General features: G+C 38.7%; 2 protein-coding genes across 2 annotated transcripts; both read left to right on the top strand.

The window, feature by feature from the left end:
* The first annotated feature begins 18,995 nt into the window (after positions 1-18,995).
* On the top strand, positions 18,996-24,902 carry LOC105518897 (chromosome unknown open reading frame, human C2orf66). Its single transcript, XM_011952065.1, has 3 exons — positions 18,996-20,051; positions 21,644-21,842; positions 23,912-24,902. The coding sequence occupies exons 1-2, from the start codon at positions 19,878-19,880 to the stop codon at positions 21,821-21,823; spliced, it is 354 nt and encodes a 117-aa protein (XP_011807455.1). The 5' UTR covers positions 18,996-19,877; the 3' UTR covers positions 21,824-21,842; positions 23,912-24,902.
* A 4,786-nt stretch (positions 24,903-29,688) lies between these two features.
* GTF3C3 (general transcription factor IIIC, polypeptide 3, 102kDa) lies at positions 29,689-64,671 on the top strand. The gene is made up of 18 exons (XM_011952064.1): positions 29,689-29,974; positions 31,552-31,663; positions 36,446-36,636; positions 38,044-38,167; positions 39,435-39,626; positions 40,131-40,296; positions 43,585-43,732; positions 44,261-44,333; positions 48,513-48,616; positions 50,136-50,307; positions 52,115-52,317; positions 52,641-52,742; positions 53,496-53,631; positions 55,530-55,767; positions 56,765-56,955; positions 58,905-59,029; positions 62,231-62,383; positions 63,944-64,671. Exons 1-18 carry the CDS (start codon positions 29,873-29,875, stop codon positions 64,064-64,066), a joined length of 2,655 nt encoding a protein of 884 aa, XP_011807454.1. The 5' UTR covers positions 29,689-29,872; the 3' UTR covers positions 64,067-64,671.
* Positions 64,672-71,947: the final 7,276 nt, after the last annotated feature.

Raw genomic sequence — 71,947 nt, 5'->3', positions numbered from 1 at the left:
GACGTCTCCGTCCTGAACGGGTCTCCCGAGCCACTTGGTGGCTCAAAAGTGGGCCTCAGACCTGTGCAGGATTTTTGGGCCGAGGGAGGTAAAGAGGAGACAAGGGCACTTACCCCAGAGAGGCCATGAGAGTGAGGGAAGCGGGTCTCAGGTACTGGTCCGTCTGCGGTGTGGGAGCAGGAGGAGGTTCCTCAACCCCTAGAGGCCTGAGGAGGGGTCTCCTCCCGGGTTTCGGCACCAACTGATTTGTTTTTCTAAGACCAGCCGAGCGGGCACAAAAGAACCAGTGGGTAGTCAAGTGTAGAAGCAAAACTGCACATTTATTTTGGTCACCTAAGGTGTGGGGAAGAGGTCTGTCAGCCTCCGGCAAAGAAGGCCGGCAGAGTCCCCTGGTGGGGCTCTCCGACGGAATTCCTGCTGTCCTGACATCCCGACAGGAGTGGGGCTGTGAGAAGGCCGCGTGGCTCACTGGCCGAGAGCGGCTTTTCTAGGAGTGGGAGGGCAATAGGCGGGGCACGGGTGTGTCGGGGGGCGTTCTGCAGGTGCGACCAGGTAAATCTTGGTCCCTTTGGATTGACATCACCTGGCGCATGCCCAGTTGATCTGCACCTTCCCAGGCGCCGGCTGCATTTTCACGCGCGCGGGGAGAGCTGGTGGTAAAGAAGAACCCGGAAGTGCACCATCTTGCCTCCGTTCGTCCAAACAATGACTAACTCAAACAAAATTATATAAGTTCAAATTGACCTTTAAAAAATGCATCCAGAAATTCTCTTTTGACTATGTTTGGAGAAAGAATTAAGTTAGATGGACTTTCTAGTTGTGCCTAAGTCACTGTATATTGTATAAATGAAAGCTTCAGGTTTTGCAGAGCTACATGCCCATTTGAGTATTCATATTTGTAAATCATCCTTCGGGATGGAATAGTTCTGTGAGGTATGTTCATATTAACACATGCTCAACACAAGAGACAATCACCATGCTTTTTACATTTAATATTTTGCACGATTCTGATTAAGAAAGAACTTTAGAAAGTTTGGAGAGAAAAAAAACCTCAACTAGAATGATCTAGGGATTAGAGTAGAAGATTTGATTGAAATATTAAAGACCTCCTTACTCTGCAACTATGTAAGTTCAGTAAGAAGGTGCTTGAAGAAGAAACTTTATGATTCAGCCTCTCTCTTCATTTCCTGGCTTGCAGGAAATATAGCATTGTACATGGTAGGCAGTACAGAGATTGCTGCCTGAAGAAGATGGTGTACAGGGTTGGGGTGGAGGGGAGAAGAGGGAATTTATTTTCTGGAAAAGATTTTGACCTACTGGAGAAAAAAAGAATTTATGTTAAGAAAGGAAGTAGATTACCCTTTTTAGAAAAAGTTTGTCATATAGTTGCATTTTGGTTAGAAATGTGTGACATTTACTGTATTTTAAATTCTTTGTTCTAACAAGTTTTTTTCTCCCAGTGTTGTAGGGGTTTTTTTGTTGTTGTTCTGATTTGTTCTTTTTTTTTTTTTTTTTTTTTTTTTTGAGACAGAATCTCCCTCTGTCACCCAGGCTGGGGTGCAGTGGCACGATGATTGCTCACTACAGCCTTGACCTCCTGGGTTCAAGTGATCCAGCCTCCCGAGTAGCTGGACTTCTAAAATTTTTTGTAGAGAAAAGGTCCTCCTATGTTGCCCAGGCTCAATTGTTTTTTTTGTTTTTGAGACAGAGTCTCGCTCTGTTGCCCAAGCTGGAGTGCAGTGGTGTGATCTCTGCTCACTGCAACCTCTGCCTCCCGGGTTCAAGCGATTCTCCTGCCTCAGCCTCCTGAGTAGCTGGGACTACAGGTACCCGCCTCCATGCTGGCTAATTTGTTGTATTTTTAGTAGAGATGGGGTTTCACCGTGTTAACCAGGATGGTCTCGATCTCCTGAACTTGTGATCTGCCCACCTCGGTCTCCCAAAGTGCTGGGATTACAGGTGTGAGCTACTGCACCCAGCCTCAATTGTTTTATTGTGATAAAATACACATAACATAAAGTTTGTCATCTTAACTATTTTAAAGTATACAGTTCAGTGGTATTAAATTCACAGTGTTGTGCAGCACCACCACCATCCATCTGCCTAACTCTTTTTCTTTTTCTCTGAAAACTACAACTATCTCCATTAAACAAGAACTCCTCATTCCCCTCTCTCCTGATTGCCTGGCAGCTGTCATTCTCATTTCTATTTCTGTGATATTAAGGTAAAAACCTTTCATTACATTCATAAATTGCAAATCTATAGAATACCATAAAGATAAATGTGTTTTGGAAAATCATCTAAGACTTTTTTGATTGCAAACTCTTATTGTTAAAAAAGTTTAAATGTTCCCCCATAAACATACTACTACAATACTAATATGTAAATAAAAAATCTTAGAAGGTCGTGATGAAGATAATATATTTTTAAGTATTTTGCTAATTGTAATAGTGCCATGACCAACATCTGATATCTCAAGACACAAAAATATATTTAGGGCAATAGTGGATGTCGTTGATTTTTCAAATAATCTTGATAATTTTTAATGGGGAGGGGTGACATTACTAGATCTGATTAAATTATAATTTTTGATTCCTAATGAAGCTGGCAAAGGAGTAGAAGTGCCAGTGCTTATTATTTTATTTTGTTGGTTTGTGCTTCCATTACTGGTATTATATTCAACCTGTGGTTTCTTGGGAGGAGTGTTTTTAAGCTGTTTATTCATTTGTGGTAGTTATGCTGGTAGAACTAAATAACATAACAAATATTTAATAATATAATACATAAATCATATACTGCATCACATTATTCTTAAAGTGAACAAGCCCATGAACAAATTAGGGGCCCTGTCTTCCTGTATGCTGTAGAATTCTCACTGTTCTCTCAGGGTATTTCCCATGCACTGTGCACAGCCATCTGTGATAATGTCTGAATGTGTGAGAGCATTAGTGTCAATCCATTTATAAATTGTTGGTAACTTCATTTGTTAGATTAAAAACATGAAAGTGAATTATGTCTTCCTCCTACATCCCGATGTGTTGTCTTGCACACCACTTAGAATGTACACACCCTCCTTTGGAGAAACTTAGTTTAGGATATATCTTGTAACTCTTTGAGATTGTCTCCCCCTCCAGCAGCTTTACTGAGATACTATTGACAAGTAAAAAATATACAGTTTTAAGCTGTACAATATGATGTTTTGATGTATGTATACACCGTGAGATGATTACCACAATCAAGCTAATTAGCATATGCAAGGTAATATCCTTGTGTGTTACCTTGTGTGTGTGTGGTGAGAATATTTAAGATCTACTTTCTTAGCAAATTTCAAGTGTGCAATATAGTATTATTAACTATAGTCATTCTAACATGTGAGGTGTTATCTCATTGTGGTTTTGATTTGCATTTTCCTGATTATTAGTGATGCTGATCATTTTTTCATATACCTGTTGGCCATGTGTATGTCTTCTTTTTGAGAAATATCCATTGAAGTCCTTTACCTTTTTTTTATTTTTTTTTATTTTTTATTTTTTTTATTTATTATTTTTTTTTTAGAGACAGAGTCTCACTCTGTTGCCCAGGCTGGAGTTTTGTGGCTCACTACAACCTCTCCATCCCAGGTTCAAGTACTTCTTTTGCCTCAGCCTCCTGAGTAGCTGTGACTACAGGCACATGCCACCGTGCCTGGCTAATTTTTGTATTTTTAGTAGAGGCTTGGTTTCACTGTGTTAGCCAGGTTAGTTTTGAACTCCTGACCTCTGGTGATCCACTTGCCTCAGCCTCCCAAAGTGCTGGGATTACAGATGTGAGCCACTGCGCTCGACCCCTTTACCCATATTTTAATCAGGTTATTTTCTTGCTATTGAGTTGCTTGGATTCCTTGTATATTTTGGATATAACTCCTTATCAGGTCTATGAAAATACATTCTCCCATTCTGTAGGTTGTCTCTTCACTTTGTTGATTGTTTCTTTTGCATGCAGAAGTGAGGCTGCCTTTATATCTATGTATCGTGATACAAAGTGAAGTTTCTAATATCTGTATGTACTTACATTATCCTGAAAGCAAAAATGAGGTTTCCGGATCAGAACCTGGCTATTATTACTTAACGATAGCAAAGGGTATGGAGAACTAGTGTTACGAATCTCCATTGTGTTCTTTCTTTGTCTTGTTGCTGGACCTTACAGTTTTAAATTTTAAGAAGTTTATTGTTCCAGTGAGACTCTATAGTGCAGTCAGATATTTAAGTACCAAATACAACTAACTGAAAACCTTAATCAGAAATATATGCTATAATTCAACTTTGAAGAAAACAAAAAACAAATCAGAAGAAAACTAAAAGAGGTAAGCAGTTTCTTTTCATAAAATCTTCCAGACTGTATTTTGGGGTTTGTACACTTCCTTTTCATGTATACTTTGTCCATTCAGCAGATGGATTGAGCACCTGTCACAACAAAATCTGTGCCAGACACATTCACATTCAGCTTATCATTTCATTCTCAAAAAGAGAGAGAGAGAGAAAACCCTTACAAGGAGGATTATTATCCCCATACCATAAGAAAGGATGTAGGCTCAGAGAAATTAAGTAATTTGCCTATAGTAGAATTCAAGCCAGATTGTTTGTCTAAGAAAGGGTGTTCTTAAATGAAGACCTGAATATGTAATTATATTAGTTCACTTCCTACTCTCTGTCAAAATCTTTTCTGACCATACTAATTATTACTCTTAACTTGAAAAAAAAATTGTTTCTAATTATATATCCACAACCTTCCTTGTTACCCTTTAGATATTTCATCCAACTCTGTGACTTCAATGTTATATTCTTGGTGGATGATTCACCAAGTCAGACAGATTTGCTTCCTCAGTTCCATAGCTAAGTATCTGTGAGTCAATGGCAGTACATTTAGCCTGAGTCTGTGTCTTCATTGATAAATTGTAGCTAGTAATATCCATCTTACAAAATTTGGATGAAGATTAAATGAGATAATGTACCAGACCCATAGTAGGTTCTCAAGAATGATACGCGCGTTCTTTCCAGCCCTCTAAACTAGTCTTCACGGAACTAGACAAACTAAGTTTCAAATTACTGTTGAAATTTAACATAATAATTTCTTTCTTTGGTTTGGTTTTCTTGTTTTGTTTTGTTTTGTTTGAGACAGAGTATCACTTTGTCATACAGGCTGGAGTGCAGTGGCGCGATCTCGGCTCACTGCAGCCTCTACCTCCCAGGTTCAAGTGATCCTCCTGCCTCAGTCACCACCAAATAGCTGGAATTATGGGCATGCACCCAGACACCTGACTAATTTTTGTATTTTTTTGCAGAGATGGGATTTGGCCATGTTGCCCAAGCTGGTCTTGAACTCCTGAGCTCAAGCCATCCACCTGCCTCAGCCTCCCAAAGTGCTAGGATTACAGACATGAGACACTATGCTCAGCCCCTAGTAATTTCTTCCCTGCCCTAATCAGCAGCTCTTTTTAGTTTACAAATTTCTATTAAATCTTCTCAATTACACAAGTTTAAAGTCTATTTAACATTCATTTTGACAACTTCTTACTTGCCTACTACTTCTACATAGTTGTTAAGCCTTAAAGAGTCTAGCTCTTTAGGGTCACCCTTTCTGGCTCCCACCCTAGTTTAGACCATCACTACTATTATTCCAAATTTTATAGCAGCTTCATAAATGGTCTCCCTTCTTTGCTCACTCACTTCCCCTCTGTCCTGCATTTTATAATCCCATTAGTTTTTTGTTTTTTTTTTTAAGAAGTTTATTTAAACAACAACATGCTTGACTTGAAGGGAAAACTATCTAGGATTCTTTTTGTTTTAGGGTAATTCATCCTTACTTAAAGACAGATTGCCTACATGTAACAGCTACATACAAAAAAGTTATAAAATTGTCCTTGGTTTTACAGTGATAAATGAAAAACATTAAAATTCTCCAATTGAACAAGATATGCAAGGATTTTTTTGTTGTTGTTGTTAAAAGAGCAAAATAACTTACTGGAATATAAAGATAAGAGCTGAATGAGCATGCCACTAACAGAGAAAGGGGGTATTCACAGAATCAGTATTTTTCCCCATCCTGTCTCCACTTGATGTCAATCAAAACATACCATTGGTTGTTTAGTTGAAAAAAAAATGCAAAATGCTTGTGCACATATACCAGTTACTTTATGTACAATAAAGGAATAGGGAAGGGGGAAATGAAAGAACAGACAAAACTACACGGTAGTAGTCAGGATGTGATGGAACCAAATTGCAGTTTTCTAATTGAGAATGTAATCTTGGTCTTTAAAGAACAAAGTTCTGGAGTAAAGAAGCAGGTTCTGAGATTTCTCATGTATTTTTCCAGAGCCAGACTTACAGAATGCACTTTTGAAGGGGGAGTATAAATGTTTTCTATTTCTTCTATTTTGTTTAAAATAATTGGATAACATTTTACGTACCTAGAGTGCTCTCAGCATGCTAGGAATGAACTATCATTTTGAAAGTGGGGTACTATTTTTGTTTTTGTTCTTTGTTAATTTTTCCCCCCTTAGGATAAAAGCTCACTGGTTATGGTCGGGCGCAGTGGCTCATGCCTGTCATCCCAGCACTTTGGGAGGCCGAGGTGAGCGGATTTTGAGGTCAGGAGATTGAGACCATCCTGGCCAACATGGTGAAACCCCGTCTCTACTAAAAATACAAAAATTAACTGGGCGTGGTGGCACATGCCTGTAGTCCCAGCTACTCAGGAGGCTGAGGCAGGAGAATCGCTTGAACCCGGGAGCAGAGGTTGCAGTGAGCCGAGATCGTGCCACTGTACTCCAGCCTCGCAACAGAGCAAGACTCTGTATCAAAAAAAAAAAAAAAAGCTCACTGGTTCTATGGTTCTATTTCAGAGCTCACAACTGATGAATACCACTAAAAGAAAATCATTTCCCCAATTATGTCCCAAAATATCCAAAGAATTACCCATCTGAATTGTCCTTATTTTTTTTCTCTTCTCGAAAACTACTCCTTTTATCATACAAAATATGTACCTGGAAATTTAAGTTATATTTTAAGAATGGTATTTCTTTCAAATACTTATATAACTTTATTAATAAGCTAAAATATGGTTCACTACAAAATTATGTGACTCATGGATGGGGTCTTATCTAGTTTAATATTCTGATGTGGCCACTTTTCTCATCCCTTTTGTATCAAAAAGATATTCAATTGTAGCTTTACTTACGTAAAATCCCAGGTTCATAATAGATATTTCAATCCAAATCCATTTTGTATTGTGATCTGGATGACAGAAGAAGCTCAGCCTTCCTCAAAAGGGAATAAAAAATGCGAATCCAGGTTCTAGGTCTACTGCAGCTTAGTCTATTTAGTAGAACCTAAAGCAGTTGTGGTGAGTCACGAGTCTTTCTCCATGATTGGCCTGATGTCTCAACATCCCCTGTATTCTTTTCCTTTGGCTGCTGTAACAAATTACCAAAAATTGGATGGCTTAAAACAACAGAAATATATTTTCTAACAGTTCTGAAGGCCAGAAAGTCTGAATTCAGTACCTCTGAGCCAAAATCCAGGCATGGGCAGGGCCACGCCGCCACCTCTGGACACCATATGGAAGGACTTGTTGCCTTTCTCTTCCAGCTTCTGTTGGTTGCTGGCATTCCTTGGCCTGTGGCCACATCACGCCAGCCCTCAAAGCCAGCATTGTCAAATGTCTCTCTGCTCTGTGCTCACATTGCCTTCCCCAATGTGTGCCTGTGAAATCTCCCACTGCCTCTCTTAAATAAAGACAAGCGATCAAACTGATTGCTTTGAGGGCATACCCTGATAAATCTGGATAGTCTCTTCTCAAGAGCCTTAACTTAATCACATGTACAAAGACTTTTCTTCCAAATAAGGTAACATTTACAAGCATTAGGGCTTAATGTCTTTGGGGTGGGCATTTTCACCCTACCATATCTTCTAAGGCCTCATACTACTTTGGGCCATATAGATCTTAGGAGGCTCAAATCCTCAGAGAGAATTTAAGGTTTAAATCTGCACTGCCAGGTTTGCTGCAACCCAGGATCATCTCAGAATCCTTTCAAAGAATTCTTATTCATAAGTATGTCTTAACCCTAAACTCCTAAGAAAACACATCTAGATTTATACTAAGTAACACGCTAGGAACTCAGTCTTGAAAACTCAGTCTCTCTTATAACCTCCACTTCCAATGTATAAATTGAGAAGAGTATGGTCTATACATTGGGTTGTGAAAATTAACAATGATAAATGACAAAGCAGAGGCCCTGACACATAGTATGTATTCAATAAATATCATGCTTATTATCCTACATCAGAAGGGCAAGCCATCCATAAAGTTTGATAATAAGCCAGAAATTTAAATAATTAGTTAAAAGGAACAAAGGGAGAGGAGAGGAATCCCAAGGTGCCCTTCATGGATGACTAATGGGAGATATCTCCTATGACCCATGGGCCTTTAGGCTCCTGAATCGCTTCAGGGCAGGATGCACCAAATAGGGCCCGAAGTTTCCATATCCTTGGAGGGGATAAATAAATAAATAAATAAGAACTGCTTAGCTTCTGAAAGGATGGGAGAAAGCTGTACTAATAATAATTATTCTGGATGGTTCTAATGTCCTTTAACTCCTTTAGCAGGCCTATGTTGTGATCTGGGGACTACCATATTGAATATGGATTATTTCTTATTGACTGGGCTTCCCCATCTGAGTTATCTCAGGACTTGGACAAAACAGCTCTGCCCCACCCCCTCAAATCCAGAATAATTAAAATAGAAAAGTGTGTGTGGTCATGAATATGCCACAGTTTCCCCAGTCTCTATTGGTTTGTGTGCAAGAGATAGATCAAATATGAACTTACACTTTACTGATCTATTGACTATTTAAGTAAAATTGACAAATATTGGCCAACTACAATTATCTCTCCCCTCCTTATTAAAATACGACATTATGTAAATCTCTGGTGAATGATACAAAATAGAAATGTAACAAGGCTGAAATAACATAAGAATCTAAGTTCAAATTTTACCTACAGAATTTTTAATTCCATAAACATTTGTGATATAACTACACTGTGCCAGGCATTATACCAACCTCTGAAGACAAGACCAAGCTCTGAAGAATCAATAATAAAAAAGACATGGTGCCTCCTTCAAGAGAGCACCTTGCGTACCATGAACAAGTGGTAACAAATGCAGTCATCCTGATTGTCTTAGTTTGGGCTTCTCTAACAAAGTACCATTGACTGGGTGGCTTGTGAACAACAGACATTTATTTCTCACAGTTCTGGAGATTGGAAGTCTAAGATCAGGGTGCCAGCACAGATTGGGTTCCGGCAAAGCCATCTTCTGGATTGCAGACTGTCATCTTCTCCTTGTATCCTTATATGGCAGAAAAAGGGCAAGAGAGTTCTTTGAGGTCTTCTTTTTTCTTCTTCTTCTTCTTCTTTTTTTTTTTTTTTTGGTGGAGGGGATGGAGTCTCGCTCTGTCACCCAGGATACAGTGCAGTGGCACGATCTTGGCTCACTGCAAGCTCCGCCTCCCAGGTTCACGCCATTCTCCTGCCTCAGCCTCCTGAGTAGCTGGGACTACAGGTGCCCGCCACTACGCCCAGCTAATTTTTTGTATTTTTTAGTAGAAACGGGGTGTCACCATGTTAGCCAGGATAGTCTCGATCTCGTGACCTCATGATCCTCCCACCTCGGCCTCCCAAAGTGCTGGGATTACAGGCGTGAGCCACCATGCCTGGCCTGAGGTCTTTTTTAGAAGGGCACTAATCCCATTATCAGGGCTCTATGCTCATGAACCAATCACCTCCCAGAGGCTCCACCTCCTAATAGGATCACATCAAGGGGTAGGTTTTCAAGATATGAATTTGGTGTTGGAGGGACACAATCATTCGGTCAATTACATTAATTTCACCTGGCAAGAACTGTTGAAATGACTCAGTGGTTTCTTTTTCACAAAAGAAGTGATATTTGATCTGAGCTTTGAAGAACAGAGAGAAGTTATGAGGGCATACAAGGGTTGGAGAAGGTATTCCAGACAGCAGCAACAGCAATTTCAAAGGCACTCGGGCATAAGTGCAATGGTGGTCACTGGAGGTCAAGCAGCTGGAATGGTAGGACTGGGTCATATTAAGAGCCTTTACATCATAATCAAGAGTTTATTTTATGGGCATCCAGATACCATGAGAAGGGGATGTGATGCATGTGAGCTTTACCTCAGCAGTGAGACCTTGTCTGCCCTCAGGCTCTCTGCTACAAAAGCAGCCTGCCTGCCAAAGACCTGTTTGCAAAACTGTAAGCAATGATTCCGCCTTCTATATTTTAGGGAAAATATTTTACTCCTCTGATGACTTTGGAGATATCAGTAGGGGCTGATGAGAGAAGGGGTTGGGAACCTGGTTCTCAGTTCAGTTTATGTCTCAGTCGGTGTGTAAATCCGGATGTCTAGTTTTTCACTGTGTTTCTCCCAGCTGGCTTTCACTCAAGCATGATTATCATGATTTTTGTCCTCTGTTGACTCTACTCCTCCATCTTAGCTGTAGGAGAAATGGCTTGTACTTAGGGCAGGATTTAAAGGGATGTGCTGGGTGGCTGTCTCTTACTGGCCCAAATTGTGGCATTTGTGCTCTGGAAAGGCTGGTGGCTGTGAGGAAGACAGACCAGGCGCAGGAGACAGGGAGGCTGTTGCCCAAGTCCCAGAAATTGATCATGAACACCTGATGGAAGCAGCAGCTGTGAGGTCAGCCTGGATTTGAGAGCCAGTGCTCTCCAGGAAGCATGGCAACCCCACTTGGCCTGGGGCCTCCTTTCTCTACAGGCTCAGGCTTCTAGAATTGCCTCACACGCTGGAGGAAGCATGGCCAGCCTACTTGGCACAGGGCCTCCTTCCTCCGTGGTCTCAGGTGTTGCAGGAAGTCAGGGACCCTGAATGGAGGGACTGGCTGGAGCCACGGCAAAGAAACATAAATTGTGAACATTTCGTGGACATTTACCAGTTCCCAAATAATACTTTCATAATTTCTTACACCTGTCTTATGTTAATCTCTTCATCCTGTTATCTTCGTAAGCTGAGGATGTACATCACCTCAGGACCACTGTGATAATTGTGTTAACTGTACAAATTGATTGTAAAACATGTGTTTCAACAATATGAAATCAGTGTACCTTGGAAAAGAACAGAATAACAACGATTTTAGGGAACAAGGGAAGACAACCATAAGATCTGACTGCCTGTGGGGTCAGGCAAAAAGAGCCATATTTTTCTTTTTGCAGAGAGCCTATAAATGGACGTGCAAGTAGGGAAGATATAGCTAAATTATCTTCCTAGCAAGGATTAATACTCTGGGAAAGGAATGCATTCCTGAGGGGAGGTCTATAAATGGCTGCTCTGGGAGTGTCTGTCTTATGCGGTTGGCATAAGGACTGAAATATGCCCTGGTCTCCTGCAGTACCCTCAGGCTTACTAGGGTGGGGAAAAACCCCACCCTGGTAAATTTGAAGTCAGACCAGTTCTCTGCTCTCCAACCCTGTTTTCTGTTGTTTAAGATGTTTATCAAGACAATATGTGCACCGCTGAACATAGACCCTTGTCAGTAATTCTGCTTTTCCCCTTGCCTTGTGATCTTTGCTGGACCCTTATCAGGAGTTTCTGATTTCACCCTTGTCCTGTTTCCTCAGAAGCATGTGATCTTTGTTCTCCTTTTTGCCCTTTGAAGCATGTGATCTTTGTGACTTACTCCCTGTTCTTGCACCCCCTCACCTTTTGAAATCCTTAATAAAACTTGATGGCTTTAAGGCTCAGGCGGGTATCATGGTCCTACCAATACATGATGTCCACCCGTGGCGGCCCAACTGTAAAATTCCTTTCTTTGTACTCTTTCTCTTTATTTCTCAGCCAGCCAACACTTATGGAAAATAGAAGAAACCTATGTTGAAATATTGGGGGCAGGTTCCCCCAATACTCAGGCTTTTGGAATTGGCTCACACTTTGGCCTTATTAGGTAAAAACAGCTGTAACATATTTTAAACAGAGGAATATCTTTTATCCTTTTTAATATACCCCTCTAACTTTTTTTTCCAACTTTTATTTTAGATTCAAGGGTTACATATGCTGGTTTGTTACCTGGGTATATTGCATGATGCAGAGGTTTGGGATATGAATGATCCCATCACTGAGGTACTAAGCATAGTACCCGGCAATTAGTTTTTCAACCCCTGCCTTCCTCCCTCTCTCCTTCCCTCTAATAGTCCCCAGTTTCTATTACTGCCATCTTTACTTTGCCATTATTTAAAAAGCAAAACTGATGATAGCAAAGAATTTAACAGATTTCTCCATAGTGAATAAATACAGAATTCTGAGGGTCAACTTTATACTTACACTTAGTATAGATACTGCTGAAAAGGACAAATGGTTCACCCTACTGTAGAGGTTTTTGAGAATGTCATGTGTGTTTTTAACCAACCTTGTTTGACTCTCAGCCCCTATACCAATGGGGGAGGAGGGAAATTCAACTTCAATAGTTTCTGTGCCATCCCTCACCTCCTCTGGGTCTCATAGAATCTGGAAGATTTTTGTGCCCCCAGAATATGAGAGGTGAGCCCCTACTCTCCTGTCCATCATAGTCAGTATGTCTCCCTTGACCCACAGTTCTTTGCTTCTGTTCTGTGTATCACAAGAGATTTATTTCTTCCTCCTCCTCTTTATTCCACCTTCAAACCGAAATCTGTCTGCTGCCACACACACAAAAAGCAGTTATTGCTATGAGCAGAAAGCTGCCTGGCCTGCTCTATTAATCATATGAGCAACCTTTCCCTTATTTTTGAAGTCCTCATCATCACTGAGGAGGCACTCTATAAATAATAATTTTCCTATTCACTTAGGCCAAGGGGAAGAAAAAAGAGATTAAATTTTTATGTCCCTGTTCATGACACACTAATAAGCTGTATCAGCTCTGGTTTTTTTTTTCTTCTTAATAGAGACAAGAAGGGTTTGAAAAGGTTATATAGTCCAATAAATGGTTTAAAGATTCCTCCCTACCTTCTTTATTTAGTATGCTTTCCCCACAATTACCCTGTGTTTGCATTTATATTATACTTCAATTTGTAATTCAATCAACACATATTTGTTGGATTTCTTTCATGTGTGTGGTTCTGTGCTGAGTACTCTATTTTCTTTACAAATTCCATTTGAGAAATGCTAGCAAAGAATTTCATTCAAATGCCTCTGGGTGCAGAAGCACCTTTTTGGCTGCTACCACACCCTTTTGTCCCAACTGCTACTTTTACAAATGCACTACTTAATGAAGAGGCTAAATGAGATGATTTGGACCAGAAACTAATGATTTGAGAACCTAAAATATTGTGGGGTATTTTTTTTTTTATCTCTCTCTCTCGATTGAACCTATTAACCAAATAATTATAAAATATCTACTTAGAGCTGTGTTGATACATTTTGAAGGAAATGTCATAATCAGCGTTATCAATGGTACCTTCCGCTCTTTAAAAAAGAAATTTAAAATTAAGAAAGTGGCCAGGCATGGTGGCTCATGCCTGAAATCCCAGAACGTTGGGAGGCTCAGGCAGGAGAATGACTTGAGGCCAGGAGTTTGAGACCAGCCTGGGCAACATAGTGAGACATGGTTCTACAAAAAAAGAAAAAAAACAAAAAAGAGAGCCAGCCATGGTGTTGTGTGCCTCTAGTCCTAGCTACTCAGGAGGCTAGGGTGGAAGGATCACTTGAGCCTAGGAGGATGCAGTGAGCTATGATTGTACCACTATTCTCCAGCCTGGGTGACAGAGTATGACCCTGTCTCTTAAAAAAGAAACACAGAAACTAATTTTTTTAACTTAAACATATAGTTCTATGTTCTATCAGGGAAACTCCAGTGTTAAGGAACAAGACTATAGTATGTATGTTACCTTTGGTTCATTGGTTCCTTTGAGAAACTATCAATATTTCTTAAAAATGTAAGAAGCTCTTAAAAGAACAAATGAGCTATGTTTTTATACAAATGGAACTATCAATTATTTGTAGATAAATGGCTATGAAAATCTGTTCTAATTTATTCAGGCAGTGTTTCCTGTTTTAAAAATGCTTGCATATTGGGCTAAACATTCGGCACTGGGAATATGAGGGTGGGCACTGTCTAAGGAGTTTGTAGTGTCATGACTTTTTGCTATAATATCAGTAACAATTTTTTTTTATTTGTTTTTGATTATACTATAAGTTCTGGGGTACGTGTGCAGAACATGCAGGTTTGTTACAAAGCATACAGTGCCATGGTGGTTTGCTGCACTCATCAACCTGTCATCTACATTAGGTATTTCTCCTAGTACTATCCTTCCCCCAGCTCCTCAACCCCCGATAGGCCCTGGTGTGTGACGTTCTCCTCCCTGTGTCCATGTGTTCTCATTGTTCAATTCCCACTTATGAGTGAGAACATGCAGTGTCTGGTTTTCTGTTCCTGTGTTAATTTGCTGAGAACGATGATTTCCAGTTTCATCCATGTCCCTGCAAATCCATGTCTTTTTTCATGGCTGCATAGTATTCCATGATGTATATGTGCCACATTTTCTTTATCCAGTCTATCATTGATGGGCATTTGGGTTGGTTCCAAGTCTTTGCTGTTGTGAACAGTGCCACAATAAACATATGTGTGCATGTGTTTATAGTAGAATGATTTATAATCCTTTGGGTATATACCCAGTAATGGGATTGCTGGATCAAATGGTATTTCTAGTTCTAGATCCTTGTGGAATCACCACACTGTCTGCCACAATGGTTGAACTAATTCACACTCTCACCAACAGTGTAAAAGCATTCCTATTTCTCCACATCCTCTTCAGCATATGCTGTTTCCTGACTTTTTAATGATCGCCATTCTAACTGGGGTGAGATGGTATCTCATTGTGGTTTTGATTTGCATTTCTCTAGTGACCAGTGATGATGAGCTTTTTTTCATGTTTGTTGGCTGCATAAATGTCTTCTTTTGAGAAGTGTCTGTTCATATCCTTCGCCACTTTTTGATGGGGTTGTTTGCTTTTTTCTTCTAAATTTGTTTAAGTTCTTTGTAGATTCTGGCTATTAGCCCATTTGTCAGATGGATAGATTGCAAAAATTTTCTCCCATTCTGTAGGTTGCCTGTTCACTCTGATGATAGTTTCTTTTCCTGTGCAGAAGCTCTTTAGTTTAATTAGATCCCATTTGCCAATTTTGGCTTTTGTTGCCATTGCTTTTGGTGTTTTAGTCCTGAAGTCTTTGCCCATGCCTGTGTCCTGAATGGTATTGCCTAGATTTTCTTCTAGAGGTTTTATGGTTTTAGGTCTTATGTTTAAGTCTTTAATCCATCTTGAGTTAATTTTTGTATAAGGTGTAAGGAAAGGATCCAGTTTCAGCTTTCTGCATTTGGATAGTCAGTTTTCCCAACACCATTTATTAAATAGGGAGTCCTTTCCCCATTGCTTGTTTTTGTCAGGTTGGTCAAAGATCAGATGGTTGTAGATGTGTGCTGTTATTTCTGAGGCCTCTGTTCTGTTCCATTGTTCTATATATTTGCTTTGGTACCAGTACCATGCTGTTTTGGTTAATGTAGCATTGTAGTATAGTTTGAAGTCAGGTAGCATGATGCCTTCAGCTTTGTTCTTTGTTTTTTGTTTGTTTGTTTGTTTCCTTCTTCTTTTTTGCTGTATTTTTGGCTATGTGGGCTCTTTTTTTTGTTCCATATGAAATTTACAGTAGTTGTTTCCAGTTCTGTGAAGAAAGTCAATGGCAGCTTGATGGGAATAGCATTGACTCTATAAATTACTTTGGGAAGTATGGCCATTTTCACGATATTGATTCTTCCTATCCATGAGCATGGAATGTTTTTCCATTTGTTTGCATCATCTCTTATTTCCTTGAGCAATGGTTGGCAGTTCTCCATGAAGAGGTCCTTCACATCCCTTATAAGTTGTATTCCAAAGTATTTTATTCTCTTTCTAGCAGTTGTGAATGGGAGTTCACTCATGATTTGGCTCTCTGTTTGTCTGTTATAGGTGTGTAGGAATGCTTGTGATTTTTGCACATTGATTTTGTATCCTGAGACTTTGCTGAAGTTGCTTATCAGCTTAAGGAGATTTGGGGCTAAGACGTTGGGGTTTTCTAAATATACAATCATGTCATCTGCAAACAGTGACAATTAGACTTCCTCTTTTCCTAATTGAGTACCCTTTATTTCTTTTTCTTGCCTGATTGCCCTGGCCAGAACTTCCAATACTGTGTTGAGTAGGAGTGGTGAGAGAGGGCATCCTTGTCTTGTGCCAGTTTTCAAAGGGAATGCTTTCAGTTTTTGCTCATTCAGTATGTTATTGACTGTGGGTTTGTCATAAATAGCTCTTATTATTTTGAGATACATTCCATCAATACCTAGTTTATTGAGAGTTTTTAGCATGACGGGCTGTTGAATTTTGTCGAAGGCCTTTTCTGCATCTATTGAGACAAATCATGTTGTGGTTTTTGTCATTGGTTCTGTTTATGTGATGGATTACATTTATTGATTTGCATATGTTGAACCTCAGTAAAAATTCAATGTTTCAATATTATTAGATACTTCAACTTTAAAGTCCTAGGGTTTTAAAGGGAGTGATGTAATAAAATTCTGGGGTGTTCATTTACTCACCTAATCACTGACATTTAAACAAACAAGCCTCTCACATTTTAACAACTACAACACCTTTCCTTGGCTCTACTTCTCACTCTAGTAACTACCTTCTTTCTTTTCATAGCTGCGTTTCCAAGAGCTTGCTATACTCACTCTTTTTGCTCTCTATCCACTCCTTTCTAATCTAACTTTCTACCAAAACAGTTCAAATGCTCCATAGACCCATTTTATCCAGCGTGTCCCTTCTTGAAACACTTTCTTCTCTTGCTTCCATACTTTACTGATTTTCTGTCAACTCCAGGATCTCTTTTGTAGATTCCTGTATGTTGCTGTTACATGTTAAAATTTCTCAAAGCTCAAGTTTGTGGCCCCCTTTTTTCCTCATATTCTAACCTTTACTGACATAATCTCATTCACTTCTATACCAACAACTCCTAAATTTACATTTCCTTCCCAGATTTCTCCTTTGAACTCCAGAGTATTGCATACTCTTCATCCCCACGAGGAAATCTCAAAGCCTCCTCTAACTCAACACATTTCAAATGGAATGATGATCTTCACTCCTCCATGCCTGGGTTTGATATCTTGGTGAATGGCACTGTAACCCACTCACCTGCATAACACACAGACCTAGCAATTGGTTTTGAAACTCCCATCTCCTTAGCCCCGCACCCCATAGTACCCAGTACATTAACAATCCCTTATAAATCTCTCTCAGATCTACCTATAATCTCTGCATCTGTGCTAACACCATCCTAATCCAAGTTAACATCTTTTCCTGCCTGGACTACTGTGTAACCACCTAACTGGCTTTGTGCAGCCCTCTTTTCTAGCTCAGTCTGTCCTTCCCACTGCAACCAGAATAAATGCAAGTATTATCAAGCTGCTTAGATGCCTAAAACCCTTTTAATTAGTAAGCATTACTTGTAGCTGAAAGATCATAATCTGACTGCCTCTCCGGCCCCATCTTGCATCAGGCTCCTCGCTTGCTTCCTCTATGCCTGGTATAATTTCAGTACCTTTAATGTGTCCCATTCCTAGAACAGCTGTTCACCTTGTTTGACACGCTTCTCCCTCTGTCCTCCTCAGGTTGCCTAGGCAACTCTTATTCAACTGACTGGATGTAAGGTCATTTCCTCACAGAAGCCTTCCCTGGCCCTCAGACTAAGTCAAATTTCCTTTTTCTGTACTTTCATAGCACTCGCTATTTCATAAAAACGATTCTTCACTTATATGTACACATTTGGTTGTATAATGATTTGATTAATATTTATCTTGCCTACTACTCTATTTAATGAGGGCAAGGACTGTATTTATTATTCTTACCGTTTCATCCTCAAAGCCTATTACAGTGCCTGGCACACAGTAGGCACTTTCTAAAAGTCTGCTGACTGGGCCGGGCGCGGGGGCTCAAGCCTGTAATCCCAGCACTTTGGGAGGCCGAGACGGGTGGATCATGAGGTCAGGAGATTGAGACCATCCTGGCTAACACGGTGAAACCCCGTCTCTACTAAAAAATACAAAAAAGGGCCGGGCGCGGGGGCTCAAGCCTGTAATCCCAGCACTTTGGGAGGCCGAGACGGGTGGATCACGAGGTCAGGAGATCGAGACCATCCTGGTTTACAGGGTGAAACCCCGTCTCTACTAAAAAATACAAAAAACTAGCCGGGCGATTTGGCAGGTGCCTGTAGTCCCAGCTACTTGGGAGGCTGAGGCAGGAGAATGGCGGGAACCCGGGAGGCGGAGCTTGCAGTGAGCTGAGATCCGGCCACTGCACTCCAGCCTGGGCAGCAGAGCGAGACTCCGCCTCGAAAAAATAAATAAATAAATAAATAAATAAATAAATAAATAAAAGTCTGCTGACTGAATAAACAGAGGAAATGCACAAATGAAGGGCGGAGGTCATAGTAACTTGCCCAGGGTCAAGATGGCAAGGCTGAGACTATAGTTTCCAGTCCAAATCACCAACCTTCTGAACAAATATCTTGTCCTAAATTTTGTTCTAAATCATTGGAACCAAAGCAACGTCACAACTCAAGTCCAATTTCTCGGCCTACCGTTTTCTACAGATGGCATTTATTCAGCAATGGAATGTTGTAAGTATAGTAATTTTTCTTTTTTCCATGAAACATGTGTTATCTTCTTGCTCTATTTTGAAGGGATATTATGATAAACGATGCCACTATTTAAAACTTGTAAAGCTTCTTGAAATTCTCAGAAAAAGTACAAGATATAGGTCAAAAAGAGTAATTTTGTCTCTCACAAAAGAATTTTCTGTTCAAAAAATGCTGTTAACTTGAAAAAGGGGTATCTCCTAAAGAACATTCTAATAGGTGGGATAATGATCATCATATTTCTAGCTGCTATGTATATCCCTTCCCTTAAAAGTAAAAAAGGAGAAAATCACTTTGCTGTGTGGAAGCGCTTTGTGTGTTTTATAAAATCCCCATAAAATATTTAGTGGTTCAAGGAGCGGCTGCCACATTTCTAACGCAAATAGCTTATCCCTGAAAAAGCTTGAGGATCTGACTCTCAAGAGTCTTTGTGCTCTGGATGAATAAGAAATCATTATTTTTGAACTTCCCTGCTCACGTCAGTGACTTCCACCTGCACCCAATCCATTGGTTATAAGTACCCATGAATCGCCTTGCCAATTACAGGCAGGATTACCTAGGAGGACCAGGCAAAACCAAACTCCTGGTAAGCTTTATTAGCCTTTTCTAATAAAGCCTGTGTCTCAGTTTCCATTTCACACCTTGGAGTGGAAGACAATCTCTACTCACACTGTTGTAGTATGTGTCTGTCTGTCTCAGATGTGTGTGTAAGGTGTATTTCTCAGCTCAGGGTATCTGAAGTAATTTCTTTTTTTTTTTTTTTTAAGACTGCTGTCTTAAGGCTTAAAAGTAATTTAAGGTTTTGTTTTTTGTTATTATTTTAAGAATTGCAGTTTCTTTGGTGACAACAAAGTACTTTTTATTCAAAGATGAAAGAGGCATACTCAGACTTTCCATGTTATGTTCATACTTGTTTTGCTTATCACTGTATAACATTCTCATCATGATGGGCTACTTTAAGCTAAACAGTTGGATTTTGGGGTCCTCATTTAGAAGTCAATCTGGAAAAAATATGGCTGTAAAACTTAGAGGAACAAGTATGCTATTTCTCCTTCCTTGTCTGCCTTTACAGATGTTTTCTCTTTCTCTCTCTCTTCCCTGACTCTCTCTCTCAATGATCATTGACAGCTCCCCCATCCCCACTTTCACTCAGCTTCACTCCACCATGACCAGAGCATCTCTCCTGCTACTATGTGTTGCCCTGGTGCTGCTTTGGCATGTGAATGGAGCCACACTAAGAAACAAAGACAAATGGAAGCCACTCAGCAACCCCAGAAACAGAGATCTGGTAAGAACACACCTGGGGCCTGGGTTTCAGGATAGAACTAATGCCTCTTTGGATTTATGCACACAGCATTCTGTTTTCCAGAGCATAGTGGAAAGGGGGCTACCAAGGGTTGAGAAGATTCTCCAACAGGATTGGACCAGAGTTTTACTACCCTAGTTGTTGGCAACCTATTGTTTCTCTGGCCAGTTTACATTTGTTTCTGTAAAGAGAAACAAATTTATATTTAGAAACAATCTTATACACACAGAGTGAATTTCATTTGTAACTGATCTTATATACACATTGACTTTGTAGCCTTGACTTCTAATACATATACAAAACCAAGAGTGTAACAGGGAATTGCTCATGCATAGCTTAGATTGAACTGATGATAAAACAAATTATCATGTAACTAGCAATTGCCAAGCTCAACGGCAAAAATTGAAGGTTGGTCCTGCATGGGTATCAATTTGCTGGGTGTATTTTCAACATATTCTACAAAATAGAATTCAAAAAATCAGTAAACATTCTTTTTAAAAAATATGCCAAATACAATAAACATGTTGACATGACTATTTTGAAATATGGTTTTTCTAAAGTGAATGATGTGAAATATAAAAACATAGGATTAAAATAAACTGAGATAAAAGACCAGCAGGATTTGTTTTCTGGTCACAGCTGCTGACCAAAACAGGATCTGGTCCAGACAGGATAAAATGAAAACACTGGGTGAAACCAGCAGACGGCGACAAAAGTGGTCCTGACCTGCTCTCATTGCTCATTAGGATATGCTACTCCCCTTAGTGCCATGACAGTTTACAAATATCATGGCAATGACCTGGAAGCTACCACTCCTTTCCATGGCAATGACCCAAAAGTTACCACCTCTTTCCTAGAAAGCTCTAAATAACCCCCTTCTATTTGCATTAACCCATCCCTTAATTTGCATATATTCAAAAATGGATAAAAACACAGTTGCTAAGAACCTATATGTTGTCAACTCTGGGTGCACTACCTGTGAGTTAGCCTTGTTCTGGCAGGAGCAGTACATTTCAATAAAAGATTGTTACCACAGTCAGCCTGCCCTTAAATTCTTTTCTGGGCAAAGCCAAGAACCCTCCTGGGCTAAGCCCCAGTTTTGGAGTTTGCCTGTCCTGCATCAAAGCAAGTAGCACTTTGCACATCTCCTGTGTTCATTTCCTAATGGAAATCTGAAAAGAAACTATTGAAGAAGGCAGTGACAGAGATCTCATCTTAAGGAAGAGGAGATACTGAGCTGCTTATTATGGAGTTCATTTTCATCTTTGACCTTAGTACTCAGATAGTTCACAATGAATCTTTTGACTGTGGTGCTGTTCCATAGTCTTCCTTCAATTTTCACAAAAAATGGTGAATTACTTTGGTTAGGGTTGAGATATCAGAAAGAAGGTACAGGGGAGGGGAGGAAAAGTATTTGAAGCATGTACTTGTATTTCTGGATTTTGATTTCCAACCTCTTGCCTCTTAGATTAGCCTTAAAGTCAATTCAGGGGAAAAATAGAGGGAAAAAAAATCACCTTTATTTTTGGTGTTTCATTTATATCTGGCATTGACCATTTTCTTTCTCTCTTTAGTTTTTCAGAAGCCTTCAGGCATATTTTAAGGGCAGAGGTCTTGATCTTGGAACATTTCCAAATCCTTTCCCCATGAATGAGAATCCTAGACCTCTCTCTTTCCAATCAGAACTTACTGCTTCTGCATCTGCAGATTATGAAGAGCAGAAAAACTCCTTTCACAATTATCTCAAAGGCTGAAAGTTTCTTCTGAGCTCAGGTAAAAGTTGGCCCTTTATTCGCAGGATCTGTCTAAACATACAAGTCAGCCATAAAGTAGATATTTTGAAAGTATTTATTTGAAAAAATAATTTTATTTCCTCATAGGAATAAGTGCTCAGTTCTGCTTATACTCCTCACTACTAAGTATTTGGATTTGGTTCAGGTATTTTACAGTCTTGTTTTAAAAAGAAATGACAGTTTTTATTTTTTAAGCATAGTTATCCAGGCAGAGACATATTAAAATAATAGAATTATCTCTCTTAATAGGATTATTAAATTAATAACATGGCCACACTCTTACCTGTATCTTTTTCCAGACCAAGTGATATAGCTAAGTTATGTGGAAAATCTACATAAAGACATATGTCAAATTGAGTTGTTGGATTAGATGGGAATTAAAAATTAAAAGAATGGTTCTTTGGGGGATAAAGTATTATGCATATATTTGAACTTGAACTTCCTCACCTATAGAAAGAAAAGGTTGACTATTAGTAAGGATGGCATTTTTCTCATAGAAAAAAACTTAAAAATTTATTAAGATTTGAATTTCATTACTTTTGTTGTTGTTGTTGAGGTGGAGCCTCAGTCTGTCACCCAGGCTGGAGTGCAATGGTGCGATCTTGGCTCACTGTAACCTCCACCTCCCAGGTTCAAAGGATTCTCCTGCCTCAGCCTCCTGAGCAGCTGGGATTACAGGTGCTCGCCACCATGCCCAGATAAATTTTGTATTTTTTTTTAGTAGAGACGGGCTTTCACCATTTTGTCCAGGCTGATCTCGAACTCCTGACCTCGTGATCCACCCACCTCAGCCTCCCAAAGTGCTGTAATTACAGGCATGAGCCAGCAAGCCCAGCGAATTTCGTTACTCTTATTACTTTAGCATTCCTATCAAACCAACACCTACCATTTAAAAAGAACAAGTATGATTGGCCAGGCGCGGTGGCTCACGCCTGTAATCCCAGCACTTTGGGAGGCCAAGGCGGAAGGATCACGGGGTTAGGAAATGGAGACCATCCTGGCTAACATAGTGAAACTCTGTCTGTACTAAAAACACAAAAAATTAGCCGGGCGTGGTGGTGGGCACCTGTAGTCTAAAAACACAAAAAATTAGCCAGGCGTGGTGGTGGGCACCTGTAGTCCCAGCTGCTCAGGAAGCTGTGGCAGGAGAATGGCGTGAACCAGGAGGCGGAGTTTGCAGTGAGTGGATATGGTGCCACTGCACTCCAGCCTGGGCAACAGAGCGAGACTCCATCTCAAAAAAAAGAATAAGTATGGTGAATTCCAAGCAAATACATTATGATTTCAATCCATTAGCTTTTTGTTTAGCTGAATGATAAAAGGAATGGAATCATAATTAAAATCTTTTCCCATTCTACCACAAGTGTAATTTTGAAATTCTGAGGAAGCATGTCTTTCTTGTGCTTCATGGTATTTGTGAAAGGGTTTTCATTATTAGTTCTTTTAAATGTGATGATTAAAAAATAATGATTGCTATTCTAAAAAGAATGTGTAACTTACCATGTAGAATATGCCCTTGGATATTGTTCTAAAATGAGAAAATAAAATAGAAGAAACAGTAAGATGTTAATGAAGTTTTCTCTTGACTATTTTTTACACTTAGGCCTTAGGGTATCAGAGAATAGTTATTAATAGCATACTACCTCTTTTAGTAAAAGGCAGATAAATTGCTTGTAAGCCTCAGTTTGTTCATCTGTAAATTGCAGATACTAGTTTCTACCTTACAGAAAGTATCATAGAAAATATCAAATAAATACTTTCATGTGAGCATGGAATGAGGTAATATTTAAGGGCAGGAAACTGATAAAGCATGCAGTTGGTGGTATCCTAAAAGAACAGGAATTATTCACCTTTATGAAAAAACAAAACAAAACACAAAGCTTCTGATTTGGAGTATATTTCATAATTATGAGCTCTATGCTCCTTACATCTCTGGTGAGAAAATGAAGAAGAAAAGAGTTTTCATTCAAATATGTTGATTTGGGGGTGTTGGTTTGACTGTGTAGTCTTCAGTTTCTATTTAATTGTAACATTGTCTTGTTCTTTCAGGTATCTGGCTATTGTAAAACTACTGATGAAGCCTCTCGTTAGAAAAATTCAACCACTGTCATAGCTAAACTTTCATGGAGTTTCTTTCCCCCTCACTTTTATTTTTCAGTTTGTAATGATTTTATTCCATGTTTCCATATTTACATATAAATCACTGGAACTATGATTTCTATGCATATTTATGGAGTGTTTTTCCTGTACAACCATAAATATTGATGTAGAGCAGTGCATGTATTTGTAGGAGTTACAAAAACATCACAAACTGAAAAAAGATTATAATCTAAATTAGATGTTTCTTTAAGCTTGTTTTTAAAACTTGTCTTTTATTATCTTTTATCAACCAATTTTTTTTTAAAGGGACATGCTCACTTTTAGTATAGTAAAATTCATTATATGTGATAGAGGGTTGGGTTTAAAATTTGTCTTCCTTTCCTAAAAAGAAGATGCAATCCCATGTTCAGCATACACTACTAAAAGACCTCACAGTTTTAGTTTCATAAGAAATGAGGGCAAATGATAAACAGCCACAATTAAGTTAAAATGGAAGCAAACAACCACAACAAACATGGGATTCTAGAAGTTGTCAATACCTCTGAAGATGCTCTTTGCCAGAATATTCAGAGGTGGACATTGTGCCACATCAAATATTCTAGCAATGCCCCAGCCCTTGCTCTCATACACAACCTCCTCAGGAAGGAAAAGTAGAAACAGGTGATTTCCTCTCTTTCCAACCAGCCCCTGCCCTCCTTACTCTAGCTCATGCTGAGTTATTCTGATTCCCATATTCACATTTGGAATAGTTGCTTTTCCTGTATCTTTATAGATAGCTGCATCATCTTCTCTATGATTCCTGCAAAAGGAATGTTGCACTAAAATGCAACATTGTCCTAACATTAGTCTGTGCATTTCAAAATAGTTTACTGTGGCTTTTTTTTTTTTGGTGGATTATTGATATTGTATATGAAGAATAAAATATTTGTGCCAGAACAGATTTTGTGTCTGGTTTAAGATGTTCTATTGTAATTAGTTGTATATGTGTCTGTTTCCCCTGAAGAGTCATGAGGTCTTTGTGAGCACAGACCATATCTAATTCACCTTTATTTCCCCAGTACCTAGTACGATGCCTAGCATGGAGCAACTGTTCAATAGATACTTGTTGAATTGAAATAAACATGTGCTATTCATCCAGTCTTCACACAGTAATGGAAGCTGCTTTTAGTTAATGTCAAAACTTTTTTTCTTGCCATTTAAAAAATGTAAGTAATTCTTGATGAGCTATTCCTTATAAAAGTATAGCTTATTCATATAAATGGTAGAGTGGTAGGGAGTTTTTCACCTCTGTCGAGTTCCAAGTACTAGTGGTTGGTTTTCCCTTTCTTAATACTGTCCCTGCTCTAGGTGTTAAGGCTTACCAGTTTCAGGGCATTGAAAAGGAAGGGCATCCACATGGGACATTTAGCTATGAGCTCTCAAAGTTTCAGGGCACGGGTATTCATCCTTGAGCTGGATTTTTTTTTTTTTTTTTTTTTTTTTTTTTTGAGATGGAATCTTACTCTGTCACCCAGGCTGGAGTGTACTGGCACGATCTTGGCTCACTGCAACCTCTGCCTCCTGGGTTCAAGTGATTCTTGTGCCTCAGCCTCCCTAGTAGCTGAGATTACAGGCTTCTGCCACCACGCCTGGCTAATTTTTGTATTTTTAGTTGTGTGTGTGTGTGTGGGGGGGGTTCACCATGTTGGTCAGGCTGGTCTCGAACTCCTGACCTCATGATCTGCCCGCCTCGGCCTCCCAAAGTGCTGGGATTACAGGCATGAGCCACTGTGCCCAGCCCAGCTGGAAAAATTTTTATGAATGGAAGCCCATACCTCACACTGACTAGAGTTTCTTAATGGTAGTGCTATTGGCAGTTGGGGGAAGCCAAATTATCACTGTGTGTGATCATTTAGTACACCTGGTCCCTAGATACTCTATGTTAGTAGATCCCCCATCTCTGCCCAATTTTTTTTTTTTTGAGATGGAGTCTTGCTCTGTCACCAGGCTGGAGTGCTATGCAGTGGCTTTGAAAAGGAAGGGCATCCACATAGGACATTCAGCTATGAGCCTGCAAAGTTTCGGGGCAGGGGCGTTCATCCTTCAGCTGGAAATGTTTTTTTTTTGAGACGGAGTCTCTCTCTGTCACCCAGGCTGGAGTGTAGTGGTGCGATCTTGGCTCACCGCAATCTCCACCTCCCGGGTTCAAGTGATTCTCCTGACTCAGCCTCCTGAGTAGCTGGGACTACAGGTGCTCGCCACCACTCCTGGCTAATTTTTGTATTTTTAGTAGAGACTAGGTTTCACCATGTTGGCCAGGATGGTCTCGATACCTTGTCCTTGTGATCCACCCACCTCGGCCTCCCAAACTGCTGGGATTACAGGCGTGAGCCAACGCACCCAGCCTGCCCTATCATTTTGACAATCAAAACCTCCCAGGGGCCGGGCGTGGTGGCTCATGCCTGTAATCCCAGCACTTTGGGAGGCTGAGGTGGGCAGATTACCTGAAGTCAGGAGTTCGAGACCAGCCTGGCCAACATCGTGAAACCCTGTCTCTTGTAAAAATACAAAAATGAGCTGGGCGTGGTGGCTCATGCCTGTAGTCCCAACTATAGGGAGTCTGAGGCAGGAGAATCACTTGAACCTGGGAGATGGAGGTTGCGGTGAGCCGAAATTGTGCCACTACACTCCAGTCTGGTGACGGAGTGAGACTCCGTCTCAAACAAACAAACAAAACCCCGAAACCTCTCTATACACATTTCTAAAATTCACTAGGGAAATGATTTTGCTCTTGGCTGAGAACTACCGCCAGAACATAGATGAAGTGTATGTAGTGTTTGTTTCAATGCAAATAAATGTTCTGCAGGTGTTTTAGGCTCTGGAGGAGTCTCTGATACTTCCCTATATAGGTCCCTGGCAATCTCAACGCTGAAAGGAGCCTCTGCTCCTCTTCAGTGAGTGTCTCATTCCCCAGCACTTGGCCTATTGTCCTCTGTCCCAGATCTAGGGTGGCCAATAACTGTTAAGAGTGTGAGCTTTTATCCTACTTGCAAGCTACACACTAGCTTTCTACACTTTTATCAAACTTGGCAGATACATGAGACATCTTATGTCTGAGACAACCTACTTTCTTACTGATGGCATGGCAGGTAGTGACATGAATTTTAAATTTACATCAGTTTTCCTTACTCCCCAAGTATCAAGGGGGCCATGTGAATGTGCGTCCAGGGGTATGCTGTGCACAGGTGGGTTTGTGCCAAAGCTGAGGAACTCCAAACTTAGGAAATCTCCACTCTTCTAATGGCACTGCTAGCAAACACGCCCAAACTTTGCCCAGAGGGAAACATTTATTATACTGTTCGGGAAAAAAATGTGTTCCCTGCCCAAGAAAGAGACAACAGCTCCGCCTTTCAAGGCTGTTTGATTTGAAAACAGCCTTGAAAAGCTAGCCTAGAACAAAGCTATCACAAGCTTTTTCAGAACAATTAATAAAGCCATGGAAAAATAGTCTCCCACATAGGGTCCCAGCCCATCCTGGCTCTTTTCCCTGGCAAGAAGAAAGAATGTATGCTTTTAATTATATGGTCATGGTAAAAATTCAATATTCTCCTTCCTTCAGACTTTCCCTTTTGATTTTCAAAACAAGCCTGAATGTATTTTTATTATGGCCATAACCATTCCACTTCATCTCAAGGTAATGTGGATACCTCTGACTCATCAGGAGACAAATCTCTCCCAAGGAAGAGGGGGAAAGAAACACAGAAAGATTGAAATTTCAAGATATGTTGCAACAGTCTGACTGCTAAAATAACTTTCATGTCATTAAGGTGTTCCATAGTCAAAAAAACCACAGTCAAAAAAACCACACACACAAAACAAACAAAAAAACCACCCTCCTACCCCTTGTTCACTGCTTCCTGTTCTTCATAATATGAATCTATATCTCCAGAATTGTTATTCCCATATTCCAGATAGCCAACAATAAGACAAGATAGTCTAAGTCATCTGGGTCTTAGGAGATAACCTAAGTATCATCTGGGTCTTAGGAGATAACCTAAGTATTCTCCTTATAGATAACCATCCCTCCTCACCTGATTTCTCTTCTTTTCCCCTAGGAGAGTTAGGACTCAAGATTCCTAAATTCCTCTTAGACACAGTTCCTCCACTGTCTGGAAAAATTTAGGGAAGAATTTCCCTGTAAGTGATTTAAGTGGATTGCTTTAACATACTCCACCCTGCTCGCCTTCCATATTTTATACCCAGGTAGGACTCTGAGGATCCTTCCTCATGAGAAAGGGAATGACTTCTAGCTGCCAGATATTTTTTTTTTTCTCACCTGGCAGTCCTATCCTTGCAGGTCCTGGCCCCTCATTCTCCCATCCTTCTGCTGTTTATCCTCGCCAGGATTGTCATAAAGATGGCTAGGTGATACTCTCCCTGTAACTTGTCTTTAACCTTAGCTTCATATTGAGCTTCATTTCCCTACTCCAGTTCCCTTGCCCCAGGTTCCAAAGGCACTTTCAGTTCCATCCAATACAATTCACAAATGTGTTTTCAGCACAAATTATTAGGCCATACAGTAGGGTTTACAATGATGCATCAGGGCTGTTGTCAAGATGTTTACAGCTAGTGTCTCTAGAATTGGACAAATAGATAATTGTAATATAAGGGAAAATATAAATCACAGGAGTGTGTAGAAGTTGAAAAACCATACCATTCAGAGGAGGCGGTATATTATAGTTCTAAGCATGGGACCTGGAGTCAGAAACCAGGGTTCAAATCCTGGCTCTACTACTTATTAGAGACAATAGCATTAGGAGTAACACCTACTGAGAAGGAAGGATTATTTTGAGAAATGTATGTAATATGTATAAAACAGTAGATGGCCTATATATTTATTATACACTAATACGGGCAACAGTGTGTAGTAACCATACTAAGTATTTGGTTTTTTCTGAAAGTTTGCTGTTAGGAAAGGAAGAAAACTTGGGTGGGAGAGGTGTAACAGGAATCCCAGGTGAACGTGTTTACAGACTGAGAAGGTGCTTGAGGAAAGGGAGAGTTTGAGGATTTCGGGTGGGAGCAGGGCGCGGGTGAGGGAGAAATGGCGGGAGTGAAATTTAAAGCATACACTGGGGGAGGATTTTAGCTTTCTGTGGCAGGGGAGAACTGGAGAGTGAAACATGCACGTGGCAGAGTAAATGGTTTAATTAAGAAAAAAATATCACACAGCAGTGACCAAGCTAATTTAAAGAACCTTCAGGAAAGAAAATGGATTGGGAGAGGCCGGGCGCGGTGGCTCACGCCTGTAATCTCAGCACTTTGGGAGGCCGAGGCGGGCGGATCACGAGGTCAGGAGATCGAGACCATCCTGGCTAACACGGTGAAACCCCCGTCTCTACTAAAAATACAAAAAATTATCCAGGCGTGGTGGCGGGCGCCTGTAGTCCCAGCTTCTCGGGAGGTTGAGGCAGGAAAATCGCTTGAACCCGGGAGACGGAGGTTGCAGTGAGCCGAGATCGCGCCACTGCACTCCAGCCTGGGCGACAGAGCGAGACTCCGTCTAAAAAAAAAAAATGGATTGGGAGAATGAAACTAACACTTAGTGAAGAATTGAGGGAAATCACCCGGCTTAAAGAGAATATGTTTAAAGCGCTTTTTTTTTTTTTTTTTTTGAGCTATCTAATAATCCAGACCGATGGCTGAGAGAGTCGGCCGACCGAGTGTGCAAGGGGCGCGCCTCCTATATATAGGTCCCGGCCTGGCGCGCACGCGGAACCTGAGTGCTGCGGCTGCGGCGCAGACCCGGCGGGTTTCGCGGAAGGACGCCGGTTTCTTGTTAGCTGGCTCTGGCGAGGTATCGTCTGGCAAGCGCTGGTCTTCCGGTTCTCTGTCCCGGTTCCTGGGGTTGCATAGACAGACCCTGCAAACATGTCAGGGTTCAGTCCGGAACTCATCGACTACTTGGAAGGGAAAATCTCCTTCGAGGAGTTCGAACGGCGGAGAGAAGAGAGAAAAACCCGCGAGAAGAAAGTGAGGCGATGCTAGGCCTCGGTGCCCTTCACTCTCGTTGCCCTAATACACTTAGGTGTCGGGGACCCAGACGACCGCTTTCACCGTGATGGGGGCGGGCTGGGAACTTTCAGCAGCTTCTTCCTTATCTTACCGAAACTCCGGTTTTCACCCCTCATCCCTGTGCTAAAATCCTTAAAACGTTTTCGCTCACCGAAAACCTTTCGTCTTGGTGGTAACCTCTTCTTTTTCCCCCTAATACTATGTTTTTATTTCAGGGTAGCTTAACGCTGGTAAGTTAAATGGGAGGTGGGGAGAAGAGTTTGGAGTTACAGTCTCAGGTTCTAGTCCTAGCTTTGCCACTAAGTCGTTTTGTGACGGTGGGTGGGTAGCTCACCTTTCTTCTTTAGGCCCCAGTGTCTCCTTTTCTGAACTGGAACGATTGAGCTCCTGTTTTTGAGGAGTCTCCCACTGGTGTGAAGTAATAGTTCATGAAAAAGTATTGTCCGATAAGAAGATAATCTTTACTCATACCTTTTTTTCCCTATACTTAGAAATATCTGAACTTTTTGTATCTTCTTGCTTACTTCAAATCCAAGAGAAAATAAAAGTAATGAAACCTTTTTAAGTTCGCTGGCAGATTATTTTTTTTTTTTTCAGACGGAGTTTCGCTCTTGTTGCCCAGGCTGGAGTGCAGTAGCACGACCTCGGCTCACTGCAACTTCGGCCTTCTGGTTTCAAGCCATTCGCCTGCCTCAGCCTCCCGAGTAGCTGGGACTACAGGCGCCTGCCACCACGCCTGGCTAATTTTTATATTTTTGGTAGAGACAGGGTGTTTCACCATGTTGGCCAGGATGGTCTCAAACTCCTGACCACGTGTTCCACCCGCCTCGGCTTCCCAAAGTGCTGGGATTACTGTGCCTGGCCGGCAGATTCTTTAATAATTCATGCGACTAGTATGGACTCATCTTTTTATTTATTTTATTTTCAGGGTTTTGCTGTGTCACCCAGGCTGGAGTGCAGTGACGCGATCTTGGCTCACTGCAACTTCCGCCTCCTGGACTCAAGAAGTCCTCCTACCTCAGCCACCAAGTAGCTGGGACCACAGGTGTGAGCCATCACACTCTGCTAATTTTTATATTTTTTGTAGAGACGGGGTTTCTCCACGTTGCTCAGGCGGGTCTCAAACTCCTGAGCTCAAGGGTTCCGCCTGTCTTGGCCTCCCAAAGTAGTTGGATTACAGGCGTGAGCCACCAAGTCATCTTTTTATTTAAAATATTAGGATACAATGTGTTCATTAATGAAATTATTAAGATTTTTTAATTTTAGTTTTACAAATGACAGATTGAAGGGTAAGATCTAAGTACTTTGAAATGCTTTGACAGTATTCAAACTTAGATTCCACCTACTGTGTATGTGTTCACAGCTCAAGTTTTGTAGGACTAGAAAATGAGGCAAATGCCCTATTCTATAAACTGCCAACCCATGGTCACAAAATGCCTGAGTGGCGAAGCTACCACTAGAACCAGATACTCTGTGGCTGGGGAGAGCTAAGTCTGCATTATTTTTTGGAATCATTAATTAATTTCCAATCACAGAGTCTTCAGGAAAAAGGAAAGTTATCAGCTGAAGAAAATCCCGATGACTCTGAAGTTCCATCGTCATCAGGAATTAACTCTACCAAATCCCAAGACAAAGATGTCAATGAAGGTATGTTAAAATTATGTGCCTCCTGCAATGAATGTTTGGAGTATGTAAGCAGAGTAATTTAGTGAAACATTGTATTTTCATTGCAGTGATTCTCTGTTGTTGATTATGTGGTTTATCAGGAGCAGAATGCTTGGTTGTGTAGTAGGTGCCCCATAAATATTTGTTGAGTTATTGAATACCTTGATGGTTATTTTTTGTGAGCTCTGGTGTTGGAAAAGTGTTTTAAATTGACATCAGTATTTGGGTGCTTTTTAAGATTATTTTTTAAATTGGCCCTCTCATTTGGTAACTGAACACTTCCAGATATAGTCCCTCAAATTATAAGGAATTACACTTCGATATAAAGTGGCTTCCAAACCTGCTTTAGTTCCAAGGAGAAAAGATAGAAATGTTAGTGTGGAAGGCATGTTGGTTGCCCTCATGGAACTTCACACACAGCACAGTGTCGTGGTAGGCTACATCATTCTAGCATCCAGTTCTCAGCTTTGCATGTCCAGATACTAAATTTGGTTAGTGCACCCAGAGTAATTAAACTCATTGTAGCTTAATTAACTAGTAAGCAAATTTATTAATTTTCAGTGATTGATACCCTTTTCCAGGGATCAGAATGCTGATAATATCTCAGGGTATCCATTTACTACCATATCAAGTTAACTGGGATGCTAAACTGTCAATTAGAATGTAGCTTCATGTATAGGGTCTGATAACAGCTGTCTAGTTCTAGGGTTTAGAAGTACAGTTTGGTTCTTTTCCCTCGAAACAAATAAGCATTCACACAGAGAACAGACAGTCATAGCATGGGCAGAAAACAAACAAGATTTGTTCTTACCTGCCTGGACCAAGTGGGGAAAAAGGGGGAAAGAGGAGGGAAAACTGGGGGTTACGATTTCTTATTCTGCCAGGAAAGTGGGGTGGAAAAGGCAGCTGATAAAAAGGAACGAGAGCATGTCCTTTGCAGGGACATGGATGGCATTGGAAGCCGTTATCCTCAGCAAACCAGCACAGGAACAGAAGACCAAATACCGCATGTTCTCACTTACAAGTGGGAGCTGAATGATGAGAACACGGACAAAAGGGGGTGAGGAAACAACAGACACTGGGGCCTTTCGGAGTAGGGGTGTTGCGGGAGGGAGAGCATCAGGAAGAACAGCTGATAGATGCTGGGCTTAGTATCTAGGTGATGGGATGATCTGTGCAGCAAATCACCATGGTACATGTTTTACCTATGTAACAAACCTGCACATCCTGCACATGTACCCCTGAACTTAAAAGATGAAGAAAAAAAGGCAGCTGACTGAAGTTGTTCTCACGATTTGTGGTTCCTTCCTTATCTGCTGAGGGGAAGAGCGGCTCTTCTGTCCTCAGGTGTTTTGAGTTGCTACTATAGCAGCAGGCACAAGTGGGTGCTTGTCAGTCGTGTTTAAAGCTGCTCCCAAAAGCTAGCCATCAGGCCCTAAAAAAGGAGTGAACTGAGTCCAATTCAGGCTCACCATGAGCAGTCAGGCCCACAAGGACTGGCTGGCTTCAGCTCAGATAATTTCATCCATCCTTTTAAGATGTGAAGCTCCTAATTTCCTAGTAAGGAATTGTCCCAGGACTCTAAAAGACTTTTGGTGAGTATGAGCGTGTATTCAGAGCAGAAGGGGTCAGTTTTGAACAAGCTTGGCAGTCAGCTAATTGAAATATATGGCCACTAATCGTTCCTTTTCCCCTGGGCAGTACTAAATACACCACTAAATTCTTGCTCTTCACACCGTTCTTACACACTGTGAAGATAGGATCTTCTTTTAATTTCATTTTCAATTCATTTGCTGATATATTAAACTATAATTTTTATATATTGACTTTGTGTTCAGCAACCTTGCTAAATTAATTTATTCTTACAGTTTGTATGTAGATTTGTTTTGGGTCTTCTATGTATATAATCATGTCATCTGTGACTCTGATAATTTTATTTTTTCCTTGCCTGCTTTTTTTTTTTTTTTTTGAGATGGAGTCTCGCTCTGTCGCCCAGGCTGGAGTGCAGTGGCGCCATGTCCACTCACTGTAAGCTCTGCCTCCCGGGTTCATGCCATTCTCCTGCCTCAGTCTCCCAAGTAGCTGAGACTACAGGCGCCCGCCACGATGCCCGGCTAATTTTTTGTATTTTTAGTAGAGACGGGGTTTCACCGTGTTAGCCAGGATGGTCTCAATCTCCTGACCTCGTGATCCGCCTGCCTCGGCCTCCCAAAGGGCTAGGATTATAGGCGTTGAGTCACCGCGCCCGGCTTTCCTTGCCATCTTTATGCCTTTTGTTTCTTATTACATTGGCTAGGAGCTCCAGTAAAATGTTGAATGGAAGTGGTGGTAGTAGGCAACTTTGTCTCATTCTTAGTAACGTTCAATAATTCACCATTAGCTGTGTTTGTGGAAAATTTTTGTAGATACTCTTCATGAAATGAAAGATATTATTCCCTTTCATTTTTAGTTGACTAAGAATTTTTATTAGGAATGGGTATTGGATTTTATCAAATGCTTCTTTGTATCAGAATGGATCATACGATTGCTCTTTTGTTCCTCTGATAAATTTTACATGTTTCTTTTCATCTTTATTTTGAATATTCGGAATTCTTGAATATGATCCTTGTGACTTCAAAATAATATTTATTACTCAGAACATGTAGCTTTTAAAATCTGTTCTTCATTAAACATTGATTATCTCATTTAGACATCATCTTTGGCATTTGAAGCATTTCACATAAGTAAGTATGTATAAGAGTTTTTGAACACAGGCCGGGTCCAGTGGTTCACGCCTGTAATCCCAGCACTTTGGGAGGCCGAGGTGGGTGGATCACTTGAGGCCAGGAGTTCAAGACCAACCTGACCAGCATGGTGAAACCCCATCTCTACTAAAAATACAAAAATTAGCTGGGTGTGTTGGCACACGCCTGTAGTCCCAGCTACTTGGGAGACTGAGATGGATTGCTTGAACACAGAAGGCAGAGGCTGCAGTGACCTGAGATGGCACCACTGCACTCCAGCCTGGGCGACAGAGCAAGACTATGTTTCAAAAAAAAAAATACAAAAATGAGCTGGATGTGGTGGCTCATGCCTGTAATCCCAGCTATTCGGGAGGCTGAGGCATGAAAATCACTTGAACCCTGAAGGTGGAGGCTGCAGTGAGCTGGGATCATGCCACTGCACTCCAGCCTGGGCAACAGAGTGAGACCCCATCTCAAAAAAAAAAAAAGTTTTTGACTGGGCACAGTGGCTCACGCCTGTAATCTCAGCACTTTGGGAGGCCGAGGTGGGTGGATCACCTGAGGTCGGGAGTTTGAGATGAGCCTGACCAACATGGAGAAACCCTGTCTCTACTAAAAATACAAAATTAGCCAGGTATGGTGGCACATGCCTGTAATCCCAGCTACCCTGGGAGACTGAAGCAGGAGAATTGCTTGAACCTGGGAGGTGGAGGTTGTGCTGAGCCGAGATTGCGCCATTGTACTCCAGCCTGGGCAACAAGAGCGAAACTTCATCTCAAAGAAAATATGTATTTTTTGAACATATTTATATCTCTCTATATATACTTAAAATTTTAACTATTTTGTTGGAACTTTTCCAGAAATATGTTACATGTCTATCTTTGTGTTTTCTGTTGCTAATAACAGAATACTTGAAACTGGGTAATTTATAAGGAAAAATAATTTATTTCTTATAGTTAGGGAGGCTGAGAAGTCCCAGGCAGAGGAACCACATCTGTTGAGGACCTTTGTGGATTCTCTCCAGAGTCCCAAGACAATATAGGGTATCACATGGTGAGGGAGCTGAGCATGCTACCTCAGGTCTCTCTTCCTCTTCTTGTAAAGCCACTAGTCCCACTCCCATGATAACCCATTAAATCATGAATGGATTAATCCATTCATGAGAGCAGAGCCCCATGACCCAGTCCCTCTTAAAGGCCCCCTCTTAAAGATGTCTCCGTGTTGGCACATTGGGGATTAAATTTCAATATGAGACTTGGAGGGGAGAAATATTCAAACCATAGCAATGTCTCTGCTTTAACAGAAAATTGGCCTCTGAACTTTTTCTTGATCAAAGTCATCATTATTGACACTCAAAAATCATTATATTATACTATGGTGGTATCCTGAGATACAAATGAACTATGTCATGTATTTTATTCCTGAAATAATAAAGCTATTTTAATACTAATAATAGCATTTAATGGGTGTTTACTATATGCTAGGCATTCATAGTGTATATATACACAGACACACTCACACTCATTTTGTCCTCAGAGTAGCCCTATAAATTATTATTAACCCATTTTGCAAAAAGAAACAGGTATAGAGGAGCTTCAGTAATTTCCCCTAGGTTACACAGCTAGTGATAGATGGAGATGAAGTTTGGAACCAGGCAGCTTGGCTCTAGAGCCCTCACTTTGAACCACTATGCTATACCACCAGGGCTCCATACTGCTAGTCTTGTTTAGTTCTTAGGTCTATGTCTTATAATTCTTCTATTTTTTTCCTATTATTGTATGTGCTTCTGATTTTTCAGTTAAATTTGCCTATCAATCTGGATGAGGCCTAAAGGATGAGTCAGCTATTCCTGTAGAATAAAATACATGGCTTTGTGATAACTTTCTTCTTTGGTTTGGTTTTTGAGGGTGTACATTTACTATTTTTTACTTTTAAATTTGGTGTTATTGGGGTAAAAATTTATACTTAGAAAATACTTGTTTTTCACGGAGAATTCTGCAGCTTCCTCCCCTTCCCCCATCATCAATGTCTCTTTTCTCAGGAGAAACATCAGATGGAGTGAGTAAGTCAGTTCACAAGGTCTTTGCTTCCATGCTTGGAGAGAATGAAGATGATGAGGAGGAAGAGGAAGAAGAGGAGGAGGAGGAGGAAGAAACACCTGAGCAACCCACTGCTGGCGATGTATTTGTTTTGGAGATGGTTCTCAATCGTGAAACCAAGAAAATGATGAAAGTAAATTGTTACTTATTTTGGTATTTATAAACAATGAAGAAAGTGACATAGTAATTGAAAAAGAAGTCTGTAAGTTAGACCTGGGAAACAATTCAAACTATATGAAAGGAAATACTATGACACAACTGTTGTTATTGGTTTATTATGTTTCCTATTAGATAATGTTTATGTAGCCCAGCTGCTCTGGAGGCTGAGGTAGGAGGAGCACCTGAGCTTGGGGAAGACAAGGCTGCAGCCTAGGTGTCAGAATGAGACCCTGTCTCAAAAGAATAAATACAATACAATAAATAAAGTCAAAGCAAAGTGGCTCAAATCAGGCCATTTATTTTCTAAGAGATACTAGAAAGGTGGAATCTAACAGACACACAGACACAACCTCAATTATTGCATGTGTGAAAATGGACTGTGGGTTTGCTGTTCAGAGGTCCATACTGGTGAAGCACAGTGGCTCATGCCTGTAATGGCAGCAGTTCAGGAGGCTGAGGCAGGAGGATTGCTTGAGCCAAGGAAGTTTGAGATCAGCCTGGGCAACATAGTGAGGCTCCGTCTCTACAAGAAACTTTTTAAAAAACTAGCCAGGTGTTGTAGTGCACTCCTGTGGTCTAGCTACCCTGGAGGCTGAGGTGGGAGGATGCTTGAGCCCGGGAAATCAAGGTTGCAGTGAACTGAGATCACTCCACTGCACTGCAGCCTGGGCAGCAGAGTGAGACTCTGTCTTAAAAAATATGTCCATGTCCATACTATAACTTGATACTTTTTTAAACAAGTTCATTTTGAGTGGATAAATTTGAAAGAAAGGGGATCTTCAGTAGATTATATCATAATCCTGGATTATAAATCCATTTTGCAGCATCCAGCTCTATATTTGTTATTATTCTAATTAGTAATTTAGTAACTCCTGACCCTTTTTTTTTCCTGCAATTGAGTTTTAGACTTTTTTTTTTTAATGAGACAGTCTTGATTTGTCACCCAGGCTGGAATGCAGTGGCGTGATCTTGGCTCACTGTAACCTCTGCCTCCCAGGTTCAAGCGATTCTCATGCCTCAGCTTCCCAAGTAGCTGAAATTATGGGCGTGTGCCACCATGCCTGGCTAATTTTTTTGTATTTTTAGGAGAGATGGGTTTCATTATGTTGGCCAGGCCGGTCTCGAACTCCTGGCCTCAACTGATCCACTTGCTTCAGCCTCCCAAAGTGCTGGGATTACAAGAATGGCCAGTTTTGACTTCATAAACTTTAATGTTAAAGAGTCAATTGGAATTGCAACTATTTAGTTCTGAGTTTCGAAAACTGAAAATTTTTAAAGGAGAATTTCAGTTTTATTATATTCTATTTTTATTAATATGGTTGGAACTGAAATCTAATACTTCACTGTATTTTAATCTAAATGTCATTTTTCTTCCATACAGGAGAAAAGACCTCGGAGTAAACTTCCCAGAGCTCTGAGAGGTCTCATGGGTGAAGCCAACATTCGTTTTGCTCGAGGAGAACGTGAAGAAGCGATATTGATGTGCATGGAAATCATAAGACAAGGTGTTTTCTGTGGGGATTTTACTAATAATAGCAATTTAATAGTCTGACTTAAAACAAATGGGGTAGCACCTCACAGTACTATTTGGAAAATATGTTCAGAAGCTTAAGGGTGATTGTGGTAATGGTAATTGCCACTTTTCACAAGAAAATGAAAATCTCAGAGTATGATTCAATGAGATGTCATTAATATTTGTTGAATTTCATAGTTACTTTTTTTTTTAAACGTTTCAGTTGAAGGATTTAGACTTTTGAATTGTCAGTATGGCAAATACATTATATTAAAACCACTTGAAGAGCTTTCTTTTATCCTTTTGTTTTCTAGATCATGCAGTACTAGATTATGTTATCTATTTTTTGGTAAAAGACAGTTTAAACTTGTCATCTTATCTCTCAATTAAATGATGCGTCTTGGGCATATTGAATGATACCTTCAGTGTGGTTTTTTTTTTTAAACTACTTACTTATATTTATTGTTTTCTTTCCTTGATGTGTTGCCAAATTATGCTCTGCAGAGTGGTTTGGATAGCTGTAATACAGTGAACTTTTATCTTTTCAGTAGTTTGGCATTTCTTTTTGGTTAGACTAGGGTCCTTTTAGAATTCTTATTATAATTTCCTGGATTATTCATTAGGGTAATTTGAGGCTACTGCTTAAGATTAAACAGACTTTTTCCTTTAGTATATTTTATTTGGTTCCTACTTTCCAGTATTATTTGTTCCCTTTAATTTAGTTTATAATTGTTTTTGACAAAAATCGTTGACTTTAATACCTCATAATCTTTGAGTTTTGTTTCAGAAACAGTATTTCAGAAATGTAGATTAGCCAGTCACTTTGATATCCATTTAGCTGCTGCTTAGGGATCATCTGTTCATTCATACTATACTCCTTGGTGTGGGAGCTAAATCATGAAGATTCAGCCCCACTGATGTGGCTGGTGTTTATTGGGATGAACTTGCCGATACTGAGCCATGTTTATCCTGAGCAAAGGGGGATTTTCATGAGGAAGATGTGGTAGAGATTAGGATTTTCATGAAATTATACCTTGCTTAGAGAAAGCAGTGCTTTAAAAATGCTAAAAATGTATGAAAATAAAGCAGATATAATCTAGCATTTATTTTAACTCGTCTTAAGCAGTTTGTATAATTCTGCTAGAGTGATTTGAAGAGTTTAGTATTTAAAAAAAGACACACAGTTTGAACCATGGGATTGACATCAACTCAAGCCTCTTCTCTCAGCCAATGGAATTTATTTTTTTAATTTGTTATAGCTCCTCTGGCTTATGAGCCATTCTCTACTCTTGCCATGATATATGAGGACCAAGGTGACATGGAAAAATCATTGCAGTTTGAGTTGATTGCTGCGCATTTAAATCCCAGTGACACAGAAGAATGGGTTAGACTGGCAGAAATGTCTCTGGAACAAGACAATATTAAGCAGGCTATTTTTTGCTATACAAAAGGTAATTAAAAAAATTTTTTTTTCACTTTTATAAGATGTTACATAGTAGGTTTTTTGATCATTGTATTTGCTACTCTGGAGTGTTATTTTGGCTGAGATAAATTTGTTTCTATTGTCTGTTATTCTAGAGGTAAGTATTTGGGGTTCCTCTGTTCTCATGTTTGTCAGGGACTTTTTGAGTGTTGTGAGATAATATAACACAAAAGTTGGTAGATGTACCTTCAGTTTCCCACTAAGATCAGTGTTGGTTCTAAGCTGTTCCTTGAGGATTAACATCAGATTAGATTGACCACATTAAGAAGAAGATTACTATTGAGATTCAGATTCTATCTGGTGTTACATCAAACCTCGTCAAGAGTTCCTATGAAAATACATTTATTCAGAATAACTCCTTTTGTTTCATTGATGAATTAGTTTGCTTATTAAATTTTCTGAGATGATGGATCACACCCAGGTACCATGCACCCCTTTTTGTGGTAAATAATTTGTATTTCTTTCTTTTTAGCTCTTAAATATGAACCTACCAATGTCCGTTATCTGTGGGAGCGATCAAGCCTTTACGAACAGATGGGTGATCATAAAATGGCCATGGATGGTTATAGGCGTATTTTAAACCTTTTGTCTCCATCTGATGGCGAACGTTTTATGCAGCTGGCTAGAGATATGGCAAAGTAAGTTTGGAGTGTAACATATCTAGTTGCTGCTGTTAATCTTATTTTGCAAATCAAAGCATATATTTGGAATAGAATGTACTTTTCATTGAAGTTCAAGAAGTGTTTTGCCTTATGTATTTTATTGTTTTGTTTTTTGAGACAGGATCTTGCTCTGTCACCCAGGCTGGAGTATAATGTCGTGTTTATAGTTCACTGCAACCATGAACTTCTGAGCTCAAGTGATCCTGTCACCCAGCCTCCTGAGTAGCTGGGACTACAGGTGCATGCCACCATACCTGGCTAATTTTTAATTTTTTTTTTGCAGAGACGAGGTCTTGCTGTGTTGTTCAGGCTAGTCTCGAACTCCTGACCTCCAGCATTTCTTCTTCTTTGGCCTCCCTAAGTGCTAGGATTACACGTACGAGCCACCATGCCCAGCCCTGTATTTTAGGTTGTACCGAATTTTCAGTACTTTTCTGTTTCCAAGTCAACTGTGTCATTGCTTAGAAAATTGTGTATATAAGATTACGTTTCAAGTGCTCAGAGGTTTAAAAATGGGACATGTCCTAAAAGGATGAGTAGGTTCTCAGGTTTCCAAACTTAGTCGAAATTGTGTATATTTGCAATAATTAAAAAAGTATTTTTTATTGCACATTTGCCAATGAAATGTTAATGGTTTGGGATCTTCTATTATTTTATCTTGAGCCAGTATATAGTATTTTAAGACTATAAAAATTCTCTTTTACAGTTGGCAGATTATTGACTGTGGTATATATTTTATTCTAAAATATGCCCTACTGCATTTACTTCTCTGGTATGCTGCACAGCAAAACGAAGTAGGAAACATTTTTGCTGAGTAATGCCTTGTGATATGCTTTCTATTCTAGGGATATCAGATGGTATTTTGTTCTAGGAGTAACCATCTCCATCAGGGTACATTAGGGGTGACCCTATTAATTCTACAGCCTTTATCACAATGATGCTTAGCTGTGAAACTGTCCCTTAACCTCCCAGGGATGGGTTGCATAGGATTACTAGAAAACATTTCTAGGAAATTTGCTGAGGCAAGGCAACCCTAAGTTGATCCCTGATGGAATACCATGAGCACTGAGGGTCTTCTCAGGTTATTTGCTGTTAGTTAAATCTGTGTAGCTGTCACAGTGGTTAGTCCAGTAGCCTTTGACTTTGTGAAATGTTAGGTGGCCTATGATAGTAAATTGGTTTTCCACGTCTATTAGATATAATACTTGTTTGGGAAAGAGTGATGATTGTCAATTCTGCCACTGCCATTGAGGTCTTTCCTACATGGAATTCTATCACTGTAACTTCTGTTTAGGCTTTCCCTTTGGTCCCTACTTTCCCTCCAGAAATATTGAATATATCTTTGGCACTAGGTACTGTACAGGAAACCAGGGTATCTACTGTTGAGCAAGTTTTAAAAATCCCCTGTTCTTATATAGCTTACATTTCAGTGAGAGAGATAGGCAATAAATAAACAGCTAAATATGTAGTACATCAGATGTTGATAAGTGATATGAAGAAAAATAAAGCAGGAAAAAGGGATAGCAATTTGATGTTTAGGGTGTGGGTGTGTTATTTTTAGATAGAGTGATTAGAGAAAGACTTAATTCTCTGTTTTATGGTCCTACTGACTAAAGGTGCATTGAAGTAGGTATGAGAACAGATATTCAGGGAAGAGTATGACAGGTAAAAGAAATAGCAAGTACAAAGTATGGTTAGGGAAGCTGAAGAATTAAGGGGAGCAGTGCAGAGAGGTACCAGAAGAATAGATCTTTAGCCCTTTTGGGCTATTGTAAGGGCTTTGGCTTTTATTCTGAATGAGTTTGGAAGTCACTGGAGGGTTCTGAGTAGAAAAGTGACATAGTCTGACTTAAATTTTAAGTGCATCAATTCTGGCTGCTCTTTTGAGAACAGATTGAATAGTGGAAGGGCAGAAGCATGGAGACCAGTTAGGAAATTATTATAGTGATACATAGAAGGGAAAATGGTAACGTGGACCAGGATGTAAGCAGCAGGAACTGGTACGAAGTAATCAGATTATGTATGTATTTTGAAGGCTGAGCTCTCAAGATTTTCTGATGTATTGAGTATGAGGGGTGGGTTGGGGAGGTGGACAGGGTGTAGAGGACTGAACCCTAAGGCACTTCAATGTTTACAAGTCAGGAAGAAGAAACAGCTGGGAGACTAAAAGGAAATGGCCAGTGAAGTAGAAGGAAACTGAGAACAGCATGATGTTCTAGAATTTAATTGAAGAAAGCACTTCAAGGAGGAGGGATGATCATCTGTGTGAGATACTGCAAATAGATCACATAAAATGAGCATTGAGAATTGACAGATTTAGCAACAAGGAGATTAGAAATATTGGCAGAGTGGGGAGAGGCAAAATTGATTGGATTAGGTTAAAAAGAGAATGGTAGGTAGATGTGCTGGAAATATGTGGGATGTTCTGATTTAATTCTCTTTCCTTGGTAAAAATATCAAGAAAGGCCATCAACTTAGAGTAGGACTGGGAGACTGCTGGCGGTTTGAAGAGAGAGAGAAGATGTCAGTAGTTGTCTAGGACATTACTGCCCCACAGACTGGCAGTATTTGCATCACCTGGAAGCTTGTCAGAAATGCAGGATCTCAGGCCTGCCCCAGCTCTACTGGATCTGAATATGCATTTTTACAAGATAGCCAGTTGATCCATATGCACATTCAAGTTTGAGAAGTACTGAATAGGTACTAGTAATACTGCTCATCAATACCATGGACCTGCTTGAGGCTATTGGTCATCAATTTAGAGTGAGACCAGTCGACATGGTCAGCTGGTGAAGAGTAGATATAGTTGTATTTTAACCAGGCTTGGGGTTTTATTGAGTGATTTTGATCAAGGGAGAGCAGGGCAAGAGGACTGAGGATGTATGCAAAGGAATAATAATGTTGGGCCTTGGAGAAGGAAGAAAGTGAGCCCAGGCAGGGTGTAGGTGATGGTGAAAAAGTGGTAGGACCTATGCTTTGTAGATCTGTCGAGGTAGAAGAGTTGGTATTGGATTACAAGAGGGAATGAGCTGGAATGATAGGAGGTAGCTTTTGGAGAGTGAGATGCTTGAAATTATAACACTGTTACTGACACTGCACATTTTTTCTGGATCAGTTTTGATTATGATTTTAAGGAAATATACATTCCTCTCAAATTCTAAGAAAATGAAAATCACTGTTCATTGTTAGATAGCCTAAGCAAGGAAGTGAGTTTTATAATTGGAATTAAGTAAATATTCATCCATTTTGCCACTTTTTTTTTAGGAGTTACTATGAAGCCAATGATGTTACTTCTGCTATTAACATAATTGATGAAGCTTTCTCAAAACACCAGGGCCTAGTCTCCATGGAAGATGTTAACATAGCAGCTGAACTATATATTTCTAACAAACAGTATGACAAAGCTTTGGAGGTAGGAATGCTTATGTGTTTCTCTGTTAGGTTTTGAATGTGTTTCTGTGTTCTAGAAATTCTTAAAAATTGGCAGTTCTTCGTTTTAGTTATATATTAAATTATGTATATATTTAAACTCCATATGGAAACAAGTGATTTCTAGATTCTATAGCAATTCATTATGAAATATGAAGTATAGTTACATAATAAAAAATATTGCCATTATCAGAGGTGCTAAGTATGTCTGTACTTCAGGGTAGTAGGGTTAAACAGTCAGATGAATTGCTGTGATTTGGTTCTTAAGCTGGTTGGGGGAAAGTAGGTTGGTTTGATATAGAGAAGTTATATACATTGAGTTTGCATTACTTAATAGGATATTAAAATGTTAATGTGTCACAGGGTTTCTCATTTTTAAAAGACTTACAGTTTCTTTTTATAGCCCATCTTTATATTAGGGATTATTTGAAATAACTACAAATCTTCGCATTATGAAAAGGTTTTTCATACATAACTATTTTATTTCCTTTCTTCTGTCCCATTCTTTTAGGTAATTACAGATTTTTCTGGAATTGTGCTGGAAAAAAAAACTTCAGAAGAAGGCACCTCAGAAGAGAATAAAGGTTGTAGTTTCCTCTGCTTAGGAAAGTGTATATAATCCTCTCTTGGTCATAAGGTGGCGTTTTATGGTGAAAATTTATTTCATACTGTGGTGAGTTGATAGTTAATGTTCTTATAATAAGTTTTCCCAAGAAGAATTTTTTTCTGAGAGATTTCATATCTTGTGAGTATTGACTTACAAGTCATCTTTAAAAAAATTTGTTTTGAGTCCCTTTTATTTCTTAGTATGTCCATTTGAACATGGCATTTTTCATTGGCAGTCTTTTTCATTCACTTTTATAGGAAAAAAACGAATCACTAAAGTTTATCAAAAACCTTTAGCACTGAAGCAATTTGATTTTCAAATAGGACCTAAAATGCTCTTATTTAAAACATTCTACTTGAAGCTTAAGCATTCACATAATAAGTAGAAGCTAATATGATTACCCTACATTGTTTGAAAACTCAAATGTGTAATTAATGATTGGGTTAGAAAGTTATACCTAAGTGTGGCTTGCAGAGTCTCTTTGTACCATACTCATTAACTTATTCTGTAAAAATACTAACATTGAAGACCCTATATCAAGTTGTAGCAAAATTGATCTCTATGAGCAGAATATATAACCCGGCTCTTGTAAGAGAATTGCTGTATAGTACCTTCAACCCCTACCCTGTGAGGATTTTGATGGAATCTGCGGAAGGGGCAAGTGAGCTGGTACTGAGTCCTGCCTGGTTCAAAACAGCTCCCTCCCTGGCCTGTCATCATGCCTAAAAAATCCGTCATTATGTAATCCTTTGTGCTAAGGCATAATTATTAAAAAACAAAAACTGTTATTTAATATATGATCCATCCTAATGGTGAGTAGTAATTCACTTACACAAGCCAGTCTGTGCTAATTCATAGAGAGTAAGGCCCAAGGTGAGATGTGGGACAGATAAATGTTAAAGTGGACAGTTGTTGGGGAAGGGAGACCCAGTTCAGTAAGTTTCTTGTAAGGGACTGCTGGGTGTGTGGAGAATACGCAGATGAGTATGACTTTTCCCGTTCTCAAGGAAATGGAGGGGGGAAGAGGCGTTCAGATGAAGTGCATACAGTTTAAGAGTTGTGTGATAATTTCTGTAGGAAAGTTGATGTTATGGAAAAATAGAGGGCAGTGTACAAGGATCAGAAGATGTTTATAGAGGCCCAGTTTAAGCAGATACCCATAGGGAGTGTGATCCAGACTGAGTCACAGGGTGTAGGAGCTCTGCTTGGAAGAGCAGGACCAGATCGCAGTCTGTGGCTGGGGCTGTTGATCATCAGGGTGGTGTGAGTAAGTAGAATAAGGAGTAGAAATTGCAGATGGAAGCATGGATTAGGGCACGCGAAGGAGGCTTTGCCAGTTTCAATACTTTATTAGGACCTGGCCTAGGTACAAGCCGAGGCCCAAGTTATTATTTTACTGCCATAATTTCTGTTTAAGATTTTTCTTAATTGTGTTGAAAATCTGTGCTTTGTTTTGAAAAATATTAGAGAAATATCAAGTTCTGTGAAAGTTTTAACTGTAGCTATAATCATTTTGTTGTTTAATATATTTTACTTTCCTCCCTCCCTTCCTGGTACATATTAACATAAATCAACAACAGGTTAGAGTTTAAGTAGTGGCTTCTTTGTTTTTTAGTATGTAAAATAATGGTGCATCTGAAATCTGGCAGCTTAGAGTTGATGAAATAACTTTAAAGAAAAAGATATGTCCAGAAGACTAGGAAATTAAAACAAATCCCCCAAAGTGAGCAAAGGTAGTTTTTTAGTATGCATTTTTAAAAAGGAGACCATTTATTGGTAGATTATGCATTGTCTGTCGATGGTCACATTTTGAAATTCTTCTAAATGTGAAAGACCTAATGGGAGTTCTGGAAAACAAAATATCAGTGACACAAAGACAAGCTTTTTAAAAGATAGTGTTGTTAAATGTTAGTTAATAATATATAAGCTGTAGGGGCTATAAATATATATGCTACTTTCCTTAGCATTGTCAAATTGCCATTAAAGTGTCTAAATACCTACTCTCAATCTCCATACTTACCTGATTGAACTGTTAACAGTTTGTGTACCTGCACAGGTCCCAGACTATAGTTTGAGTAGCACTGTCCTGTAGCATTATTAAGTGACCTTCTTACCTTTTTAAATATAGTTGGTCTGAATTCTACATTGTCTCATATTGAGGTTGTGACACCTGTTTTTTTTGTTTGCACCTGCCTGCTATACCTTTGTCCTTTCATTTTCAGCTTTCTTGAATCACTTGATTTTAGGCATACATCTTGTATTCAACATAAGGTTGAGTTTTACTTGCTGATTTGATATGAAAGCAGGGTTAGACTTATGCATCTATACATACTATATCTTTAAGGCCTATGCTGAGATTTAAAGTATTTCATATACTTTTCTTGCTAAAAGTTAAAACACGTAAATATATTTTATTGAACAGTATCTTAGTCTGTTTGGACTTCTATAACAAAAGACCTTAGACTGGGTAATGTATAAACAACAGAAATTTATTGCTCACAGTCCTGGAGATTGGGAAGCCCAAGGCACCAGCAGATTTGGTGTCTGGTGAGGGCCCTTTTCTCATAGATGGTGCCTTCTTGCTGTGTCCTCATGTGGCAAACGGGACAAACAAGCTTCTTCAGACCTCTTTTACAAGGGCACTAATTCCACCCACATAGTCACCTCCCAAAAACCCACCTCTTAATAACTTCACCTTGGGGGTTAGGTTTCAACACAGGTATTTTGGTGAGAAACCAACATTTTAGACTGTTAGCAAACAGCATTTCTAGAAAGAAAATCAAAGTGATACAGTTGGAATATAGAACCCATACATGATAAAGATAGAATCCCATTTTAGTAAAGTCAAAGGCTCATTAAAATGACTGCATTGTGTTTAGTCCTTAGACAGGTGACCTTAGCTACTGTCTACAGAAGAAATATGTTGTGGATACAGCCTTGAGTCAGACATGGTTCTTGTCCTCATGGAGCTCAGGGCTTAGTGTGAGTAAATTTACATGGTAGGTAAATTCTGCTCTCTCGTTGAGCAGACTAAATATCTCAACTGGATTGCTGATAATCAGTTATTGTCCTAGAACTCAGTGATAAAAACAGTCTCTTAATTAAACTTGTCCAAATCCTCCTATAACTTGGTAATTTTAGGCAATCTATATTGCCTCCCCTCAGTGTTCATGAGAGATTGGCTCCAGGACACCCCTCATACCAAAATCCTTGGATACTCAAATTCCTTATGTAAAATAGTGTATTATTTGCATATAACCTATGTATCTTCTTCTGTATACTTTAAGTCATCTCTAGATTACTTATTAATGGCAAAAACCACAATTACTTTTGCACCAACCTAATACTTAATACAATGTAAATGCTGTGTAAATAGATGTTATACTGTATTGCTTTTTAAGTTTGTATTATTTAATGATATATATACACATATATATGTATACACATATATATTATATATATATGTTTTTCCCTTAACATTTTTGATCTGCAGTTGGTTGAATCTGCAAATGTGGAACCTGAAGATACGGAAGACTGGCTGTACTATAATTTATATGACAAGTTCTGTAAAACAGATAGTTATTTAATTCTTGAAGTAATTTTTTATTTCACCACTTACGCTACATCTGTAATGTCCTCTATACTTCAGGTTTTTCTGAAACAAAAACATGTAAACTTATTTGGAATTTATTAGACTTTGCAAAATACTTTAAATGTGGATAAAATTTCCTTTAATTCCCCAGGGCTTTAAAAATTATTTTGCTGTAATGAGGTTTTAGAAAATAACACAGTATTATTTTATCCTTTTCTTAGCCTGTTTCTAGTGAACACTAAAAAGAGACTTTTCAATTCAAGAAAAAAAAAAGAGAGGGTTCATATATCCTGATTATTTTTGTCATTTTAGTTCTCCGTAGTTTAGTAGAAGGTGTGAAAGTAAGTTTCGCATAAATACATAAGGTGTTAGAAGTAGAATAGGAAGCATACTTGCTACCAAAGGACAGACTCAGAGAGATGTAAGAACTTATTAGTAGAGTTGACCACACTAAGAATTGACTGTAGAATCGTTTGCTTTGATTGAAATAAATGAGGCCTTACATAGAAGATACACATCTTAAGCTTGCATATAGGAACTGTTTCTTGTCTGTGTATTCTCCAGCTCCTGAGAATGTCACCTGCACTATACCTGATGGTGTGCCAATAGATATCACAGTGAAGTTGATGGTCTGCCTTGTACATCTCAACATTCTTGAACCACTTAACGTATGTAACAAGATCTGCACTTGAGATACTTCAGATCAAATGCACCATCTGTTTTCTTTAGATGTCAAGAAATTATAACTTGACCCTAGAGTTTCACATTTCTTAATAACCAGGGAGGTAACAGTAAGCATCAAATAATTTTGTATGAAAACTAAAATTGTTTTGCAATTGGGCTTATAGTAATTTATTTTTCTTTTAAAATAACAATCTAAAGATCATAATTTGAGATTGTCTTTAGACAATTTGAGATTGTCATTAGACAGTTAGACAATTGGTAATAATTCTGACAGCTATTCTTTTTTGCTGACTTTGGACCAAGTATATTATTGAAAAAAAAAAAAAGTGCTTAGCATCTACTTTGTAAACATTAGGATAAGGTATTGAGTAAAATATACAAATCCATACCCTCATGGGTTGGGATGCTTTTTTGTTTTAATGGGATTCGATAATAAAACAAATAAATAACATACACAGGACATTGGCTGGTGATAAGTGTTCTGGAAAAAAAGGAGGAAAATAAGGAATATTGCGGGCAGGGAAAAGTTGCAGTTTTCAATAGGGGATGAGGTGACATTTGGCTGGGCACCATGGTGCACACTTAAAATCCAAGCACTGGGAGGCTGAGGCGGGCGGATCTTTTGAGCTCAGGAGTTCAAGACCAGCCTGGGCAACATGGTGAAACCCTATGTCTACAAAAAATACAAAAAATTTAGCTGGGTGTGGTGGGACACACCTGTAGTGCCAGCTACTTGGGAGGTGAGCTGGGAGGACTGCTTGAGCCCAGGAGGTATAGACTGCAGACCCTGTCGCAAAAAAAAAAAAAAAAAAAAAAAAAAAAAAAAAAGGGTGACATTTGAATAATGACCTGAAGGAAGTGAGGAAGTAAACCATGGGGATATCTAAGGAAACAGCTTTCCAAAAACATCAGCAGACACAGAAGCCCTGAGGCACAGGATGTTGTGCTGGCTAGAGGAAGAGCAAAACAGATTAGCTGTGTCTTAGTTCCTGCAATGCCTGTCTTTAAACAGATCCACAAAATGTGTTCAATGGGTATGGGTTATTTAAAATAAAGATGCAGAAGTGAACAGAAAATTGATCATATAAAGCTGGTTTTATTAAGCCTTGCTCCTTTTCAGCTTGCCTCATATAACTGATACGTAGTTGAAAAAGAGAGGTATAGACTTTGGGAGGCCGAGGCGCATGGATCAGTTAAGGCCAGGAGTTTGAGACTAGCCTGGCCAACATGGTGAAACCTTGTCTCTACTAAACATACAAAAATTAGCTGGGCCTGGTGGTATGCACCTGTGATCCCAGCTACTCAGGAAGCTAAGGCACGAGAATCACTGGAACCCAGCAAGCAGATGTTGTAGTGAGCCGAGATTGTGCCACTGCACTCCAGCGTGGGTGGCAGGGAAAGACTTTGTCTCAAAAAAAAAAAAAAAAAGAAAGAAAAAAACCTATAGATAGATGTGCATGTTTGTAATGAATGTTTAACATCAGGCTTTTATTTGTGGTCTAGCCTCTCCTGACAACACTAGTAGAACAGAATCCTGAAGATATGGGAGACCTATACCTAGATGTTGCTGAAGCTTTTCTGGATGTTGGTGAATATAATTCTGCACTTCCCCTCCTCAGTGCTCTTGTTTGCTCTGAAAGATACAACCTTGCAGTAGTTTGGCTTCGTCACGCAGGTAACACTTTTTTGTGGGAGGAAGAAGTTTTAATCATATAAGCAGCCAAGAACTTACTTTCCCAAGATGGTAATAATTATTATAGTGCAAGTATTTCTGGTTTCAGGGGAGTTTTTTGAAAGTCAGTGTTTTAAATTGTCTTGCTAGGCTACTAAGTGATTTCCCCATCACTAATGCTTTGGAGGAACAATTCACTTAATGATGCCAGAGTGAAGTAGAAGGACTCATTTCCCTTAAATGCCTGTCTTGAACCTGTCTTAACCATAGGCTCTGGTTTCTAGTAAAGGATTATCAGACTTGGGGCAAAATCTAATTTTGAAGAGTTTTTATAGATCTAATATGTTATTTTGGGAAAAATTAATATATTTTTCAATGTTCTTTGAGCCACACGTGCTTAAAATTGGGTTTTATCAGCCATTTATTACACTATGCCTAAGTCCGTAGTAATCTGAAGTGAATCATTTAGACTGGAAAAAATAGCTTAAGAAACATGACTAAATCTTTTGAAGAAATACATGAAAGCAAAAAGTATTCTAATAGGATTTCTTACTGAGTTAACATAAAAGACGCATTAGAAATCGAAGTCTTGGTTTCAAATACTGTGTGATGGCAGAAAACTCTAATGGCTCTTACATGAAAGCAAAAAGTATTCTAATAGGATTTCTTATTGAGTCAACATAAAAGATGCTTTAAAAATCAAATAGTTTTGGTTTCAAATACTGTGTGATTGCAGAAAACTCTAATGGCTCTTAAGTATTATATGATGACAGAAAGTTGTCTATAACTAGAGAAGCACTGATTGGCATTTTGGGTCAGTAGTGCACTCACATCATAGATATGAACTAGGAAAGAGTGCACTTAATGATTAAGATAACACTTTTCCGTTTAGATGAATGAATATGAATACAAATGTAATACCATTGTGAAAAGTTGCATTATTTGTGAAATTTGAATTTTAAAGACATGAGCAGGATATTTGAGTTTTTATTGCCTTTCTAATTAGGGCTGTGATATTGAAACTGCTCCTGTGTTACTAATAGTATATACTTTAAACATCCTATTTAGTCATGATTCTGATAAATGCTGTTTCCATTTTGAGCCCATGTGGCTTGAGATGAATGAAAGGTAAAATCTCAGAGTCATCTAAAAATCGTAAAGAAATTTGGGATCAGTATATAAGAAAGATAATTAGAGGAATTCAGTGCTTGCAACATAACAAAATAAAATGTTTTTAAAGTGAAAAATGAGAAAATGTAAGAAATGTCACTGTGATGATCCATCCATATTAGTGTTCTTCCTAAATTTAACCTAAAGATGATGGTCATCATCTAATAATAATGAAATTGTTATTTTAAAGTAAAATGGGCTAATAAAACATACCTGTGGGTTACACTGGTCTGCCAATTGTGCGCTCTGGTTTATATATGTGAAGATGTTTACTGTAGTATTATTTATTAGAGTAAAAGTTTAGAAACAACCTAAATGGCAAATAATATAATTAAATAATCAATTTGATTATTATGTAACCATTCAAGATGCCAGTGAAGACAGTGTTTAAAATGTAATGCTCAATGAATAAAGCAGAACCCTAAATTATATGTATACACTGATTACTCCTTAGCAATTTAAATTTATGAGAGATCGACTGATTAATAGAGATTAGGGATAGTTTTAAAGTACTAGAAATACGTATTCATTTCTTGTTATAATTTTTTACATTGCTATATTTCTTTTAAAATGGAAAGTAATTTTGGCCAGTTTACAAATCTGTAGTTCATATTTATGCTTTATTTTAACATTTTCTTAGAATGTTTAAAGGCCTTAGGCTATATGGAGCGAGCTGCCGAAAGCTATGGCAAGGTGGTTGATCTGGCCCCACTCCATTTGGATGCAAGGATTTCACTTTCTACCCTTCAGCAGCAGCTGGGCCGGCCTGAGAAAGCCCTGGAAGCTCTGGAACCAATGTATGATCCAGATACTTTAGCACAGGATGCAAATGCTGCACAGCAGGTGGGCCATGTCACATAGAGGGAAGTTTTTCTTGGTACTTTATGTTTTAGAACTTTCTCCTCAGTTAAGGATGTCTTTACAGCTTATATCCAAAATTTTATTTTAGTGTATTAAATTCAGTGTTTTTGAAAAATGATTTTAAGTATTAGGTTTCAGCCACATATTACAAATGATAGTTTTTAAAATATTGGCTCTTAGTTATTGTGAAAGACCATAAAGCAAATGTTATTAAAGTTTGGTTTTTAAAAATGTTTCTATGCAAATAAAACAATTTATAGAAAAGGAATCTTGTTAGGCTCATCATCATGTGCTTATTTGTTTAGGAACTGAAGTTATTGCTTCATCGTTCTACTCTATTGTTTTCACAAGGCAAAATGTATGGTTATGTGGATACCTTACTTACTATGTTAGCCATGCTTTTAAAGGTGGGTAATGATTTTTCTTCATGTTAGCCTTGTTGACTTTTAAAATGTTTAATATTTCATTTAAACATAGCTTATACTACTTGATAATTGTTTTACTTCATTAAACTCAAACTTTTTAAAGTGAAAGATTAAAAAAAAGCTAGAGATTATTGGTATATGACTGAAAGTTCTTGACAGTAGCTTAAGTGAAAATCTTCCCTAGTACATATTTAGAAAAGTGAGCACCATAGTACTATCAGATATTGGCCCTGTAGACAGAACTATGTGCCAAAATTACTCACTTGGCAAAAGTATTTTCCAGATCTAATATTCTTTCTGAGTCTGGCTTATTTGCAGGGAGGTAGCTCTGTGGGTGTGTCTCTGGGGATGTGTGTGTATACATGTTATAATGTTAATGTGAATTGCCTTTTTTCTTTCTGAGGTGAGGAATGTGACCAAAATTCCTTTGGTAAGAAAAAAATAAGTCAGTTCATTCTAATTTTAGCTTTTTAATGTAGTAATTTCGTTTTTTTTTTTCTTACTGAGGGAGCTTTCAGTCTTGTGGCACCTGTGACCCATAGGTTTTCTTTAAAAAATTATTGTTTAGAGCTGGGTATGGTGGCATGTGCCTGTGGTCCCAGCTACTCGGGAGGCTGAGGTGAGAGATCACTTGAGCTAGGAGTTCAAATCCAGCCTGAGCCAACATAACAAGACTTTGTCTCTAAACAAAAAAGTTATTGTTTAAAAAATCTGAAATTTTCATCTTTAATTCAGGTAGCAATGAATCGAGCCCAAGTTTGTTTGATATCCAGTTCCAAGTCTGGAGAGAGGCATCTCTATCTTATTAAAGTATCGAGAGACAAAATATCAGACAGCAATGACCAAGAGTCAGCAAATTGTGATGCAAAAGGTAATAACTTCATTTGCATTATGTTATATAAAATTTGGCTGAATTGAAAAAGACTCATGAAGTAATTAATTGAAAATACCCTTTTCAAATAAAATGAGATTTTCTAATCTAAATCTCTCAAGTGTAATAAACTCATTCAGTGTTAAAAAGGAAAGGCTAAATGTAAATACTTTAAGTTAAAAAAATTCAAAGGAAAGCATCTGCTTGGATCTTCCTGTGAAAGAAGTAAAACAAAACTTTGACTTTTTAAAAAGAAAATATAGTTTAAGAAATTTGTGTAGATTAGATGACAGTATAGATTATTTGTCCAGAGACCTCACTTATATATATTCCATTCTCTATGAAATAATTTTTAACAAATGTAGCAGTAGTCACAGAAACTCTGAAAATAAGTTGCTGTGAGACCTAGTCTCAAGTAATATAACTTTAAAAGACGACAGCTTCTACCTCTGCAGCTTGTGTTTTCAACCATGTTTCCTTCTGTTGTATTTTTCTCTCTGTGTGATCTGTTTTCTTTCAGTGATTCCTCACTGGAGGTCCACGGTTAGTTTTTCTTAGGCTCATAAGGTTTTGTTTTGTTTTGTAAATTTTATCATGGTGAGGATCACATTACACTGGGGTACCAGGATAGACATTTCATCATCTTGCTCTGTTCTCTTCAGTTATTATATTTAAGGAATGTGTAATATTCCATTGGATAGTGGTTCCATAATTTATTTAATCATTTTCTTATTTTTTGGCATATGATCACTTTTGACAATTTTCTTTCATAAGCAATAATGTAGTGAGCATTTTCATAGATACAGATTTGTCCATATTTTGATTGTTTAGGATAGATTCTCAGAAGGAAAATTATTGGATCAAAGACAGTAAAATTTTTTATGGCTTTTGATATTTCTTAAGGGCTATAAAAGGTAGGCTTTTTACAGAGAACTAAAGAAGAGAAGGAGGTTGTTAAAGAAATATTTTAAGGCAGAGAAAATTGAGATCAGAAAAAGATAACAACTTGAATCTCAAAGTATGAATTTGAAGTCTTTTGCTGAGCAGACATTTGAATGCCCATATGTATGTCATCCTCTATCACTGGGGTCCCCAACCCTGGTACCAGTCCATGGTCTGCTAGGGAGTGGGTCGCGCAGCAGGAGGTTAGCAGTGGGTGGGCAAGTGAACATTCCCACCTGAGCTTCCCCTCCTGTCAGATCAGCAGCAGCGTTAGATTCTCATAGGAGCGCAAACCCTATTGTAAACTGCCCATGCGAGGGATCTAGGTTGCACGATCCTTATGAGAATTGAATGCATGATGATCTGTCACTGTCTCCCACCACCCCCAGATGGGACTGTCTAGTTGCAGGAAAACAAGCTTAGGGCTCCCACTGATTCTACATTATGGTGAGTTGTACAATTATTTCATTATATATTACAACATAATAATGGAAATAAAGTGCACAATAAATGTAATGTGCTTGAATTATCCTGAAACCATCCTTCTCATCCCCGGTCCATGGAAAAATTGCCTTGCATGAAACTGGTCCTTGGTGCCAAAAATGTTGGGACCACTTCTCTATGGGACTGCAGTCGTAGAAAGTACACTTGTTCTACCCTGGAGGAGACAGATCCTAGCTAGCATGGAGAAATGCAGATGGAACTAGCTGGAACTTGTAGAGAACAAGTCCGAATCAGATGCCTGGGAATGCAGGTGGTTAAACTGGCAGAGTAGAAAGAGGTAGTATTGAAGGAGTGTAAGCAACCACCCCTTCTCATCTTTGTCCGGAGAGCACTGGCAACAATTTAGGCTCATGGTTATTAAGCTTATCTTAAAATTGATTATGTGAATTTTTCTAATACTGCTATTTCTGGAAATACAGTGTCCTAACTGGTTTTCATTGGTCTCATTTTAGCAATATTTGCTGTGCTCACAAGCGTCTTGACAAAGGATGACTGGTGGAATCTTCTGTTGAAGGCCATATACTCCTTATGTGACCTATCCCGATTTCAAGAGGCTGAGTTGCTTGTAGATTCCTCGTTGGAATATTACTCATTTTATGATGACAGGCAAAAACGCAAAGAACTAGAATACTTTGGTCTGTCTGCTGCAATTCTGGACAAAAATTTCAGAAAGGCATACAACTATATCAGGTGACTTCTCAGTTATTTATTTTAATTAGATTCTTTAATAGAGTAAGTAAATGTACTTTGATTTAGAAGCTACTTTACTTTTGGCTGTCCTATTAAACAATACACCGGTTAATTCAGTTCATTGGTGATTCTCAGAGGCAGTATATGAGAAGATGCACTCTAGGACCAGACTTTCTGGGTTCAAATCCCAGCCCTGACACCTACTGGCTGCGTGACCTTAGGCTAGTTAGGTAATCTCTAGTGCCACAGTCTTCCCACTTCTAAAAGGGTATCATAATACTGCCATCTCATAGGGTTATGATGAAGGTTAAAGGAGTTGTTATGCCTTCTAACAATGCTTGGCAAATATTATTATTATTATTATTTTTTTTTTTTGAGATGGAGCTTCGCTCCTGTTGCCCAGGCTGGAGTGCAGTGCCATGGTCTTGGTTCACTGCAACCTCTGCCTTCTGGGTTCAAGCGATTCTCCTGCCTCAGCCTCCCAAGTAGCTGGGATTACAGGCGTGTGCCACCAGGCCCAGCTAATTTTGTATTTTTAGTAGAGACAGCGTTTCTCCATGTTGGTCAGGCTGGTCTTGAACTCCTGACCTCAGGTGATCCGCCCGCCTCGGCCTCCCAAAGTGCTGGGATTACAGGCGTGAGCCACCGTGCCCGGCCAATGCCTGACAGATATTATTATGTGTTATTATTCAGTACTGCAGCTATAGTGGGCAAGGAGAGAAAAAGTGAAACCTAAACCCCTTGCTTCTGTTTTAGTTTAAAAGTTTTGTTGCAAGTAGAAGTAAGATGTAGAAACACTAACTTAAGCAGCATTTTCTGGGAAAAATCTTTTATTGCGTAGGAGAGTTTTGCTTTAAATAGATTGAAACTGTCTGCTTTTCCTTGTTGGAGGATGGTAAATTTCAGTGCTGGTAGGACAGCACTGAAGGGTTTCATTTTTAGATATCAGGAAGATTTTTACATTATTTTCTCCCTTACCCTCTTCCTGCAATTTTAGGATAATGGTAATGGAAAATGTCAATAAACCCCAGCTCTGGAACATTTTCAATCAAGTTACCATGCACTCCCAAGATGTACGACATCATCGCTTCTGTCTCCGTTTGATGCTGAAAAACCCAGAAAATCATGCCCTGTGTGTCTTAAATGGACACAATGCATTTGTATCTGGTAGTTTTAAGCATGCGCTTGGTAAGTGTCCTGGCACGTGACTCTGTAGTGCATAAACAGTGTGGTGAAGAGCCTAGCCTCTGGAGCGGAACTGTCTGGGTTAATTAGCAGCCCCACTGTGACAAATTATTCTACCTCCTCCTGTCTCAGTTTCTTTATCTTTAAAATGGAGATAATAATTGGACCTACTTTGTAGATTATTGTGAAAATTAAATGAGTCAATATAAAGAACTTAAAACAGTGCCTGGCACATATAGTAAGTGGATATAGTAGCAAAAATGATAATAATTACTAATATTAATATTTGTTATTCTTATTAAGCTTTGGTTGTAAAAGGCTGATATAGGTCTTATAAAATTCATTTTAAAGGTCAATTCTCCCTGCTTAGGCCTATTTATTTTTAAAATGATTTTCGTTAATTATGGATGCTTTTGCCACCTGATTTTAATTTGCTATATGCAAAACGTATTCAAGATTTGCTGAAAGTTCATTCCTTTAGGAGATAAGTCTATATTAAGGTTTATTTATGTGGTGCTTACTAATTCTAATTAAACTCAAGGAAACTTCATTAATCATTTATAATAAGGAATTTCTGTAATAAGGAATCAGAAGTAAACAAGTATTACTTGCAGAGTCTCCTTTAAAAAAAAAGAAGCAAACAAATGGAAAAATAACTAAATGTTTAAACTTAAAATTAGGCATGCATGTCTGACTGCCTAAAAGCTGGTGTTGCCAGATTTACTTCTTATGAGTAAACTATGGTTTTTGGCTATTTAATACTTTCATGATTCCTTGTGTATGGCTAGTATTTTTATCATTGTTCATCCAGTAACCTCAAACATCAGATGTTGGAACATTCCTCTTTTGTGTGTGCTTTGTGGAATTGTTTTATATTAAGAAAATATAAATATTTTATTTTCCTATATTAGAAACTTTTACAAAAGGTTAAAATCACAGACAAATGGCAGTGTACCATCTTTGCTGCCTGTGGTGCCGTTCCTTCCAGAATAGAAGCCAGGAGGAATAGAAATTTTCATCTATATGTGATACACTATATGTTATTCCTCTATGAGAAAAACTTGCTTAAATTCCCCTACTGCATATGATTAGGCTTTTGACAAGAGATGATTATATATATGGAATACATGTAATTCATAAAACCCCAAATTCTTATTGTGTTATTGGATACATTTAGCTTTTTCAGAAAAAACAAAATAATTGCTACTTTTGGGAAAACAACACCCGTAGTCTAAAAAACAAAACAAAGCTTTCCTCTTCTCACCTCCATGATCCACCACATTTGAATTTATAAAACAGATCAACTGATTCTACGAAAATGTTCCCCAAAACACACATCCTCTATTTTCAAAATATTTTGGAAGTATTACTTTACATGAAAATGTCTAGCTGTGCCTAGAAAAAGTTAATTTAGTTCCTCATATTAATCTTCATGGTCAGCATACATTCATGGGGAACTTGTTCTAATTATATTTTATAAATTGTTTTAAAATTTAATTTAATAGGTCTCTGGTTGATATTTAAGATAGAATGTCCACCTTATATATGTTAAAATCAGTAATGTTTGTTTAGCCTTAAAAGTGTTGAAGAAATAGGCCGGGCGCGGTGGCTCAAGCCTGTAATCCCAGCACTTTGGGAGGCCGAGACGGGTGGATCACGAGGTCAGGAGATCGAGACCATCCTGAGCTACACGGTGAAACCCCGTCTCTACTAAAAAAATACAAAAACTAGCCGGGCGAGATGGTGGGCGCCTGTAGTCCCAGCTACTCGGGAGGCTGAGGCAGGAGAATGGCGTAAACCCGGGAGGCGGAGCTTGCAGTGAGCCAAGATCGCACCACTGCACTCCAGCCTGGGCGACAGAGCTAGACTCTGTCTCCAAAAAAAAAAAAGTGTTGAAGAAATAAAGAACTCTGTTCTTGTCACACCGTCTGACACCACTGCTCGTTTTCCAGGACAGTATGTGCAAGCCTTTCGTACTCACCCTGATGAACCTCTCTATAGCCTCTGTATAGGCCTAACCTTCATTCATATGGCATCTCAGAAGTATGTGTTACGGAGACATGCTCTTATTGTACAGGTAATTCATTCAAATTTCTCGTTACTTGATTTGTTTCTTAAAAATGAATATACTTAATACTTTTTTAAAAATCCTGCTTCAAAAGTAATACACAATGCTCAGTACACATGACGGGAGTCCCCAACACTTACCCCAGTGTTCAGCACTCAGCACATAGCTATACTCATGGTTAAGACTTACTACGGCGATATAGTAAAGGTACACAGCCAGATCTTTAGGGACAAAGACACAGGCAGAATCTGGAGGAATGCACTGGCAGGCTTCCGTATGTCTGGTGCCTCAAGGTCTCTAGCTATCTTAGGTACTGAAGATTCACTTAAAGTAGTTTAAACAAAATAATTATACATCCAATAATACGATTGTGCCTGTTTCCTTACACCGTCACCAACAAATTGTTCTTTTAAAATTTTCTTTGGGGTTCTTATCATAATTTCAAATTATGTTTCGTGTTATCTACTTTAATAGCATGTCTCTCCTAACAAGAGTATAAAGTCCAAGAGATCAGAAATCTTGTCTTGTTCACTACTCTGCCTTCAGCACTTACATTTCTATGATTTCATTTTTGTATGTTTGATGTTTCTAAAATATGATATGGTATAGACATGTCTTTTATTAAATAGGTGAGAAAGGAAACAAAATGTTGACTTGAATGGAGTTGCAGGATCTAGTAAGGGGCTTTTGTTTCTTTTAAAGTAAAATGGTTAAAATAAAGCCTGCATTAAAAGGGTGATGACAGTTGAAACTAGGTATGGGTTCATAAAGGTGGTCTCTTTACTGTTGTATATTTGAAAATTTCTGTAATAAGTTTTTTAAAAAACCTGAAAAACAGAAACTTCTAAATTTTTCCTTTTTTATATTCTATCTACCTTTTCCTCAAAGCTTCTTTTTCTTCCTTAATGGATACTATTTGCTGTATTAAGTAATGTAGGATTGTGTATAACTTAAATGTAGTGAGCGCTCATTTTGTGCCAGGAACTGGGGACATAGCAGTGAGTAAGTACACAGGTGGAATTTCTTGCCCTCATAAAATTCTGGTAAAAACTGATAGGAAAATCTTATGGATTAACTCTTTAAATATGTAAAATATGTAGTTTTTGGGCTTTGTAGGACAAAAATTCATGTACTTCAAGGTAATATGGAAGCTAAATTTCAAATTACTTCTATAGTTAAATAGGAGGTTTCAAATGGTTGGAGGTAGAGATGAAACGAGGTAATGAGTATATATATAGAAGTTCATTGGACTAATCTCTTTTGTGTATGCTAAACATTTTCCATAAAAATTTCTGAGAAGCAGGTTTTATTGTAAATAGCATCATTTCTGAAACTGTTCTCTTATTTTTCTTTCTTCCTGCTACAAGACTATAGTTTTCTGTTATACTACCTAAAAAAAAATTTTTTATGGTTTATTATCTTTCTTACCTTTATATTGTATTAAAAGTAAAATCATTCATATTTCCTCACTTCTACCTTTATTTAATATTATATAGACAGTGAGTACATTGGGCCCTTTAGTGATTAATTTGATTTAAATGTTTGAAATATAACAAAATGTTTGAAATGTAACATAATGTCAAAATAACTCTTTTCCATTTAAACTGTGTGTTTTTGGCTGGACATGGTGGCTTACACCTGTAATCCCTGCACTTTGGGTGGCCGCGGCAGGTGGATCATTTGCGGTCAGGAGTTTGAGATCAGCCTGGCCAATATGGTGAAACTTGGTCTCTACTAAAAATACAAAAATGAGCCAGGTGTGGTGGCATGTGCCTGTAATCCCAGCTACTCAGGAGGCTCAGGCAGGAGAATCGCTTGAACCCAGGAGGTGGAGGTTGTAGTGAGCTGAGATCGCACCACTGCACTCCTGTGTGATAGAGCAAGACTCCATCTGGGAGAAGAGAACAGAATAGAATAGAATTTGTTGTGCAGTTTTTAAATTTGGTAATTCACAGTACCTATAAAATAAAGTGGTTGCCCACATTGTCTAGTTTTTAAAATCACTAAATATTATTTGAATAGTCTTTCAGATTATCCTCTTGAATTTGTTAAACATTTCTTAAAGGGCAGCAAGTAATTCCATTATTGTATTAGAGGACCTAGAGGTTCATTTGCATTACAACAATTCATCTGAGATTCCTATTCCTTTTTTCCTCATATTTTTGTCTTTAAATTTGTCTTGTCATTTTTAACTATGAAGACTTGATATTTCTTTGCAATTAACAGTCAGATAGTCTGCTGGTACTTAAGAGAGCTGTGCGTTTCAGTGGAATAGAGGTCACAGTCACACAAATAGGTTATTTTATGATGCAGAAAGTATGATTTGTATACTGAACACGAGTATTACTACCCCTAAATAATTCATTTTTATTATTTACCTATTTATAAAGGAAAATTTGTGACCACTTAACTATATAGCAGATCATCTAGAGAATAATTACATTTTATATTCTATATTCATAAATTAGTTGATTTATTCTTAATTATCTGGTCATATATTTCATTACTCAGGACTCTTGGACCTTTGCAATTTGTAATTTCAGTGGATGATAAAAGCGGAAGCTGTATTAAAAGGGAAAGTGAATATGGGAAGAGGTAAAGAAACAAGTTGTTTTTTGGACTGTGTGACCCACAGGGAGTCAGCGTCATTGTAGCTGTGCTCTGAAATAGTTTCTCCATAAATCTTTGACTCAGAAGCTTTCAGGAGAAAAAAGTCCAGTTTTTTAGGTTAAGAGGTTATTACGGTCCTGAGAAGTAACTTATAAAAGGTAAAATTTACCCTAAAATGTTAAGTATACTCAAGTGAATTTGCTCCTGAGAGGAAACCTTTGTACATTATCATTATTTTATATCTTGCTCAAGCTTTTAGGCATCAATCTCACATCAAAAAGTTTATTGGCCTATAACGGCACAAGCCAACTTGAAATTATTTTTTAAAAGTTTTGTGTACTTGTAGATTATGAATCTCTGGTAGCTAGTTGTAACGTTTGGCTTTGTTATCTGTGAATATTTATCCCTGGCTAAAAAAAATTCTTACATCTTCAAAAGAGCTATAATGTTGACACCTAACTACACCGTAATACTACACAGTCACACTAAGCAGATATGTTTTTAAAAAATATTTGTATTTTCAGCACCTGGTAATGCAGTGGTCTAGTACATCGTTGTCAAATCAGTGAAATATTGAATTATCTTTCTCTTTTTGGTTAGGGCTTTTCCTTTCTTAATCGATACCTCAGTTTACGTGGGCCCTGCCAGGAATCATTCTACAATTTGGGCCGTGGCCTTCATCAGTTGGGGCTGATTCATCTTGCAATCCACTATTATCAGAAGGCCCTGGAGCTCCCTCCACTTGTGGTAGAGGTATTGTACATTTTTAAAACTGAGACACTTCATCTGTCTGTAGATAAGTGCAGTTAGCTAATTCCAGACAGTAAATGATAGCTTCTGTATTAAAAAGTGTTTTCTCTTATTCAGTACATTTACATAATTACGTTCAGCAACAGTTAGATCTTTGACATCCGAGCCTCAAGACTTGACCAGCAACCATGTGAACATATACAGCTTGTGGCTGTGAGCATTTTAGTCCCCAAGGTAGTTCCTATGCTTTACAGACAGGAACTGGTAGACATAACGTCTGAATATTGAAGAATATTGTGACTGTTTCCAAGTGTAACTCACATGTTTCTTTATAAAGATGAAAGACCAGTATTAATGTAGTTTATTTTTAAGATAGGGTAAAGTGTTGCCAGTACTATGATGATCTATGTTTAAAGTCTGATTTTTATTTTAAATCCTGAAATAGGTTAATTTTTAAATATATTTTATGTTAATTTTTAAATGTATTTTAACATAGCACTGTATTAGAAAAAACTTTAAAAACTCTTAATCCCTGTATTCCCTCACAATTGTTTTCTATTACTGTTCAGTTTAAACAAATGAATATGTATTTTTATAGTGATGCTGTTTTTATATACTATGTATTTATTATATACATATTTATGTCATACATATTTTATATTTATGTATATGTATAAATAGGTGCATATGCATATTCATATGTACTTTTTTTATATGTATAAAAACACTATTGTTTATTCACACCATTTATTCATCTTTGCATTTAATACTCTAGCCCTGTCAATATTACTTGAGGCAGTTTTTCAAATACACCTAAGAGGTTGTTTATTAAAGGTTGTTTTATACAGTGTTATTTCATAAATATTGTTAAATCTTGTTACTTGAGCTTTATAGGTATCATTTTTAATTGTTGCAGATTTTTTTTTTTAGTTGACCCAAAGTTTTTGTATTGGGGAAGATTAGAAACATAGGTCTAATCTATTCCATTGAATTCATTGCTTTGTTATATATGTGGGAAAAACTATAATACCCGTGAGGTAATATTATAGTCAATTTGTTGTATCCCTCCCTAAACCTACACTTTATATGCCTTTCCGTAATAGCATAGGAATTTTTTCCGATCTGGTCATTGGTGTTCATTTAATATTATGTTATTTTTACACAGAGAAGTTTTTTATGAAGTCATACATATCTTTCCCTTTATAGTTGCTACTTTTGCTATCATAAAAAGGACCTTTCCTACTCAAGATTATATTATCCCATTGTATTTTTTCTTTTATGGATTTTTTTTTTTTTTAAACTCTTAAATCCAAAATTCATCTGGCGTTTATTCTGCTGTAGTTGTGGGTGAGACTTTAAATTACTGGCTAGACAGTTAAAACATTTGATAATAACTGTTAACTGAATCAGCATTGATCCAAGGTATATGCATAGTTTTATAATTTTTTTTAGTATATGAGCTTTAATAGCTTTTGAAAACTTATAACAACTATTAATTTGCTGTAAAATTGTCCTGGTTGACAGTTGGAAATATTAAACATAAGGGTATCTTTTTCTCCCTAGGGTATAGAAGTTGACCAGTTAGACTTACGAAGAGATATTGCCTACAACTTGTCTCTCATTTATCAGAGCAGTGGGAATACTGGAATGGCTCAAAGGCTTCTGTATACCTATTGTTCTATATAAAGCACCGCAACTGAGAATGGAACAATGGCAGCTGCTGTGTGAGGACCAGTATCTTCTGTCTCAGGGCTTATTATTCGTAACTCCAAAATAGAAATGACAATTTCAGAATTACCTAACACTGTATTTATTTTTAATATGTAATAATTATCTTGTGGTATATATGCAAAATTATTCCTACAAAAATTTGTATATTCTGTCATTTTTTCCTTTCGCATTCTATAGTGAAATTGTTCCCAATGCTGAAATGGACATATAAGCCTTTGAGCTAGCTTGGAGTTTAAAACACTATTTTTAACTCACTTTAGCTTTGTATTTAATACTATAGCTCTGTCAGTATCACATGAGGCAGTTTTTCAAATACGTATAAACAGAGGTTGTTTATTATTAAGGGGAAGACAAAGTGGGACTCTTGATGATGTCATGACCATGATAACTAAGCACCTAAGAAAATTATTTAAAATAGTTATGTCGTAGGTAGAAGACAAATAATTTAGTCTTATACTTTTCACCTGCATGTATCTTAGCTACCTCAACTGAAGCATGGGAGGCTGGCCTTAATTCAAACCATATTGCTCCAAGGCAAATAAAAAAATGCTTCATCTATATTTGTGGTTGATGAAAAAATAGAGAAGAGCTTGTTCAATAACAGGACATGGTTTCCATTTCAAATCACAAAGAATATAAGACTGGACAAGTAGTACATATGGAATAAAGGACATACTCCTGATTGATAAAGTAAAAACACGACATAAAAGCTTTTTACTCTTCTCCACTATTATATGTTTTTGAATTTAAGTTAACAATACTTTTTAGATAGATAGACTGTTAGCTTAATAAAAAAAAAAAAAAAAAAAAAAATTGTTAAGACAGAGTCTCACTCTGTCGCCCAGGCTGGAGTGCAGTGGCCGGATCTCAGCTCACTGCAAGCTCTGCCTCCCAGGTTTATGCCATTCTCCTGCCTCAGCCTCCTGAGTAGCTGGGACTACAGGCGCCTGCCACCTCGCCCGGCTAGTTTTTTGTATTTTTAGTAGAGATGGGGTTTCACCGTGTTAGCCAGGATGGTCTCGATCTCCTGACTTCGTGGTCTCAGCCTCCCAAAGTGCTGGGATTACAGGCTTGAGCCACGGTGCCCGGCCAATAACAACTTTTTAGGGAAAAATAAAAGCTGTAATTAGTGTGCATATGGGTTAGTAACAGCCAGTCCAACTGTGGCAGGGAAACAAGTAGAGGCTTAGGATCAAATAAATAAAATAGGGACTTATTAGGAATTCTTACCATTGTTTCTACTGTACACAAAACTTTCTAGTGCAGAATTTGTATGTAATAAGTAAATAGATTGTGCACTCTGTGTGTATAATTTAAATACATTTTATTTTTATAATTAAGGTTAATTGTTTCACATGCTTTTTTTTACTTCATGCCATTTACAGGTAATGGTAGAGATAACAGATAGCGTAATAAGTTAGACTACTGTGGAACTGAGCATTCTGTGCTCTTGAGTTTCTCTCTTAAATTAGCTCACTGGATTGTATGTAGCTCCAGTGTCTATTAAATAGCCTTGGAGGAAATAATAAGTCTCCCTAAGGAAAAATAAAAAAAAAAGCTGATATTGCATAGGTTTGTTTAGCTTTTAAAATCATAGCTACCATTTGCTGAGTTTTTACTCTGCTACTATATGCTAAGTACTGTGCTAAACACTTTGGATATGTTATCTCTGTTTCTCTCAGGGAACTGCAAGGTAGGTGTTATTACTGATACTGTCATCACCACCTTGTATCTAGAGATTAAATAGCATGTTCCAAGATCACTAGCAACCTGCTCCTTGCTCAGATTTTCCTTCAGAAGAGCATAGTTGCTGCAGTTCAGAGTAACAGCAAACATTAAGTTTTTTTTTTCTTTGAGACGGAATCTGGCTCTGTCTCCAGGCTGGAGTCCAGTGGCATGATCTCAGCTCACTGCAAGCTCCGCCTCCCGGGTTCAAGCGATTCTCCTGCCTCAGCCTCCCAAGTAGCTGGGACTACAGGTGCCCGCCACTGTGCCTAGCTAACTTTTGTATTTTTAGTAGAGACAGGGTTTCACCATGTTGGCCAGGATGGTCTCGATCTCTTGACCTCATGATTCCCCTGCCTCAGCCTCCCAAAGTGCTGGGATTACAGGTTGTGAGCCACTGCTTCCAGCCAAGTATAAGCTTATTTTAGAAAGAAAAAAGACACTGGCAGTGTTTCTGTCTTCCAGGCCTTCAGCCCATCAAAACCCCTGTATAAAACATCTTTTGGGGTATCATTTTAAAAGCTCATATTCATTCTCTTACCTACCATCCTCACCTTAGCAGTGGGGTCCTGGTATCTGTTTTACGCACTGAGATTCCGCTGCTCCTGTGTGGTCACAGTTGATCGAGGAGGGAGTCTGCTCCTGAATCAATCTGGGCCAATCAGGAGTTTCCTCCCTCCTTCCCTGGGAATTTCAGACTTGAAATAGAACCTTCATGTGGGGCCAGAACTTCAGAACAATTAGGCCAACTAGCAGTTAACCCATTCTGTTGGAGAAAAAAAAAAAAAGTGAGACGTATGCATTAAGAGAAGTAAAGATGAGCGAAGGAGAGAGTTCTCTGAAGTCTCAGAGATTTCCAGTTTTCAGTTCTATCCTAAGACCAGCTGCCTTCTTACCCTTGGATTCGTTCTAGGAGATAGCCTTGATTCTGTTATAGTTTCCACTTTAATATTTACACCAGCTTGGGTTTTTCTGTTAAATGCACACCCAAAAAAATTTGAACTGATCCACCACCATTCTATCTTTTAATTTAGCATTACTGCTTTCTAGCTATTTTCATAGGAAGAAAGAGTATAAAGCAAACAGAAATGAATATAAAATTTGTTGCTGAATTATAAGCAGAGTCACAAAGTCTAATCCACAATAAACAGGCTTTTCAAAATCGTTCAGAGCAAGAACAGGAGGAGTGTTCCTGCTGTGGTGGTGTAACGCTAATAGTATTATAATACTATAGTTAATACTGAAAGAACGTATACTCCAACATAACACTGAACAGGGTAGGAAAGGAGTTAATGGCCAAGATAGTGGGTGAGGATAGGGGTAAGGGGGGCTAGAAATGAACTATATCTCCAGGTCTATAGTCCCTATACTAATGGCTATGCTATGAAACTGCAAATTATAATTTTGAGGCATTCTCAGAAGAAAATGATCAAATGAACTGAATTTTTTAAGTCGGCAAAAGGTGGATTCTGGAAACCACTTGGGCATGTTAGTCCTGGCATGATTCCAGCCATCTGTGTGCTCTTAGAAGATGTTCCTTAGGATACTTACTCTTTCTTGCAAGCAAAAAGGCCAGCTGCCTTCTCACCCTTGGATTCATTGTATAAGATAACCTTGATTCTGTAACAACTTCCACTTCAATCTTTTAGGAAATACACTTTTTGCTTGGTACTAGACTGGTGGTTCTGAGGACTACCTTACTTTTTATGTATCTGGGTTTCAGCAGAGTCTGTGAGGAAAACTGCTGTGATATGCTTGTGGATTGAATGGGAGTGTGGCTGGTTCTTCAGCTGGTAGAATGACCGAACTCAACGAATGCATGTTGACAGACTGATGTAGACTGGAGACAAACTGCAAATGACATGCTGCCGTGTTCATTAACATTAACAACTTAGGTGAAAATATAAGGAGTGGTCAAATTTGCATGGAGGGAAACTAGAAGTTATAATAAATGCCAATACTAATTAATTAATGAAAAATCTCAACAATGTTATTAAATTGAACTGGGGTCTGCTTGCCCGGCATAGTAAGGCCAAACATCTATGTCAAGGTTTTCAGCAGGAGAAAGGAGGGCATTTATTTGTAGGCACCTTGAAGCAAGGAGAATTGGGCAGTTTATGCTTAGAGTCTGACCTCTCCAGTGGCTCATAAGGGTTTTTAAAGGCTGGGGTACATTTTAAGAAAGCAAGAGTTAGAGGCAAAATTGTAAATTAATACATGGAGGTTCTATAATACATTGGTTTGGCGTCAAAGGGTGGGATATCTTGAAGTGGGGGCTTATAGGTAACAGATGTAAAGAATTTTTTGATTTGTAATTGGTTAAGGAAGAGCAGCTTTATTTAAAATTTTGGGGTCATCAGAAAAGAATGTTAGCCCTGGCTCGTGGGCATCACTTCTTTTAGGCCCTTCAGGAAGAAATTCAGAGCAAGGAATGGCAGCATTTAATCTTCAGTTCTCCCTTATTAGAGCTTTACGTGTCAGTGGATTCACTTGGTGGCAGGTCTGGTTTTTTGAAAAACAACTCAGGGACATATAAGATGTTCTTTTTAGTTTTTATAGAGACCCAAACCATCCAGTGACTAATTTTTTTGGCTTTTGTTTTAAGTTACTATCTTTTTGTTATGTTATTTTTTTAGGGCTAGTTAGGTTATCTGGAATTTTTTTTGAAGGAATTCAGTATTTTAAGAAAATTTTGTTTGGTGCAGGGACAGGCTGCAGGCCCCTAAGAGGGGTCCCTGTTCCATCTCAAAAGTAACGCAGTTACTTTTACCTCCCAAATCCAAAAACCAGCAAAACACAGCAAACAAAAAAGACAGTATAAACTCCAGGCCAAAAAGAGTAAGAGAAAACAGGGAGATGACAAAATAATTTTTAGAAACTAGGAAGCAAATGGGCAATTGGTAACTAAATAAACTACAGAAAAATGAAAGCTAAATGCCCACAGGAGGTGGTAGGGAGAGGGGCAGAAGCAAGCTGATTCAAGACCTTAAAGCTCGTCCACTAGGTGCCTCCAAATGCAGGTGAAGTGTGGTCAAAAATGGGAGCAGTGGAAAGTCTGTTAAGCCACAGTGAGACCCTCTAGTCACCCTTTTCACCTAAGGAAACTGTCCCACTCCCTCATGGAACACTGGTGGTCTATTTTCTGGAGTTGTTGAATCAGGACCCCTGGATTCGGGAATACCAGGCAGAGATGAAGGCCAGAGTGTTATACTGAAAGCAGAGGATTAAGTGGAAGTCTACACACGGAGCAGCAAGATGCCCAGCTGCCTTCTCCTTAGCTCCTAGAAAACCGGCATCTATTTAACATCCTCTGAGCAGGAAGTTAAAGGGTTCCTTTCTGAGAAATCCTGTCCAAGAAAAAAAAGCTTATATATACTGGCAGTTTGAAGGTTCTCAATGAAATGGCCCATCCTGGCCAGAGAAGCCTACCTGTGAACAAACCCCTCCCACTGCTGTCAGCTTGCTGGCACTTTGCTAGCAGCATTAGTGGGCAGCTCACCATCATCAGACTACAGAGAAACGCTTCAGGAGTGGGAGAGATCCATATAAGCAATGGGAGGGGAGGAAGGAACGCAAAGGGAACAGAACTCGTGCAGGAAGTAGAAAAACAAAATGCAATTCATATCCCCAGATAAGAAAATACCATGCACATGAAACAAGAGGATGCTATTAAAAGGAAGGAATTCAAAGAATGAGAACATTATGAGATTTAAAATGTAATTGCAAAATTAATGAAAATAGAATTTAAAGACAAAAAATGGAAAATTGAGAACATTTCAGATAAGAAAATTAAAGGTTATAAAAATATAAATGAGTTCTTTGTGGCAGTTGCCATATCTTACAAATTCATGTACATTGCAATGTGTGTGACTGCTTGATTATAAATAATTCCAGTAGAAGGAACATACCCTGCAATGATTTTTTATATGCAGTAGATGGCAGTACATTTCTATAAATTTAGGACTGTAAAATTTAACTGTTGTAATATGTTTTGTCTAACTTTTAACATTTCAATAGAAAAAATCTCAGTCTCGCCCTCCATATTTGAGCAATCAGATCCATAAGCTCTGTGTGGCTCCCATCAGCATTGAAAGAAGGGCAGCTGGACCCTAGTATGTGTTTCTTGCTGCCCATTTTTCAGCCTTAACCTAAACAAGTCTAGCAGGTATCAAGACAACCAGATGAAGCATGAAACGTCTAATCACAACCCTGAAGATCATACTCCAAATTTATCCTGTTTGCAGTTCAGTTAAGTACGCTAATGTGAAGAGTGAGAGTTAGCAGGACCACTTGGCATTTTAGTAGACTGTCAAGCGTTTATATTCAGGGAGTTCAGGCAAGTGTAGAGGAGAAAGAGAAAGCCAATAAACAGATACCTCTGGCTCAGTGACCTGCAACTGCATAAAAGAGGACAAGCAGTAGTCAATTCTGTTATAACTAGTTCCAAGGATGCCAAGCCTCTTATTTTTTTAAGAGATGGAGTTTTGCTCTGTAGCCCAGGCTGGAATGCAGTGGTACAATCACAGCTCAATGCAACCTAGTCCTCCCCAGCTCAGGTCATCCTCCCACCTCAGCCTCCCAGGTAGCCAGTATTACAGGCATGCACCACCATGCCAAAAAACCAAGTACAAGATTCCTCCTCTCTTGGCAGGGCATCTCTGGAGAAAAAAAAAAAAAAAAAAGGCAGCAGCCCCAGTCAGGGACTTACAGATAAAACCACCATCTCCCTGGGACAGAACACCTGGGGGAAGGGGCGGCTGTGGGCACAGCTTCAGCAGACTTAAATGTCCCTGCCTGACAGCTCTGAAGAGAGCAGCAGATCTCCCAGCACAGCGTTCGAGCTCTGATAAGGGACAGACTGCCTCCTCAAGTGGCTTTCTGACCCCTGTGTATCCTGACTGGGAGACAACTCCCAGTAGGGACCGACAGACACCTCATACAGGAGAGCTCTGGCTGGCATCAGGTGTGTGCCCCTCTGGGACTAAGCTTCCAGAGGAAGGAACAGGCAGCAATCTTTGCTGTTCTGCAACCTCTGCTGGTGATTCCGAGGCAAACAGGGTCTAGAGTGGACCTCCAGCAAAATCCATCAGATGACCTGCAGCAGAGGGGCCTGACTGTTAGTAGGAAAACTAACAAACAGAAAGGAATAGCATTAACAGCAACAAAAAGGACGTCCACTGAGAGACCCCATCCGAAGGTCACCAACATCAAAGATTAAAGGTAGATAAATCCAAAAAGATGGGGAGAAACCAGCACAGAAAGGCTGAATATTCAAAAAGCCAGAATGCCTCCTCTCCTCCAAAGGATCACAACTCCTTGCCAGCAAGGGAACAAAACTGGATGGAGAATGAGTTTGACGAATTGACAGAAGCAGGCTTCAGAAGGTGGGTAATAACAAACTCCTCTGAGCTAAAGTAAAGGAGCATGTTCTAACCCAATGCAAGGAAGTTAAGAACCTTGAAAAAAAGTTAGACAAACTGCTAACTAGAATGACCAGTTTAGAGAAGAACACAAATGACCTGATGGAACTGAAAAACACAGCACGAGAACTTCGTGAAGCATACACAAGTATCAATAGCCGAATCGATCAAGCAGAAGAAAGGATATCAGAGATTGAAGATCAACTCAATGAAATAAAGCAAGAAGACAAGATTAGAGAAAAAAGTGAAAAGAAATGAACAAAGCCTCCAAGAAATATGGGACTATGTGAAAAGACCAAATCTACGTTTGACTGGTGTACCTGAAAGTGATGGGGAGAATGGAACCAAGTTGGAAAACACTCTTCAGGATATTATCCAGGAGAACTTCTCCAACCTCGCAAAGCAGGCCAACATTCAAATTTAGGAAATACAGAGAACACCACAAAGATACTACTCGAGAAGAGCAACCCCAAGACACATAATTGTCAGACTCACCAAGGTTGAAATGAAGGAAAAAATGTTAAGGGCAGCCAGAGAGAAAAGTCGGGTTACCCACAAAGGAAAGCCCATCAAGACTAACAGCGGATCTCTCAGCAGAAACCAGAAAAGAGTGGGGGCCAATATTCAACAATTGTAAAGAAAAGAATCTTCAACCCAGAATTTCATATCCAGCCAAACTAAGCTTCATAAG

The sequence above is a fragment of the Colobus angolensis genome, unplaced genomic scaffold (assembly GCF_000951035.1).
Source record: "Colobus angolensis palliatus isolate OR3802 unplaced genomic scaffold, Cang.pa_1.0 Scaffold330, whole genome shotgun sequence".
Classification (NCBI taxonomy): Eukaryota; Metazoa; Chordata; class Mammalia; order Primates; family Cercopithecidae; genus Colobus; species Colobus angolensis.
The sequence above is the reverse complement of the archived record's forward strand: the minus strand, read 5'-3'. Positions and strand labels throughout refer to the sequence as shown.

Coding starts and splice junctions, on each gene's coding strand:
- LOC105518897 (XM_011952065.1), top strand. CDS start 19,878: ATGATCATTGACAGCTCCCCCATCCCCACTTTCACTCAGCTTCACTCC. Junction 20,052..21,643: donor ACCCCAGAAACAGAGATCTG/GTAAGAACACAC, acceptor TTCTCTCTTTAG/TTTTTCAGAAGCCTTCAGGC.
- GTF3C3 (XM_011952064.1), top strand. CDS start 29,873: ATGTCAGGGTTCAGTCCGGAACTCATCGACTACTTGGAAGGGAAAATC. Junction 44,334..48,512: donor CACCTCAGAAGAGAATAAAG/GTTGTAGTTTCC, acceptor TGTATTCTCCAG/CTCCTGAGAATGTCACCTGC. Junction 56,956..58,904: donor TAGTTTTAAGCATGCGCTTG/GTAAGTGTCCTG, acceptor CTCGTTTTCCAG/GACAGTATGTGCAAGCCTTT.